The following is a 72089-nucleotide window of genomic DNA, read 5'->3' on the forward strand; positions in this document are numbered from 1 at the left end:
TGAAACATTCAAACGCATATCAAGATGAAGCAACATGGTAACGCAGTTAAAACGTTATCGGAGTCATTTTAAATCGGTTACCATGTTGAATAATAAATAATCACACCATTAGGGTTGATTTTGATTTATGTGGTACTGAAATAAAAACACACCGGCAAATTCGCCGATGGCCATACGGCATTTTGTTAAAGTTTTCATTTAGTATCTTTCGGAATGAATACAATTCGAGCAATCACATTCAGGCGCTACAAAATGAAGCGTCTCAAATTTATAGTTTATGTAAATATTTCATATTTTTACGTTTTCTTGAAATAACGGCTTTGTACTTTTCACTAATGCAAAGTTTATCCTCAACTGTCACTGCGATATCACACTATCGTGTATTTACACTTGGTGTTACTTCGCATGAACTGGTCGTGGAGAGTAAAATTATCTCTAATTGTGGTGTTCTTGTCTCAATCATATTTCTAAGTTTTTTTCCAAGTTGTTCCATTATATCTAGCACGCAACTGAAATTAACGTGGCCTCTTGGGAAAAATCGTATTATGGTTTTGCGACCATTTACACACTAGTAACATAGAGAAGGGAAAAAATAACAATTTGATTTTAGTAGAGTGAAAACAAAGGCATCAAAAATAAAAAATATGTAAAAAATTGCAAATGAAATACAAGCGTAAAAAGATCGATAAATAAAAATTAAATAAAACTCGTATTTACATTTAAATTTAACCGCATTTTATCCCTATTTTTACAATAAATTTATCCATTGAAAAATAAGTATTCATTAAAATAAACATCCTAACTAATATGAAGTCAAGATTGGGGTGGACGAGTTTAATAGACTTCTTCGACTCTCGGCCGCCCTAACGCGCCCTTTGACCTTCTCTCTCCCTGCAGCACGGAGTTCCTGCTGGGTGGCATGATCGGGGGCATCTGCTCGTACCCCGGCTCGGCCCGTACCAGCGGTGAGGTGTCCCTGGCCTCGTCGAGAGGATCGAGTGCCAGCGGCGTGTGCGGAGGGGCCGTCGGCGGTGGGAGCAACGCGTCCTTTTGCTGCGCTGGCGTTTCGCCCCCGGGCGCCCCTCCAGGTGCGGAGCCCGGCACGGCCGCCCTCCCCTACCGGGTCGTCATGCTCGGCTCCTCCGGCGTCGGCAAGTCTTCGCTCGTCTCGCAGTTCATGACCTCCGAGTACATGCACGCCTATGACACTTCGCTTGGTGAGTGATCCCTCAACCCTCCCGAAGGAAATGACTCTCCCTCCCTCTTCAGGTGTGAACCCTCAACTGTACCTCAATGAGGACATGAAGGTTCATAAATTCATGCCAGAATACAAATTCTAAGTTCAATCAATTTAATCGATAATGAGCATCCCAACGTGCAATTCGAGAGTTTAAATCAGAAAAATAATGCCAAATTAAAAATATAATATTAAAAAATCTTGCGTGGTTTTAGTAAGAAATTTTCTTGCCAATTCTAAGTGCATTCTTCATATTTTTTTGAGGAGCTATTTTGTGCGACTACTCCCTCACGGAATTTGCTCTACATGGGAGTAAAGGAATGGTGAGAAAAAAACGATTAAAAGATTCCAAACGAGAGAAAAAATGGAAATGGAAAGATTGAGACGACGCTGGTGAGAGAGAGAGGGATGGGTGCAATCATAATGTCCCCGCGGGGGACGGGGATGTGAGGGAAAAACAAAAGAGGGCTTTCCGGCGCGGCTGTTTGCTGGTGCAGGGAAGGAAGATTACATCGGGGACTAGATACAGGAAATCAGAGGAAAAAGGAAATATAGAAAGGATTAAGCGTACGTGGATGGAGATAAACTCATAATACGTATGAAGGCCCTTCCGGTAACTGTATCTGCTGCCACAATGTCTCTGAGGCGCATCGCTTCCCGAACGAACGCGATGCCAGTGTGACGCGGTGAGCTGTTTGTGGAGTCGTTTGACATAGTATCGCCGAGAGGGGGATAATAGGGGCGGGGGGTGAACGGGTGGGACATTGTATCGCCGAGACGGGTTGAAGAGGGAGGGGTTGAATGGGTGTGCAACCCATCTGACGGGGGATGAAAGGGGGGGATGGGGAAGGGAAGGGCAAAGGGCCGCCACACCGCATCGATTGCACAATACTGCACGTCAAGCCTCGAACTCTCGGAGGCCGCGTGCACCGATGAATTCTCAAGCGATGTTCACGGTGCTTAGTTCCCCTTGCTGCCCCCCGCACCGGCCGCATGGTCAGCGGGCGCGGAGGACTTCCACTACACTCCCTTGTTTACTCCGGGAACATCCGGAATGGAGGGAGGGGGGTGACCCTCGGCGATACCACCGACCGAGTGGTCGCTCGATAGCGCCCGCTCTCACCGACCATCTCTAATGGTCGCGTGGGCACGGGGAGTCCCCCTCGCCCAAATGTGCCCACCCCCTCTCCCTCATTGTTGTTGCTAAAGCCCTTACCCTGTTGTTGGTTCCATTCGCAGATGAGGAGTTTGGCGAGAAGTCCGTGTCGGTGCTCCTCGACGGAGAGGAGTCGGAGCTGACGTTCATCGACCACCCCAGCTCCGAGATGTCGGTGAGTACTCCCGAGCTTGCGGAACGACAGTGCTTTACTTAAAATGCGAGCGTGGGTGTGGTTATTTCACTGGAAGTTATTTCCCACGCTCCATTAACATTATGTACACGTCAAGTTCGAAATACACACTAAAGAGCGAGAATTAGGAATACTTTCACATAGAGGCATTCAGAGTCATTCACTCCAGCCACATATCGCACACCTTCGCTGAAATTGGTATGAACATGCTCATGTCATGACTAGCCGCGTGTGTACCTTCTGAAATTCGTCATATTTGTTCAAATACTCGTTTGCAAAAATTTATTTATTGGAGGCATAACCCATAATACCCATATGAATGTTGATGTAATTTTCATTAACTGCTTCAATTCAATAAAATTATACATTAAAACTTAATTAGACAGTGGATTACGACAGGATCGCCGACGAGCGGCGGACATTCCTTTACTCTAGTCCTCGTTGGCACGAGCGCGGTGTTTACATATAAAACATTAATCATTTTAGCCCACATAAACCTAAAACCTGCATTTAAAGCAATCACTTTGAAGCAATTTAAATGGGATACGCGTAAAAGTAAAGTACCACCGAACCCTGTCGTCTGGCTCGCCTCCGACCTCGCCCCATTTCCTGCCTGATTACCCCTCTCCCCTGCTTTCCGAGCTAATACCGCGCACGTTCCGCTTGCTACCCATCAAACCCCGCGGAATGTTGGCAATCTAACCACGGTGTTCGGACTGTGGTATTTCACTCATTCTCGCTGAGAGACTAAAACACGAAAAGGTTGTAATCACGATGAGATGGCACCATTTCCCCGAGTTAATTGGCAGAAAGAAAAACTCCAATGGCCGAACTAGTGCACATTATTAAATTTTTTGTTTCTGTTTATTTAGTTGAGGCCGTGGAGCTCAAATATCATAATTTCACCCGGGGTGAAACGTTTGCAAAAGAATCCCCTTGTTTTTTTAAATAGATTTCAGAGTTATATTAAGAAGCACAATAAAAAGCTATTAGTTTCTATTCTTTGGGTCGCACGGGCGAGAGATTACAGAATCCCCCGTTAGTAGCACGTGCGAACGAGACAAAAGTACTGACCTCCGACCTCTCTCCACAGCCCGAGAACTGCATCAGCACGTACGAGGCGCACGCCTACGTGGTAGTGTACTCGACGTCGGACCGGACGTCCGTGGCGGTGGCAGAGGAGACGCTCCAGGGCCTCTGGAAGTCCGCCTCCGTGTCCACCCGCGCCGTCATCCTCGTCGCCAACAAAACGGACCTCGTCCGCTCAAGAGTGGTCACCACAGAAGGTGAGTTCTTTGAATGGGCCGTAGTTGCCTCGCGACAGGGAGGGCGTTGTCTTGCCGCTGTCAAGGTCCGGCCTACACCGCCGAGGCCGTCGACGGCGAGAAGGGATTGGAGTGGTGGGGGGCTTTTGCCTTGCATTTTACGCGTTCGAGATGTTTGAGATCTTCGCATTATTTTCACGTATTATTTAATAGCACTTACGATTTAGCTTGAAGCAAATGTTGCGACATGTATAAGGGTGGAATAATGAGCGATCTATATTGTTTCATTTGTCATTTTTTTTAATATTTACAAAAATTTCCAATAGAAGGCACTTTCATACTTTATCGTGAAATTGCAATTTGCAGAAATATTCAATAGCGCCGTGTGTTTATATACACGTTGGTATTTAATATTGTGTATGTGTGTGTGTGTGTGTGTGTGTGTATACACACACACACATACACACTCAGGCGAAACCGGTCGTGCTACCACAGCTAAATTCTGTGTAAAAATGCATAAAAATTATCTTGCTCTCCTACTTTTTTCGTGAACAGATTTCAAGGGAGACAAAATTCATATTTTCTCAAATAATATTTAATGATATCCGTAATCGCTGATTTTAATTGATCACCCAAGATTATTGGGGAACGTAGCCACATGGTATTCGTTAAAAAAAAGTCTCGTTTTATTTGAATAAAAGCTAAATAATAGAGCGTTTATACCCGAATTTGAAGAGAAATATTTTTTCTGAAATTCTTTACGACTCGGTTTTGTATTTCGATACTTACAGCAAGAAAAACAATCTTGTTAATTTTTCTTTTGGGCTTATAACGTTGGAATAGTTGACGTCCAGAGTGCCTAACGCCCTGTTATACGGGCCTCCCATCCTATCTCACATTCGGGTGTATAGTATGCGCCGGTGCAATTGCGAACGAGCGTGATGTGAAGTAATCGATAATTGGGGTGGATGTTGCAGAGGGCAAGTCCATGGCCACGTCATACGACTGCAAGTTCATCGAGACGTCTGTGGGCATCCAGCACAACGTAGACGAGCTGCTGGTTGGCATCCTCACGCAAATCCGCCTCAAGCTGGAGGACCCTGAGCGGAGCCGTGCCCTCTTCCGCAAGAGGAGCTCCCGCAGGAGGAACCGCTCCTCGGCAGCGACGACGGCAGCCTCGGCGACGGGAGACGGCGCCGGGGGTGGGCCGGGGGCGGCGGGGAGCGGGTCCGCGGGCAGCGGGAACAAGTACAGGGGCTCTAAGAGCGCGGGCGTCACCAGCAGCAGCCTCAAGATGGCGAGGGGCCTCCTGGAGAAGGTGTGGCCGTCGAGGTGCGACTCAAAGTCCAAGTCATGCGAAAACCTGCATGTCCTCTAAGAGGGGAGGGTGGTGCGCGGGTGGGGGAGGGGAGGTGAGTGAGTGCGGCGGCATGTGGCGAATTCTCTGTTTCAAGGTGGAAACCTCATTCCACACCCTTGGGATGCAGAAATGTGAACCTTCTTCCTCACTCTGCTGCTGCTGCCGCTCTGCTGCTCTTCCTCTTCGAGGGAAGTGGAGGAGAAACCATTATGATCTCGTTCTTCAAGACTATACTCTTAATTGCTCTAAGAAATAGTCACTTTTCCTCCACTGAGACAGGCACCTTCACTCAATTTTCTCCTTCCGCTCCATATATGTGTAAACAAACATTCTTTTCTCTCCATCTCTCCTTCTCTTTGATGGCATTAGATGAAACAGAAAAGATAAATCTTGACTGCTACTTTGGACTCGCTGGTCAGTCTTAACAGCTTGAACTGGCAACAACCAGACGATTGTCCTCGTGTGAAAGTCGCTCCTCCGTCCCCGGCTGGAGGGGGAGCGAATGCCCTTGCCAGTGGAGCACTGGAGGGCAGGGAGAAACCTCAACTGCGTTGAGTTCCTGGTTCCTCAATTTGGAAAGTGAAAAAACCCTTTGAAACGCAGAGGACACTGCCATGCTCAAGAACAATGCCAACATTCAACTTTCTCCGTATATCTCGTCCATCTTCAGCCCAAAAACATCCTTTGCTTTCAAGAAAGAGCTTGGAGAAAAAAGTTAAATGATCTCATAACCACGCAAGGGTAGACATTTTATTTCCTTGCGTGGTGCTCTTGCTTCAATGCCCTTTTAAATGTGTGTACATGTGTGTGCTTGTGTGGTTATGTTTGTGTGTGCGTGTGTGTTCCCCTTTAAAAAATGGCTTAATTTGAGTCTGCCTTTCATTCAGCACAGGACTCCTTTAAAATTTTTGCTTGATTCTTAGAAGATGCAAATTTTCCAGTCCTATTTTTAATGAGCTCTCCATTCTGTCACACTAAAATTCTTTGGCTCTCTGAATAAACACAACTGAGACTGATGATTGTACGCAAGACAAACATTTAGAGTAAATTCAACAATACAAAATGCCTTATGCAAATGAGAAAACACTCATCAATACCATGAGAGAAGGGGTCTCAAAAACAATGCTCCAAAAGAATGGTTCAGAACAAATGTCGAGGGAAAATCCAGATGAAAATATGAGGTTTAATTTTTGTACTGTAAATGATATATTTCAATGTTACTTTTAAAAATTTACTCACTCAAAATATGAACCAGAATACTAAAATGAATGATGATGATGGAAATGTTGGATGCTCATATTAGGTGCTGTCCCATCGGCTTTGTTACTCAGCATTCTAAGCTCAATTGCTATGCAGTATGCTCAGGTTTGAAGTAGTAGCGTTTGAATGTTGCTGGGGTGAGGGAACCATTGCCGCTCACACCCACTGTAGCACGTAATAAAGACATGCGTGATGGATCAGAACTAACCTATGGCAATGGAAGAACCAAATCATGACACCAATTATTACAGTTTAGAAATTTTTAAATAATATATTAATGTAAAACTTTTAAAATGGATAATTTCAATGCCTCAGTGTTAGATGTATTGATGACATCTGAGCAAAAGGGTACTTTTTATAGCCAGAAATATTACTGAAATAATGCTTAATGGATGAAAAAACAGTGAAGCAGTCAACATGCTGTTGCTCCAGGCTAGTTTCTATTTGTATTGAGGAATCAAGAGAATCAAGACAGATTTATAGCACACCTAAGCATCATCCATTCTTCAAATCACCAAAGGGATGTGTTATAATAGCCTTCTTCAAATTGATCGCAGCTTAACTCATCTCTTTGAAGTACACTGTACCTATTGGTGCCCCAGAGATGCATGCCTAGATACATGACAGCTACAATTGATCATTGTGGACCACTAGGAATAGTTGAATTAAGCCATTATAAATCCTTCAGCCATGTCAACACATTTCCAACATTCCATCCTATTGTGATGGATATGTGTAATTGAACATGTATGTTTTATATCAATGATTCCGGAGATGTGATTTTTGTCAAAAGGTCAAACCTCCCCCTCTGTTCCATGTGTGAGATGTAGCCCTCTTGATTTTTTTATAGAACCCAAGAAAAAGGAAAGGATTTTAGAGTACAGATTTTGATGAATGCCAATGAATGAGTAGTTTGTATTTGCAATATATTTATATGTCAATCTGTGAGAAGAGTTTTAAAATATTCCATGTTGTTATATAAATATATACATGAAATGTTCTATATAATTATATATACATATATATTATATATATTTAGACCCAAATTATATTATTTGTAAGTAATGGGCTTTTTATATACATATAATAATAATAATAATAATTAAAACAAGGTAAATAAGAGTATGTGATTGTATCATTGTACTGTGTTGCTGAGTGTTAGTTGTGCTTCAAAGAGCAATTCCCCATGCATACTTCCCAAGAGAATATTCAGAGATGAGCTTTAGAGAGAAATAGGAATGAAGCAAGGAAAACACCTCAATGGCTTATAATACATTGTGTCCTGTTGACACCATCATAATATATAGCATTTGCCATTACTCATTATTTTTTTGGCTTTGGTCAAAATGAAGTAAGGACTACCCTCTCAAAAAATGCATATGCTCCAAGGATATCCAAAGTAAGGACACAGCATGCTCTCAAAGAGTAACAATAAGATAGCATGACTTCAATTGAAGAAATTACTTCAGTTTCGAGACATCAATTCAATCCTAAATATTTCAGACTGTATTTGTATAAATTAGGTGAAAATTTCACTTCCAATGCTTTGTTATCCTATGCCACATTTTTAAAAACCTGCAATAATAATTCTCTTACACTGTCCATCAAGAAAATATTTTTTCAACAAATAAAACAATTGATGGGGAGTATTTCATGATTCACAGCAATATGAACCTCAAGCACTGGGCAATAAAGTAATATGGGGTCAATATCTATCATATCAACTGAAATAGAGGCTCTGTCTAAGGTGAACCAAGAGAATGAGGTATATCAAATGAATCAAATAATATTGCTTTTCAGTTAAAAGACTTCATTGCTGCAATGATTGCAGTATATGGATTATGTACCCTCCCCCCACATCAATCAGCCACCCACAAGTTTCATACGCAATGCTCGCCTTGTGCCTTCTCCACACAGACATGTAACTCACGTGCACAATCACATTTTGTACACATGCAAAGAGGCCTCCCCCCCCTCCAATTGAGGACCATGCAAAAAAATTTGAAATGCTATATCATTTAAGGAAGTCTGCACAGATCACTAGGAAGTCCTTAACTCATTAATATTTAATGGGCAAAAATGATTATTTCAACTTATGAGATGGCACAAAGTAAAATGGATGAGGCATTTATAATAAATCAGAAACTCATGAGAAATTCAGAGATATAGGATCTAACAGAATTATTCATCAACAGCAGCGTGATAGAAGAAATGTACTTATTTTTTACAATAAGTTTATACTCTGGAATAAATTATTGGAATAAACTTGCAGCACCCATCATAAATGCATTTTATACACAAGTCGGCTGAAGCTATAGAGTTTGTAAAAAGGAAATACATAGATATGAAATCAGATTATAAGACTAAACTGTTGATCTCATTCAGGAGAAAAAGCAAACATTTAGGGTTATATATTTAGTAATCCAGGCATTCCTAATTTGGTCTAAATGGTGGATATCCATTAAAGCAAACACCTCCTGACTTTTCCACAATTTCTATGACATATGTGGCAGCCAGTTTCACTGTAGTGAGGCATCAGTTGCCAGCAGTTTGAAGCAACATGTAACCTATGTACTATGTTAGGGAGATGAGGATTGTAATGGAAGGATTTTTTTCAAAGATATACTTTATTTCATGCAAAAAATCATTATAAATCAGATATGTTGCTCAGACAGTTGAATTTAAATTATAATGCAAAAGGATCACTTTTACAATTGAGAAAGATATTTTGAAGTCATCAGTATTCCAGATCACATTATTCCAATTTAAATTAGAATGCGATTTCTGGTTCTATAGAAAGCTCCCTTCCACAGACCATGCTCTAAGATCCCCGATGACTCTCCCTACCATTTTAGCACTCAAGCTCACCTTTTCTTACATGATGGTCTCTCTCTATCTCCCCAAAAGGCTTCATTCCAAAAATGGACTGAACTTATTCAAAAAATCTTCAAATTGAAAATTGAAGTTGATTCCATTGTTTTAGATGACATGGTTTCCTCTCCCCTTATTTCCAACTTACTTTAAATTTATCCCCATTCCTTCATTGATAATCTATCATAAATTTTCATGTACATTGCCCACATCCCTTTGGATACCCTTTTACTCACCCATTGCCTTCAATAACATCATGCCAAAGAAAAACTTGATCATTGTAAGAAATCTGTCACCTCAAGATAGTGTACAATCACACAATATTATGCGTTGTATATGCAAGTGAAGTGGTTGAAGCATCCCGACACACACCAAGGATATTAATTTTTTGATGTTAAAAAATGTCAACCCCATTCTCATTTTTTCATAAACACTTGCTATGCTGTTCCCTAAAAAGGGTATTCATGCAAACCATTCTAAACACCTTTTCAAATAAAAATGGCTTCAATATGAACATCTTGGAATATACTGAGATTGACCAATGATCACAATCCGTAATGAGGAATTGCTCTAGCCTCCTTCCTCCTCATATTCACATTTCAATTTCCCTCCTGAGGACAGTCACTGCAAACCCCACTTTGGCTTCTGATCTGGCACTATCACAGCCCATCCCTTTCTCACTTATTGCACCCTCATATCCCTCCCTGAAAAAGTCCCACAAGCAAAATACACCTATCTCCACCTTCCATGGAGACACTCCCTGCACCCCTATTCTATTCTCACCCCCCCCCCCCCAAATCTCTTTAAAGTGGGAGCTTCAAAAAGATGTCAGATGATGTCTCATCAAGATGAAACAGGACACAGATTATGCCACGTAAAATTGTGGAAAAGTACAAAGGCATCTACTTGTATGGCTTTAGAGTTGCTTATACAGTATGCTGATAAAACCAGGATGAATTAAAGTAATGATATAATTGAAAATGAGACTCTCTAGTTGACATAAATACCCAATGTTGCCAATTTTGATTAGTGATAATTCTCATTTATGAAGAAGTTAGGAGTGATTTGAAATGATTAACAATATAAGGTCCATTATGAACCATAATAATTTGATGATTGTAATAATTAAAAGTAAATATTGCCAGAAATTATTGAATGTGAGCACATAAATAGCTTTAATACAAATTCTAAAATTTTCAAAATTTTTCAAATTTCTTTTCACAGAAAAAAAAAATCTTGAAGGGTCTTGTTTGTTATTTCCAAATATCAAAATACAGATCAGATAGTCTTCCTTATTATTTTTTACTACCACATGAATTCCCAGTCTTTCTCATCCATAGACATTTCCCATCACAAAAAGATAACAGCCAAGTCCTAAGGGGTAGGAATGCATTCATGAGTTTAAGATGTATGGTCATGCAGTTAGATAAAAGTGATACATACATGAAAATAAATCATTAATTACTTATCCTAATACAATAACTACTCTACAATAAGGATATTTTCTTCATAAATATCACAAAACAAGACAATGACATTAATTTGAGCAAGTTTTGGTTGATAACTTTGCCAGCCAGTTGAAATTTGTTAGGGTTGAAATGCTCATCAGTTGATTAAGCTTTAATGTTTGGTGAATGCACAAAAAATAATTACTGAACTAACTCTAGTTCCCTAAACAATTTCTCTAACAATATCACATTAGAATCCCACCTCATTACACACGGGGATTGCATCACCAATGGACACTGGCCCAGAAAAATCAAATACCCAAAATTTGCTTTTGACATTAACAGCCCACATAAAATTTACTATTTCTAAGAACACTACAGATCCCCTTATTTTGTGAGGTTTCAGGAAATCACATGTATCACTGCACATACTATGTAATAAAGAGGCTGCAATAAAAAGTGACTCATCGATCACCCACAAAGAAAATCAAAATAAGCTGTTATCGTAACTTGAAAAATATTTTCTGTAAAACTGAAACATGTACAAAGAAGAATATTTCTATGGCAGTTTCAAATAGCATAATTTGACATTTTCAAAACAAAGACTTTGATAGAAGAGATTAAAAGCCACAGTTATGAGGTGTTGGTAGTCAGTAGGTGATCCACATTGCCCATATGTACATCTGAACAGAAAGAAAGTTAGGATATGTGTGGAAAAGATAGAATACTGTAAATCCTCTCAACCAATGTTATTTGCAATAGAAGCTGTTGTTGTTTTAAATGTTCAAGTATTGCTTTCACTTATCTTCATAAAAATAGTAATAGATCATCTATGTATTTTTGGTTGATAACTGATATTGTCTCATATCAATATTAATATATTTCAAATTTTTGAATATGTGACAAAATGTTCGGAAATTTCGGGTACAAGAAAGTCACTGTTTATGTCTGGCTAATATAATAGCCTATTTCTAATTTGTTGAAAGTGTTAGTATATGATGTTGTCCATTACTTATCATTAGATTTAACAATTTTACAAAAGCATGTTGAGAGATCCAGAGTAAGGTATATAAACATTCATGAAAAATGTTTACCTGTTGTGAAACACCAAATGAAACATTATAGCTGTTATATAATTTGCTCCAATCAACTAGGTGGATTTTATAAAATTTTTACTGTGAGACTATTTCATGTGTAGTCAACATAAAGAACCATTGTCATTATTGCTTGAAAGAAAGATGATACTAAATTAACTGGCATTCATTCAGGTATGAATAATTAATAAAAACAATGTAACATTCACCGAAAGAAAAAATATTCCAGAAAATGGCCATGATACTTTCATATACTTCAGCTTCTCTTGTTTATATTTCCTAGGCTTAACATGGTCACACGACAACCACACATACATACATAGAGAAATACATACATATATACACACATTAACATATACATGTGTGTGATATATATATATATATATATATATATATATATATATATATATATATGTATATGTATGTAAGTATGTATCCCTTTCATAAGGTTTTTAATTAATATTGACACCTAGCACAAAAATGAAGCAATGCAATTTTAAATATTAAAAAGACATTCTCTTTAAAACTACTTAATAAACATAACCATAATTTTCTCATAACAAGAGCATTTTTTATTGAAAAGACTCATATCTTATCTTAACAAATATGTCCAAATCTTGTTAGCAAGAAGGGTAATTGTGACATCAATAAATATGATGAATACAATTTCTATAGCACATAATAACTATTGAAGTTGGTAAAAATTGAACAAAAAGTTTTCCATTCATCATTCTACAAGCAAGACCATATGAGAGAATTAGTGAGTGCCATACTACTTTGATAGCATTGAATGTTTTAGGTTGTAAGATGTTTCCTACAAATACTGTTTTCCTTGAAAAGTATTTCAAAAGCATATAATTGAATTATTCTGCGAAAGTATTCAATATATGTACATGATGAGTGTTTATTTCCCTTTTTTGCAAGCATTTGTATAGTCTAGTTTTATTTTTTACATAATTTACATCAATAAAATATGTATTTCTTTTTCTACCATGATTATTTTCTATTTTTTGCCAATTTCCTTTGTATTGTATTCTTCCATATCAAGTTTAAGAATAATTTTATAAATAAAGCTGTGAACTTTTATACATCTGATCTTATTTCTTGACAAAATACATCCACCTTCCCAGCTTTTGCAAACGTTCATAGTCATGAAACTATTAAGGTAGGAGGCAGATTTGTCTTTGAATTAAATATTACAGCACATGAATGTTCACTGCTTTACACTGAAATAGGGCTTGCTGAGATTACAGGAATGCAGCTGATAACTGCAAAGGCCTTTATCTACTTGGAATAAAGAGACACTCACAATTTTGGTTTTTGAATATTTCGGAGGCCCAACCACCTTTCTTTATGGAATGAAGAAAACTGAAGATGCAGGTGATGGACAGGAAGAGCATAGGGAGGAAGGTTAAGGAGATTGAGAAGGCATATGGGGGATGAGGATAAGGGATTGGCTGGAATGGGTAGTCTATCACCTTCTACCAATTGATCTTTAGTGACTTCACCCAATACTAAGCCTGACGACATATGAAATTCACACACCATATAACTGATCAACTCTGATGAACTCCATTTAAATGAGCTAGATATGTTAAGGAGCTGGCAATAGTAAGGTGAATTAAGTGAAATTAGGGGAGAGGAGATCAAATAGAATAGAAGGAACCTTCCCAGAAATGGCAATCTGGTTAGAGAGAATAAGATATCTTGGACTCCTCATTCCTTAGTGCTATTTATTACGACCTCAAAAATCCTTAAATTTTTCAAAAATCGATAAGCTCTGTGAGACTTTGGGAAAAAAAGGAAATATGAAATGGGCACGAGAATGGTCGGAATTTCAGGATGCATATATACCTTGCATATTCAGAAAAGATTTCCTAGGAATGGGTATCTTTTATCGATGAGACTGAGCTATGAGATTTGAATGAGATGAGAAATTTTAAAAAAATACAATAAGATATATTAGATATCAGTATTTGCTGCCGGCAAAAGATAGTTTCAAAATAGGCTTGGACAATTCCTCTAAAATGAAAGACAGCAGTGAAGGTTATTGTCACTTCTCCCAAAGATCTGAAGGTAAGAGAACCCCTGAAAGTTCAAGGGATAAAGGGATTGAATTTGCAAATTGTAAATTTACAAAATTCCTCATTCATAATCGGATCCGATTTATACACCACTAGCAATCTGGACATAAATATGCTGTGGGGGAAGAGTTTGGCAGAATTTTGTTAAGAAATACAAATACTTTACTCTAGAAATATTCTATGAAGAACAACACCTTCAATTGCATTGGTGTATGAGTACTTGAAAAAACTTTTGAAAGTTCATAACAATGGAGTACACTCGACCACTGGAATACGAGGCAACTATTCAGTCAGCAATTGTTTGTACAAAGAGAGGATACCTTTTACCTAGGGTTACTATCCAGATTATTCAACCAAGGTTTTCAAGGTGAAAACTATTATCAACAGTAGTTCAGATCCCTCATTTGACTCAGAAGAACCTTTGATGGTGAACCATCAAAGGTTCTTTTTACGGGAAGGAACCTTCTAGGAACCAAACATATCAGAGTACAGAATTTGAAATAGGAGGCATGTCATCTTCTCAGTCAGAGGCAGGCTGAAATACCTTTCAACTGCCCCGGTATCCATGCTCCACAGCATAGATTCATGACTTAAGTAAATGCAAGTTTAAGTTTAACTGCAATACTGTACAACAATATTTCCTTTAGATCCCATTAGGTTATACTAATTTTAATTTTCCATGCAACACTTGGTTATGTTAATTATTTTGATGCTATCAAAATTTGTATTAAAGATAACTATTTTCTATACCTTCATGACACATTCTACTTAAGGTTGAGTGCCTGTGGACTCTTTGAGTTTATCATGAGAGATGGCATGTATTAGCAGAGGGGTGACATCCCCATTAACATAATACATTTAAGTTTCTGAGCAACACCACAAGGGAGACGTAACTAAATGTACTACATTGTATAAATATACTATTTATTTGTGAATTTTTTAGGAAATACTCTCAAGGAAATATTAAAACTCTATTGCTTACTACTGACTCGATACGGAGCTATTATTGAGATTTGTAATAAAAGCAGCCATTATTTATGCCCTATGGGCAGAAAAAATACCCAATAATATACTTTTCTGACGAAACGACTTGCATCTTGGAAGTCGGAAGTTTCATGATTTTTTTAATATCCAGGTTTCCCTATCAAATACCAGGTTTTTTCCATGCTAAAAACAAAATTCCATTATAATGCCTGGTTTTCAAGATTATCCAGGTTAGTAGACATCCTACCACTAAAAATATTACGACTTTAACTTGTTGCAAAAAATATTTTTTGTTAATTTTTGCAGTTCACATTTACCCATAAACCTGTGTCATTTTAATTGTGATCTTATTTGAGGTTATGATTCAAAATAACCCACCAAAGTGGAAACTCTGGAAATCTGTTAAAATAATTCTGCCTCTGCTAAGGCCTGAACACAAAATTACCAGCATGATAAGTCATCAAATTAACCTGAATGCCAAGGCACATAAACATATCTAGGGTTTAGAAGGCATTGAAATGATGACGGAAGAACAGGACAGCGATGGAATTTGTTCAGAAGAATAAACCCAATAAAATTTCTGGCAACAGTTCAAATATTTATAAACACAAAAGTATACAATGTACATGAACACTGATAAAATTCACAATGAAATTATCAAACTTTATACATGATATTTATACAATATATAATATGTAAACATTTTACAAATCTATTTTTACACTGGAAGTTTATAAGAATGTTGGTTATGAGTAAACCAAATAAAGAATGCTTTCATCTCACCATATTCATTTATCAAAAAATACCATAAAAATAATATTCTGATTTCTAGTTTAAATTTAACAAGTTTACACCATGATGAACACCTCACACTCCAGGCCGTACCACAAATCAGCAGCCACATTTCTATGGCAGCAAACATGTATGGCAGTATCTAAGACAACTCATCAATAAATGCTACAATATAAAATAATGTATCAGTAAATGATAACAATAAAAAAACAAGGGTCGTTATCCCCATCCTACTTCACAAAATTCTTCTTATGTCAATGATTATTTTGGATGTTAGGAAACAACAAATGATGCATTAAGGTGAATTTAAAAATGTTAACTTTTACTTCTTAAAATTTCCCTGAAATTAAATGTTTTTACACACAAACTGAAATATTTTTACACCAGCCGACTCAATAATTTCACTAAAATAATTTATGATGACAATAATAAGTCCAGTGGCTAGGAACAACAGCAAGAGGAGGATTTCATTTCCTTTTTCCTGCATTATATCCCCATCATCCAAAGCATGCATCCTTACATTGACAATCATGCTCAGGGGTTCTCCTCACGCATTTCAAATGAAGGCAGTTGAACTGACACCCATACAAATGGTAGCCCAGCAACACAACCATGTACACTTCATATGCATTAAGGGAGTATGTACATACTGTATTCCAAGTGACATGATTCAATACGCCATCTAAAACACACCTTCAGCTTATCCTACTAGACTACTAATCCCTCACAATACCAGACCTTCATAAGAGATGCCCTCTTCGTCAGCCTCGGGATATTCCATTCGTGATCGCAAGTGATCCAAAGTGTTACTAAAATGCTTATTTATCTGCTCAGTTTCATCACCAGCTTCTAGATTTGGAAGCTGCTCCCTTATTCGTGCAATCAGCTGGTTCAGCATTCCAACAGTAACCTAAAATGAAAGAATATTGCAAGATGGTTCATTTGTATTTGACAATACTTCCCTACTATTGCTAGTATTCTCTACAGTAATCTACTATTCCTGGTAGATTTTTGATTTAATCACAGACTAAACACGGCCACATCCTGCCAAACAAGTTTGTCGAGTTAAAGATCAATTTTTAACTCCATAAACTCTCTGCCTCCATTCATTCAAAAATCTGAAACTTTTACCACCTCCACCTCCCTCACTCTTCAAACATTCTCCCCTCCACACGCAATCTGCCCTGCATCCACTTCCCCCACCTTGACAGAATTTGTCCCCATTTAAACATTCCGTCACTTTAGGCAGAGATGCAACGGTTAATTTTTTGATGGCAGAGGGTTAAAAGGGGCATCAGCTCCCCATATGGTACCTGCACACAGCCAAGCTGTTTGAGTCCACAGACACAAAAATGATCACACAAAAAGAAAATTTTTTGAAGTAACTACAATGCTATTTTGCAAATCAACATTATTTCACTAAAAATTCATTTTCAAAAGAAAGAATTTTATTTTTTCAATTTAGTGGGTTTTGGAGTTTTCTATAATCATTTTGTTGCATCCTAACACCTAATTCACTCTATCAATGTCATTCATTGCTCACCATTATTATGCATTTTAAAATAAATTTAGTTATACCTTATACAAGCTTGCTAGATATCACATTTTCATTGACCATATTATTCACTAAACAACTAATAAAATGAAAACAAAGACTTTTTATTAAAATAGAATTAATACAAAGAATGATTTGGTGGAACTTTATGGTAGCAATCAAAATGACCACTCAGTTGTTTTTCAGTATGTCAGCAAATATTTTAGAAACTAATAAACCACAGAAAAAGTGTAAAAAAATTGAATGAATTCAAAATTAAAATACATTAAAATTTGTGAAATACCAAAAACCTCTATTGAGATAGTCTGGAGATTAAATGACAAACTCCATTAAGTCAAAATGACCACTCCCCACTTCTAATATTTAACAATTCCAATATATGGAGATGAATTATTGATATTGAAGAATGAGAATTTGTGTAATCTAGCAAATGATCATGATCATTATTCTAATTATACCAAATGTTAAAATTTCACAATTAACAGGATTCTTCTTTTTTACCAAAACACCTACACAGAGAATAAAACCAGAATATTTTTACCACATGCTTTTGATAATTATTAATTTAAAAGATCAATGCAGTGATAAGTAATAATACCACAAATAAGAGCTAACAGTTATCATATGCTACAGTGCAGCTCAGTGAATTCTAATTCTATAAGATAAGTCAAGAAGAATTATTTATCAATTATTATTTTTCATATTGGTATTTTATTAATTTTGATACATTTTACACAGTCATTAAGTAATTAGTCTTGTTATTAATTATAAGAAAAAGTATACTCCACCTTATAATGTTTCACAGTGGTATTTCATTCCTTGTGACATTATATACAGGGTGCAGCAGGATAAAATTCAATTTGAAATTCCCACCATTTTATACCACATGTTGAGGTCACCATTGGCTTCCAAATACACTTGACGTATGCCCTTAACAGTCATAACCTCAAAGCAGTCGCAACACTAAGAACAAGTGCGGCATATAATCAAAGAGCTGCGATTATTGAAAGTACAAGCACTTGTCTCTCGGCAATGGAAATTATTTGGTTCTTTGGGTACCCAAGATTGATGATATATGATGTCATCTCAAAATATAGTGTGTCAGAAAAGCCTGACGATAATTTTGCAACATCGTCAAGAAAAACTCACTAGAAGGAGCACATTGAAATTTGCCATATAGTAGGTTTGTCCTCGCGTATAGCATGCATCCTACTTCAGTAAAAAATTTCAGTGATAAAAATGTGAATTACAGATGCAAAATTATGGTCAGATGCACATAAATTGCAGGTTAGTTTACAATCAAAGGATTTCTCTTCCTGGAGTCATAAAAATATGTGGTTACAGTTATTGTGGCATAACAATACATACAATAAACCATAACTTGCATAAAGAAAGAAAAATTGGATTGCACTGCATTACATGCAACACGACCTTTTTTCATCTTTACAAATTGTTCACATACCTGATCGTTTCCTTTCTCATAGAAATAGATATAGTGGTTGAGAAGCTCCACAAATAGTTGCACCTGGACGGATGGGTCCATACACTGACTGGCTATCCTCCCCCCCTTTTTCAAACACTCCAACACCCGCTTCCCATCACGCATCTGATTTCATTGGAAGAGCAGGATGGGGAAAACAGGAAAAATGAAAAGAATGATAAGCTAAAATGCGACAGAAAAAGATTTACATTATGCATGCATAGTATATTCACTGAGAAGCTGCAATTAAAATTTTCAAATTTACAAAGAGTATATCTTTCCCATCAAAAAATTGGATTAGAAGACTAACTATTTCGAGGGATGTTGCACCATAAGACCACGCTCAAATTTATGCAGTGAAATACTCCACTGCTGCACTCATTCTTTCAAATAAGGTGCACATTGATGCACCCCAGCTGAAAAGATGATGTTGCCCTGGAATGTAAATCACTTCCAATCTGAGGAGTTTTATTATAATTCCCTTCGACTCGGTGTGTGCAATAGTTGAGAGAAGACCCCCATCTATTAAGTCCTTCCACGTCTGAAATCCTCACTTTCAGGAACTGAATGGGGGGGGGCAGCTCCCTCCCCTTTGCTGTCTGTGGTTTTCCATTAATTTCTGGAGTCAAGACAATCACCAAGCTTGGGGTTAAGAGAGCCATTCCCAAAGACAGGACCCCAAGGTACCTACCTAAGCACTCAAATTACTAATTTTAACATTAAAATGGACTTGGCACCAGAGAATAAAATATATATTAAACATTCTTTATGATGAGAAGAAAATATTTTGAACTAGAGTCAAGGTAGGGCATGGGAAAGACAAATGAGGAGTAGCACTGGAGGGCTAGGCCCACTATCCCAGCCCATTTGACCTCATGTTCCATTACTAAATACCAGAGTCCCTCTCTCTCTTCTTTCAGGGCTGAACTTCACTTTGATTTTCTTTATCTTTGTAATTTTTTTGGTAAAATATGGCTGTGCAAGAATATTTTATTGAAATGAAGGTTCCACCTAAACGTCTTTGGAATGAAACAATTTTGCTCAAGGTAACACTTTTCTCCTACAATTTATTACAGTTAATTATGTTCTGATTTTCTGTTATTAGTGCTGATCACACAGGCTGGAAACAGATAATTTGAGGAATCAATTAATTAATTCATAACATAAAATCAGAAGAGGAATAAGTATTTGGGGGAGAATAGCCTAATAAGATCCATTTTGGCCAATTTGGTTTTGAACAAGTACGATCCAAATACCGCCCATATGTTTGTGTGCCTTAAAGAAAGTCTGAACTTTTGACATTGGAAAATTTAGTCCGACTTTTTGGAAAGAACAAGCAAAGCACATATCACAACCAAACATCCCAATGTTACTACCACCAAATAAGTCCTAAATTAACAAATGCAAGCAAGCAACTCACTCTTATAAATCACCCTATAGTAGGTTTTCCATCTAGCATTAATAGATATAATTGAAATATTGTGGTTTGTAATTGAAATTATTTCTTTTTGAAATTTCTGAAGGTCCTCCCAAGAGAGATTCAATATAGTAAAAGACCAAATGGCATGTGTAAACTGTTTAAATTCTTATTATAATGCTCATATTATTAGAGTTCATAATTTTCCACAGACTTTATTTCACAGTAGTCATGAGTGTGTAAAAGGCTGCTTTGAGTGTAGTTGGATGGCGACTTGAGATTTTATAGGAGATATCTCCTAGGAAAGGGATCGAACACCAATTGAAGTCTTTAGAAGTTGAGGGCTGAGCAGGGGAAATATTTCTAATCTCAAATTGCCTTCCAACTACACTTAAAGCAGTATTTTACACACCCCTGACTCTTTCCAAACTCTTGGCTAATGGCAAAGACAAATAGGATACATTTAATAAATCAGGTATCTACTAACTTAAATGCGATGATTGCAACACATATCTTGTCCGTCAAACTGGGAGGAATTTCAAAACACAAGTCCAAGAACACACCAGGTATCACAAAACGCAAAACCCCAATTCCCTCTTTGCAAAACACCTCTTAGATAGTAAACATAATAACAACTTTGTCCCAGAAATACTGCATGTCCTCCCTACAGAATTGAAAATGAAGGCTCTACAGTTAACTGAGATTTGAAGGCACTTGGCGGATCCCAATACAATACTTTGTAATAAGAAATTACATGCCCATTCCTCCTTTCCAAAAAATTGAAGTCTGTGGAAAATTACAAACTCTTTTAATATGGACATCAAAAGATTCCACGACGTGAAGCCTGAAAGTGTGAAGTATACCTTATCACAATATTACAAACTCCAAGTTAATGGGAGTCAAAACTGAATGGCAATAGATCTACTGTCTGAAAAATTTCCAATCTCAACAGGAAGATGGCAGCAATCTTCGACAAAAATTAATGAGTGTGTTTGTGAATTTGAAGAAGACGAAAGTGCTTTTCCATCAGGACAATGCACTTGCTCACGTTTTGGCAGTCTCCAAGGCTAAAATTCATGAATTGCACTTCCGATTGGTTGACCACTCACCATACATATTCACCAGATTTGGCCCCCAGTGACCCCTCTAGTTTCCTAACCTTAAACTTTAGCTTGGAGGATAGAGATTTTCATTGGACGAGGAGGTTATTGCATATGTTAATGCCAGTTTTGTTTTCATCAACTGCTATTTGGAAGAGTTGAAAAAGTTAAGAGCATTGCTGGAAAAAGAGTATCAACTTAAAAGGAGACTTATGTTGAAAAAGTAAATATAAATTTGAAAATAAAATCTAGTTTAATTGTTGGGTTGGAAACTTTCCACACTATCCTTGTATGCTCCGCTTCCTACTCTCCCCAACACCTCAGATGTCACCATTCATACCCTTTTCCACAAAAAAACTGGAATAATTATTATGGAATATGTATAGCAATAAAATATACTTCACAATGAACCCCAGAATGGTAATATAAAATTTTATTCACATTAACACCATGGTTACTGATATGTATGTCATTTTCTGGGGTTGTACGTTTTGCAAATATTCACCTTTGCTCAATTTACTTGTTTTCCCTTTTTTCTAGCAAAGTCGTGGAAAAGTCAAGCCTTTTTCTCTTTCACCACTGAACTTTGATCCCTATATATCTAAATGGGGGAGAGCATGAAGAGAGGCACACATTCAATGAGCAAGTATAATCATTAAAAACATGGTAAACTTAAATAATGTTTTGTACAAGAAGTACTATCATAAAAAAGTGAGAGACTGCATTAAAAAGATTATAGAGGCAAATAATGCATGATCTACTATTTTTTGTGTTCTATGAGACGAATTATTCTTAAACCTTTGACCAAAGTCAACAGTTCATTCAGCCGCTGAAGAGAGCTGGTAGTGACAAGAGCAACACCTACCTCCCCCCCACTTGTTGCCAAACTCTTGCCTGACCAGAAGAGATGGGCACATGCGGCCACCCCTCGGCATTGGTCGGGTTTCTTCAGCAGTTTAGAAGCCGCGAGGGCACACTGTGTGCGCAAAGGCTCATGGTTCTCTTCAGAGAAGCAGGCTGTCGCTTCAAATGCACCTGTAACCAATGTGATAGCCGCTAGCTGTGCACGGCTGTCCGAAATTTCATCCTCATAGAGTGAGAAGGCCTGGGGATGACAAAAGGAATGAAAACTGATTCATGGTATACTATGAAGTACATACCTGCTTGAATGAGAATTGACGATTTATCCACATTTCATGAGCACATCATGTGAATAAGACATACATAATAATACACAATAAGACATTCATATAATCACAAAACTAAAAGCAAACCTCAAAGAGGCTTGCACATAATTCTCACACTTCATCATGAACCTGTACTTGATCAGCAGGGACATACACAACAATGGCCGTGAAATGTGCAATCTGACAAGATGAAAATTTAAGAACAATAAACAAAAGAGGCCATTTAGGTAATATTTAATGGAGGGGATCAACCCAAACATGTAAAGTTATCTAAAATTCATCATTCCGCAGGCATTTTACTGCCATTTTTCGATTTGCACAGGTAGGAATCCATATTTCTTGCTCGTAAACAAGTATGCTTTTTGTCTAAGTATTGATTATCAAAAACATTTCACTCACCAAATTATTCAGCAAGTGATTTAAAAAATTCAAACCTTTACAATAACATTTTGTCCACCAATTGATATTAAGGTCATTCTGCCATTTAAAAGCTCAACTTCTTTTTACAAAAGACTGTCTTTTTTTATTCAATGGCTTTGATAATTATTTGATGCTTCACAATTTGTTTCAAGCCATCAACCATCTTATACATTTTGCTCCATACCTGCCAGAGTTTTTAAATATTAGTGCATACATTCACAGCATCACACAGACATCTACAGCATCCGGTGAAGACAACATCGCGGCATCATACCAACACCTCCACTTTTTCCACTTTCACTTCTTTATGCTGCACTCAGAATAATGATTTCTAAAATGTTACATCAGCCTTCCCCATAAACATAAGACCATAAACTTCAGAATTCAAGAGCTATTTATGTTGATACCAAACAATTAGGGTCACTTCTAAAAAATTATGCTCTATATTACATAGATTATTACCGAATATTACGTAGCCATTACCAAATAAAGCTGATTTTCTCAAGCACACGAAAATTTTTCATGATTTTCCATAGCTAACTGGAATTTGGTACCCCAAAACTGCAGCTAATATAGATGTCATTTTCACTTATACTGTGCTTGCATTTTGTTCATGCAGTTAATTAACTATTTTCGATGAACTACTAATGTTTTGTGCAAATTTAGAACTTTTTAGCAAAAAATTATTGAAAAAAGCATTGCTCACACATCTGTATAACATCTACATACACAACTCGCTCAGCTTAATATGGTGCTTTCAAGGTAAATAATCAGGGTCAGCCAAGTTTCTCGGGTTCTCCTCTGGGCCAGATATTCAGGGGCTGATGTTTCAATGGACAAGTCTATCGAAAGCATGACCCAGTGGAGAACCAGAGAAAACTTCACCCACAGCAGTCAGAAGTTTGGAATCCAATGAATATTTAGCATTTCATGGACATAAACCAATAGACTTGGAAGAATTTGACAACATCTAAAAGCAAGCACTAATATTCTTCACTTAGCATTTTTATTGCAAGGAAAGAAGTTCCCAGAATTTGTTTAGAGCAGCAAAGGAAAGTACTGGTGGTGCCTTCTTCAGTGGGAGTGGTGGAGGGGCACACCTGTTCCTAATACACCAAGGGTGTATGGAGTAGGGTATCACACCCACTGCCAATGACCCTGCCCATTGTAGGACATGAGTAGGGGGAAATGAAAATACTATATTACCCCCACAAGTGTGTTATGGAAAATTTCAAAATGAGTTTTGAAGCACGTTTGAAAGAACTAGCCATCAACAAACAAGTTGGGCAATTGATAAAAATTGTATACATGACAGTCATTGTCTTATGTTAACCATTCCTTGTAACAGAAATATCATTTGAAAACTATGGCAACAAATGGTGAATGAGCTACCTACAATTTGGCCTCTTAAACATTTTCCTATATCATGGATGGCCCTACAAGAAGCCATTACCATTACCCATGCCACTGCAGCTCTATGGGTCATTAGAATGTGTAATTTTCGACACAACATCAAGGTCAAAGTCCATGGAGGGGAATACCTCTATTTATTCAAATTTTAGCATAAGAGTATGAAACCTATAACATGTTAAAACTACAAAGTGGCTAATGTTATACTTTTCTACTTAAATGTGGGTTAGTAAATTTTAAATTAATTAAAAGAGATGTTGTACGTTTGCATACAATACTACGGACAGATGAGTTAATAGGCAATTCAAATTCGCTATGAATGTATGCCAAAAGGGGAAAAAATGGAACCTTGCTTAGCGAAAGCCTTGCATAACAAGTAATTTGCATAATCAAGAAAAATATTCACCCAAAAATGACTCGCTTAATGAGCAAAGTTTCACATAGTGAGTGATTGGGAGAGGGGAATTCCTGGAATGATTATGTGCCCACTGCTTTACTTTGTATTCGGTACTCATTCTGCAAGCATCTAGGTGTCTCTAGGGATCACACATTGTTCACACCACACATGTTCAGACATATCATTCGTGATTTTTTGAGCAAAAAATAATACTACTTTGTGCATGGTTTTAAAAATGCCCGTGAAGAAACAGTAGGAAGAAGACAGTCGTAAGAGAAATAAAAAATTACAGTAGAAATGAAAATTAAAATCAGTGAAAAACTAGGACAAGATGGTTGATCTCTCTCTGGCTCCACCTTCCCAGAGTCCTCTAATTATGTAATTTATAAGTTTTCAGGCTTATCTCTAAAAGTTAGGAATTTAATTCATTTTTAACTTCATTTTACTTTCATTTTACTACATTTTTAACTTCATTTTAATTTCACTCTAAATATTTTAAAATGTTCCATGAGTCAAGAGTTATCTCTTCTATCACACTTAGTATAGATATAATCTAGTATACTCACTTCAGACATGAAATCATATGCAACTGTTTCATGGTTTTCAAAACCTATCTGCCCAGCAGCCAGTGCTCCCTGAAGGAAGAGTCGTAAAGGAAGTTCAGCCAAATCTGCCTTAACCAATGCCATAATTGTCTGCCGCACAAAATGGAATATTTTATCACATTTCTTCTCCCAGAGTTCATCCTGAAATGGGAGAAACAAAATTACAGGATGCACAAAGCCATTCATGAAGATGCAATACAATGAATTACCAAAATGTTCATTGACTAACGCACCAGCACACTCTGAGCATAGAGCGGTACGAAAAGGAAATGGAGGCATGGAATGCCCATTTACCTTTGCAGGAAATTACACTAGTGCACGGGGAAGAGGGTGGTAGCAAAACCATGAAGCGGATAAAACGATACAAAAACAACATGAAGGACGATGTAAGAAACTCCTTGGGCCTTGAAGCGGCTTAATGCTCTGAATAAAATTAAAATTAAAAGACATAGCAAAGACTTGTAGGCAAGTAATATCTTTAGGCAGCGCATAAGTGTGTTTCTCTCCAAAATTGTAGGTCCAGATGGTTTGTAACAGCAGATTTCAAGACGGGACGAGGCAGGATTGAAATGATGTGACTTGCAAGCGAATAAACTCGGTGACGGACGGAAGTTAATGCGCTGCTCGTACGTCAGCCATTCGAATAAATTGACTCACTTGGAGTGGCGCCTGAATAGCCTTATTTTGGATGGTCTCAAGGAGATGCCAGAGCATTTTCCCTGATGGCAAACACAGGGCAAGCATAGTACAGAAACTGTGGGCAAATGATCATCCTGTAAAGTCGCATCCTGTCGGCGTGACCCAGAGGGGAAATCACGGATGAAAGGCGGCCGAGGTGGCTCCTTGCGACTATTGCCTTCTGACCGCAAAAGTCGAGGTGCAGCTGGAAAGTGAGCCATTTGTCAAGAATGAAACCAAGAAATCGGAGCAAAGAAGCTCTCCGTATAATGTGTTGCTGGAAGAAAAGAGGAATGTGGGGTGTGCATTTTCGTCTGCAGGAAAAATGAATGTGTGTGCTTCCATCAGGATTGCTAGTCAACACAGAAGAAATTCTTCTAAGCCTTGTGGAAATCTTTTAAGGCATTGGAAGCTGTCACTTGCTCTTCATCCACACTATCAAATACACAACATTTCTGAATGCGCCCAGTTAAAAGAAAATTTTATTTTGTTAGTATACACTATTTTTGTTTGTTTACTTTATCCAAAAAGTACATATAATAGCTTTCAAATTAATACTTTCCTTACATTTGGAAAATTTACTAATTCAAACTTTCCTGGGAAACAATAGGTGGCACAGGGAAAGGATCTGGCCCCGCTACCGTGCTATGTTTGAATTTCACATGCCATTGGGCTTAGTATTTGGTGAACATCTATCAAAACAACCTTCAGTTGATAACTCAGTTTATAGTTTGCTTTATGCTAGTCATATCATTGCTATCCAAATTTCAAATTCAATAGTTTCACAAATGGTTTTATCTTACTTCGTTTCAAAAATTAGGAAACAAACAAAAATTGTATCTGGTCATACTTAAAGAGATTCCCCATCATGGCCCTATGGTTTTAAATTTTGAAATCTGGGATATTTTCAGGATTGATGAAAGTTCCAACCCAAGCACAAAGGTTGCTCGGAAAAGAGGAATTCTCAAAATCCATTTGGAATAATTTTTAAGCATTTTTGAATCAGTTCATTAATACTGACCTTTTCTGGCTCGTCTCATAACTACTAACTGATGTTAGCGAGTCTATTCTACACTAAAATAATATGATTTAAATTATTAATGAATTTTGGAGAATTCAGCAGGGGTGAATTATTGAAAAAAATTTAGTAGCATATTAGGAGACAAGATGAACACTTCAAAACAGAGGTGATAAGAAGAGGAATATACAAATAAGGGCGTGGAACAAAAAGATCACCACCCTACTCCTGTCCAATCACAAAATGCCTCCTTTTGCCCCATATACAAAAATTAACCAATATATTTCAAGGTAAAGCTTGAAAATGTACCTGAAAATGATGCTATGCATTGAAACCTGGGTTGTAAGATTAAAACATTAGTGGGATTAACAAAGGCAATTTTCCTTTCTCCAATGAATAAGTTACACAAAGACAAGCCTTAAATTACTAATTTTAAAAAAATCACCAACAAAAAAATTTCCTGGTAAGGCTTTAACCTTTACAAGAAATTAGGTCTGAATGCCTTCGTTAGTTTTGGGTTGCAATTTCCCTCTCCAGATGCCATAATCTTAGTTCCAGACAAAGCACTTGGTCAACCACACATGATAATCAAGATGCTCACTCTCCTCAGTAGAATGATGCATGGAATTTGTCTCCAGGAGATGCATTGTGAAAACAATTTATCAACACTTACTAAGTTCTAGGTTTGTGGAAAATAATTCTGAAAATAATACCACAAATAATAAATAAAAATTACCTCATCTTTCAGGAATTTATACTTGAATGCAAGTTGATATGCTTGGAAAACAATTGGGGCCAAGGTATGCTTCAAACGACGATTTCCTCCAGCACCAAAATGTTTTCGAGCAATGTTGAGTATTTGATACTGCTGATCTGGGATGTCAGAATGAAGTAGGTGAATAAATCTGTAATAAGCAATCAAGAGATAGGCATTCATGTACAAAATCAGTCAACTCTTTACATGGATTTCTAAGAAAAATTTCAAATGTAACACCAAAAGAGAAAAAATAAATTAAACAACACACTTGGCAACCTACCCACCACTGATCAAAAATAAGTTTCATCGCATGTTTACCAGCAATGTACTTAGACAATGTATAAAAAAAATCACTATCTATATCTACGTTTCCATTATAACACCCAGCATGCATAATGTAGTCCCTACAGTCAATGAAAACGATACACAATATATCAAATTATTCAAATATTTAGCTTCTGCTGGGAATGTTTTCTCAACAAATAAATATACAATAACAAAAATAATATTTATTAATCTCAGGAAAGCTATATCCAGGTATATGACATGGTCAATTAACTATATCAATACGACCAATATCACAAAATATCATAATGGTATCATACAATAATAAGGAATAAAGTTATATAATATCAAGTACATAGAACAATATACAATCACACCCACAGAAAATGTACATCATCCCCATTTTTATCAGCATAACACAACACAGTAATCAACTTGAGGGTTAATGTGCTGGGTGAAGTTAGAGTACACCTAGTAATAAGCCAAATGGCAGTAACATTCCAACCAGGGCTCTTCTCCCTGTGTCACCTATGGTTTCCCAGGAAGATATGGTACCAAAAAAATCAAAACAGCTAGGGTAAACATGAGGAAGCCTAGAAGTGTGCTCGGGAATTGAACACGGGCCTTATGGTTAGTATCCTAACGCTCTATCCCACCGGACTAATTTATACATAAATTATTAATGAATTTGGAGACTAAATGAAATGAATTATGCAGGACCATATTTTCCAGCTTATAGGATGCACCAGTGTATGAGACAAACCCCCTTCGTTACATACGTTTTTAAGAAAAAATGTCCACATTTTTCATGGATCTCTCCATAATGATTTATTGTACTAATTTAATAGTGATTTATGTCTATACAAATGTAACTAGGAAACATTATTGCTTGGTGCCTTTTCATCCCCAATCTCAAAACCCATAAATTCATCTCTAGATCTAAAAGAAGAATCAATTTAAGCCAATCCATCAGATATCATACCTTCATACAACAAATCGTCTTCTATGCCACCAAGTATGTTAATAACTACACAGTTCTTAAATGATTTTTGAACTGTCTCACATTTCACAGATCAAGTTTTGACCCATTCACAAGTCTTTGATATGCCCAGCCTCTTTCTCCTTCCTCAAGGGGCCACTTTTAAATCTGCAGCCTGGATCCAACTGCTCTAGTTCTCCATGAATCCTTTAAATGGTTTGTTGATTCAAGCACCTAACAGTCGAAGCCAGTTCACAAGGCCACCTGGGATTACAGCTATTTGATTTTTCAATTGGTTGATTTTATTTTTCACAGCTTCTGTTCGGTGACTGCTAAACTGATCCCATCCCACTAGCAAGGCAGGTTTCAGGATGCCTAGACCACGGATTGTCTCTCCATAACTTCAACCCCCTTTCATCCACCTGGCCCTTGGGATGAACATACACGAACACACCTGTAGAAGTATTTCCTTGGCCAAGGTTTACCACTTGAAAATCAAAAGACAATTTTGTTCCATTAGCACAGCAAGGCAACATGAATGTGCAATGTGTTTTCTCATGCCCACAAGTTTTAACAATCCAACTTGAGTGGGACCTCATTCATGTTTCCTTTTTGCGAAAGTTGAAAATGTTACCTTTTTCTTGCATTAATGGCAAATTTACGAAACTCAATGATCTTGTCTTCATATTCTGTTGGCATCTTTTGTGCTGTTTTAGTTTTAGTCCTCATACACAAATCATTTCCCTTCATGAATCTGGAACACTATGATGTTGTTCCTGTCCAATCAGTGATGTCTCTGTCAGTAGTAATCATTCTTGCTTGCGGGATAGCCATTTTGTGGAAACTGAAAATCTTGATCTTCTGTAGTCTAATAACCAAGTTTTTAGTTCTTTTAGTTCCAGCCATTTTACAATTCCATGCCACAGGTTGTGTTTATGTACTATGCACAGCTTTTTGTTTTTCCTTTGGCTACCTTTGCAGAATCCTTATCATCTTTTCGGCTGGCTAAGATCCAAAATTTCTCTCTGCTGCCATTTCTGTGTTTTTTGGCATGCATAATCACTCATAGCTTGACAAATGAATTTTGAAAATGTAAACAAGGAACCATTACCTTCCGCGAATCCAATAGAAAAAAAAAGTGAAGGCATTTAAAACTACAAAAAGTCACAGGTTCTCTTCATTATCTATTTGAATTCATATGCTACAATTACAGATTAAAACAGGGTATCACAGCCATGCAAAACAACCACTTACAATCCAATGAAAAAAATACTTCAATTGGTGATACAAATTCCTTGTGGCAGCATGTTAACAGTAATAAAAACAGACAAAAACATGAAACTAAATGTAAATTCATATCTGCTGTATAAACTGTTTTCTAAGCAAAATCAAAAGGCATACAATTTTTGCCAAGTAGGAGGCTGATCAGTGAGTGGATGTGGAAAGCACCTACTCCTAGCAACGGTCAACCATTGCAAGCATATAAAAAGGGAAGAAACCTGATAAATATATACCTTCCAAGTAGAGCTTGTTCTTCAGCAAAGTCTTCAGGGTCTTCTTCATCTGATTCAGGTTGATCTTTCTGGTCTTCGATTAATGGGGATATCATCGTCAGTACAGCATCAACCTTTGGGAGAGAGAAAAGACAAATTGCCGAATAACATGATTGCCCATAATACCATATATTATGTCATACTTTATTTGTTCATTTGGGTTCATCTGGCGCATCTTATATGCCAGCGTGTCTTATATGCCATCAAATATGGTATTTTCTTTGAAGCATACACCATGAAGGCCCTCCTCACTTGGGCTCTTTCTCCCTTTCCTTCCTTTAATACATTTCTTTTTCTGCACATACATCAGACCTTTTTTTACATGAAATGTTTTTAGTCACACATTGCCTTTTCTCACTAATTCATCTGATTTTTCAGCTTTGGTTTTTTTTCTCAAGGAGCCTTAATTTCAAGGTCTATAACAGTACTAATGGTAAGATGCAAATGAGAAATAGGTTTATTCCAAGGAAGGTTTTCTATTTAATTGTATAACTATTGAGAATAATCTGTGAAAATATGTCGAAGCCCATTTTTTCCAGTATTTCACAATCTGTCTTTCATCAATATATGTGTAAAGCATCAAATCAGATGTGCCATTCCCTCCCAAAAAATTATTACAAGATTGTATAATGAATGATTTCACTATCTCTTTATTCTGACCTCTACGGTTGAGGGTATGTTCACTATTTTCTGCTTTGGATTTGGTAGAGAATAAGGTGACTGGTACATGTTGTGACTTCTCCCTATTAGCAACAGTAAGAATAGGGCCTGGGCAGGACTATTCATTCTCTCCCATGGCAAATCTCTTTATCAAATCAAAGTTCTTTAGGTAGGAATTCCTTTCTTCTATAAACAGTACCAGAAATGTGTCTAGCTCATTAGAGCATCCAAGAAAATATGATAACCTTTTCCATAATAATTTCCCATAATCTCATCACCAGTGTATTTCCCAAGCCATTCTATTCAGTATTATCTACATCACTTGTTGTTCCTCCTAAAGCAAAGAATGCCAAACAACAAAACATCCAAAATTTTACACCCCACTGAAGGTGACTGTACTTCTTGGGTAGGCACTGAAAGAGTTATGTATGGTTCTGGGCTCCAGCCAACTCCAAATCAATTCTCAATTGCATATGTGGTTATTGTGACACCTGTAAAATTATTGGCATGACCAGGGATAATATGGCTTAGCCTCAATTGGGTCTTATCCAGGTTTCCCTGGTCGAGCAATATTTTTTTTATCAGCTAGAAGGTAAAATTTTAGGACCAACTGGACATGGAATTATATATAAGGCAATGCAGTGTTATGAACATACCTGATCATGGGCTGTAACTAGGGTTTCATTTTCCAAGGCATTAGCCACAAGATAAGCTGAGAGTGTTTTACGACCACGATAATCAAAGTGAGACAAAAGGGCAGCGTAATTCTCCAGCCTGAGTACAGTCAGTAGGTCATTGTAACTATCAATGGGAATTTTCATCAACTTGGTCAGCTCTCTAGAAACAGCACTGTTGTACTCGACCCTGAAAAACATGTCACATCACATTATTGGCAGAGTTAAATATACAAAAGAATATAAAATTTTTCCTCAATCCAAACCCTTTAAAACAACTCTACACACTGAAATAATATGGCTTTATTTTTGCTAAAATTAACAATGATATTCTGACTACTGAAAGATAAATGTGATTGATTGATTTGGAACAGAGGTGAGTGCTTCCTGAGCCAACTCTTTGAGTCGCCCACCTCGTCAAAGACTGGCACAACTGCATTGAACAACACAGCAATGAATTTTATACATGCAGCAATAGTAATTTTCATTTTTCACTACACGAAACAACATCTTATTTCACTCTCACAAATGTGGACTGGTTTCCAAATGATGGAATGAGTCACAGAACAAAAACATTCATTTGATTGAAAAATGAAAAAGGCTTCAGAATGAAATACTGAGTAATTACTTTATATTGGATTTAACTAGGCCATTTTTTCATCAGCTTCCAGTGGCCATGTTGACGACACATCAGAGGCAGACTTTCTGCAGCTAAGCACTTCATTTGTAAACCAATTCTCAGGAAAAGAATTCCCTTATGCAATTCAAATGCTTTTGTTTTCTGAATTTTCAAGAGAAACCAGAGACAATTTTCTGAAGATAAATTGAACAAAATAGAGGAGGTTTTTGTAATGCAACTTATGAAATTTTCAGACACATAATTAAGCTGAAATGAGAATTGTACACCTCTCATCACATGGAGCTATTCCTGGATTTATCCAAAGCTTTTAATCGTTTTGATAACATAATCTTACTCAAAATCTTTACAGAATCAGCATAAGAGGGCCAGAACTAGGCTGGATTCATTTTAGACATACTAATACCAAAGAATGTGAACAGTGGTCATTCTACATGATGGTCTGCAGTATTTAGCTAATAGTAACAATGTGACTATTGGAATAACACCAGGGTACACTTTAGGATCAGTAGTAGTAATAATTGAGGCTTTGGTTTGTGTGTTGACAGCAATGGTCATTTTGCACCATGCACAACCACAAATTTTTTCACATGCCTGAATATAGAAACATTTGGGTACATAGAATTTAAATCAACTCACAATACTCATGCATAATTAAGTGTATATATAGTATGAAACTAATATGTACATACATGTGGATGCCAATTTATGTGCTTAAATACAATACATGCACAAATAAGCTGCATAAGTGAGGTGAAGGGCTGATTAAAAATTAACAACACTAAGTGTAAACATCTATACTAATAAGGGATGGCTTATAAAATTTCAAGAAGCCCTATCATTCTTACAAACAGTGTCACCAACCAATTGCATCAGGGTCATCCTCTGGCATGTCTTTTGGTCCCCTTTTAATAATAAGTTGGTCTTGTAAAAAACGGTATTAGTCGCAATCTGTCAGTTAGTGTCGAACAGTCAAGAGTTGAGTCACAGACATCACAATGTGGTGGGATTCTATCTTCACCAAAGAGGAATGCGTCGTTCAAGGCACACACTGGCCCATCCTCAGTTGATTTATAGCTACTCTTCCTCGGCAAACATTTCTCATGGTGACACCTCAAATTTTATTTCTCACGAATTATTCCCAGCAATGCTTCTCCACCAATTCCTCCACTTGTGCTTTAACATTAGCCCAGAGTCAACCTTCTCATTACCTACTATTCCTACATGTCCAAAAACCAACAGAAAGGAGACACTCATGCTCCTTTCATGGAGCCAAAAAATAAAGAGCTTGCATGTCCTGGAGAAGGATTAAAGGAAGAAATTCAAGAGATGGCAATAATGGCACTTGGTGAATCTGTGGCAATACTAGAAACAATGTGCCACTCGATTTTATTCCCTCCATAGCAATCCAGAGAACTAATAGTTCCAATGTGAAACACTACAAAACGCAGAAGAGTTTTGCCTTGATAGTACCATAAAGTGCCCCTACAAGCACAGGTTTAATTTGATTTAGTGCCATGAGTAAGACACTCATGTAACATCATATTATTCCAACACCTCTCTAAACCACATCTTATACACCACTGGGTTAGTTGTCTTTTGAAGCCATGAAGGCCCAGTTGACTCTTAGGTTGAGCCCAAGCAGGCCCGCTCTTCTGGACTTTACACTTCTTAAAGGCCTGTGGAGTACTGAATGGTAAACAAGCTGGGGTTTACTTTTCTAATCACCACTTGCATTGACATAAAAGAGCAGCATGAGATGGTATTTGGCTTGTGGCTGGGCAATGCATTCTCCTCTGCTCTTACATAGGTTCTCTTCAGCATCTTTATCCAGAAGATATCTCATCACAATTACAAAACTTGTTGTGGCAGATAATCCTCAGAATCTAAGAACTTCTTGAAGTCACAAATGAAATTCTCTGCTGCCTTTGGGCCAGAGCTTGCTGCTTCACCACGATTCACAATTCTGTGGATGCCAGTTTTCTCTTAAACTTCTCCAATCACCCACAGCTTCCCTCAAACACTTCTTTGGGTGTTGATGATCCAGGCTCTTCTTAACAAGGTTGGCAAAAATGTTCTGCCTTCTCACAAATGATATTTCATTAATATTGTCACATTGCAATTGCTTTTTGTTTATCCATACAAGAAGCAATATTCCAACATTGCCGAGAACATGTAACTGCTGTGTAGGCATTCTTGCCACTACCTCATTAATCTTGTCCTTGTGAATAGTTCAAATTGCCGATGTAGGCAGATTGTATGAGTATCCTAGATCAGCCACGCTCATACCTTGTTCTTGCTTTTCAAAGATTTTACTTTTCAGTTCTATGGTTATTTTAATTCTCTTATGACTGTCTTCTCGTCAATTTTTCCTCAGGAACATTTTTAAACTATGCACAAAATATTAATGAACTTTGCACACAATCACAAATCTGCACACAAGTTTGGTAAAATGTGCAATCACTAGCAATAATAAAATGCTAGTGGAACAAACACTTAACACAAACTGAAGCAGCAGGAATGAAATCATTGCATGTATGCTTTCAACAACGTTGTTAACTGCACTTTCAAACAGCACCATACTCAGTACCGACCCCTTTGGAAGATATTGGTCTTGAATATATTACTTGGAGAAATCCTGGCCAATCCTTACTCAAAACTGGCAATCTGATAGAATTTTTAAAAACAAAGATGGACATGTTTGCTCTAAAATTCCAAATGCATTTAACATTCAGTGAATTAATACCTGTAAAACAACATTGTTCACAGTTTTCCCAATTTAATGCATCAAGACGCCTGCAGTGTAACATGGGATTTACTTCCGTATCGAGTGAACAGCAGTCTGAAGCATGCAAAACGATATATTGCCAAAGTTGCCCATGCAACTCTCTCAATGTCTCACAGCAACAATTTCACAGATGTCCAGGCCATGCGAAGAGGCCATAATCAAATAAATATGCATGAAGAAGAGTAAAATTACTATAAGTACAAAAATTACACACCTTTGATAATTTAGTCGCTCAAATATTGTGAGCATTGAATGAAGAACCTTGTCCACATATTCCACCTTTTCTGAATAACACTTGAGAGCCAGGTTAACTAAGGAAACTTGTAGCGAGACCACATCCTCAATGGCCATGTCCAGTCGAGTCTGCATCTCACAACATGGTGACAATTCATTTGACAAATTCAAAGTCCAGGTAAACAAAAAGTGGACATGAAAAGAGAATAGAAACAAGCACATGCAACAGAATGGAGGCACAAGAAGGGAGCAGTTTTGGGTAATTATGTAATTGCGTGATTTTTATACCACGAGAGCACCTCCCAAGATCCTCCTGCATGACAACAAATTATTTTTTTATTTTGTAATAAATAGGACAGCACCAAAATTGCAAGGAGAGATAACATCGCTGCAATGAATAAGTAACAAGTTATCTCAAATAAAACTTGCAATTTGAGCCTAGCATTTGAATAAAAACTCAAATGTTTGGATACTATTTGAACATAAATAATAGCCAATAGTGACAGTCAGTAAATAGCTACTGTTGGCTAATAGTCTTTCTAACTACATAATGGTGCCTCTTATTTAGGTTACTAATGCACCAGGTTTCAATTGATAATAGATTCTTAGATCAATCAATATAAAATGTACATACAAACATTTATAATGAGGCCATGAAACCATATTAAAATTTATAATGATCAAATTGTGAAGAATAATGTGAGGGCATCAATGCTTAAGAATACAACCGGCACTTTAAAGAAATCCTAACACATTAAATATTAGGCACTTATGTTTGCAGAAAAATGATTTATCCAAAATGCACACACTAAACCAAGAGTTAAATAAATAAAATGAGAGCGATGATTGATTTGTGATTGAGGAACTGTCATTATCTCATTCTGCACCAAAAATAAGAAGCCGCCAATGTCAGTGAGTTTAAATTGATTCAACATAGAGTAAGATCTGGTACTTTCCCAGCGTATTTTACGCAGCAGCCCTCAATCAGCAATGTAATTCGACGAGTGAGAGTCTCTGTTTTGGCCAGTGTTTCAATGCTCAACTCACGTAGCATCTTCTGGCAAGACTTGGCCAGGATGATACAACATAACTTAATTACATGAAGCCATACACACACAATAGTGACATGAATGGTCTCACCTGGATAATTTGGGCTACTTGCTCTGAAAACACATCAAAAAGTTGCACATCTTGAGGGATGGGTGTCTCTCCCCGCTGAGAGAAGGTAGCCAGGCGATCTATCAGTCCAATAACTATATTCTTAACATTAACTCCAGGCTGCAACTCAGCACATGCTTTTAGGAATGCATGTAATGTCTGCAAATGGAATTCATCTGGAAAAACCTGTTTCAATGAAATTTTAAATATATGTTCAGAGGTAGAACTTTTATTCATAATTACACATATTAAAAATACACAAAATTGAAGTTACAACTAGTGCCTGAAATTAAGATACTCTGGTAAGTCCAAACTAGATTGCTTCATTATTTGAATCATGTAAGCTGTCAATCATAAACTTCACCCCATTTGCATCAAGCGCACAGACCACAAATGAATTTCACTTGATGGAGATACTACAGACTAGTAACTTATGGATCAATGCAACATATAGATGGCCTCATAGTGACAATGGCTATGCTTATGGTATACCAAATTCTAAATAATAGTCTATTAATATCAAAATACACAAATTTTCAGTCTTTTGTGTGATTTACTGGTACTTAAACCAATAGCTTTAATATCTTTAACGCATCATTACTGAGATAACAAGTAAACGTTGGCACTAAATTTGTATGATCAGAATACATTTATTCTAAACACAAGTCTGATAGTAAGGAAATGATTTATTTTTCATTTAGTATCAAAGAAAAGGTCTCAGTTAAGCCCCTTGAAGTGTATTACTATATGTGATGAGTCAATTCCATTTACCGTTCCATAGGTTTTTGTGTTGACAGATTGACCTGTTTATTTTTATAATAACGAATGTGTCCATGCAAAATAAAGTTGATTTGAGCGGGCCACTAAATGCAATTTTATCCAATAAAAATGGCTACAACAGCATCAGCATGTATACACCAGCCCATTCAAGGGAGCATTCACAAAGGATTAGCAATGAATACAAACTGCTGACACCCCCAGAACGATATTAACACAAATTCTCCTCTTTGTGGCCTCCCCTTCTTCCTATTCTGATATCCTTAAATGCCACATGAGATTAAATAACTCACCTGAATTATGCACTCCATCAAGTACTCCTGGGCAATGGCATCCCGACAGCTGACAACTTGTTCCAAAATCCCAGGCAACACAGGCTGAAGGAGATTCAAATACAGAAATAGTGACTGAGTAGCAGTAGCAGAGAAGCAAAATTGTGACACATGAGGGGATATTGGTAGCCTTTGAATCAGAATTCAATTTTGTCAATCAGGATGCATGGCAAATGTTATGACAGTCTGTCGGTGATTTATGTCCACGTAGTTTCCAATCAAAATACTCTGCAACCATCTTTCCTGCCTCCTTTGGATTTCTTCCAAGATTCCACTCTCCTCCTAGCACTTCCTAGTTTGTTTTCCCTTTCGGTCCACTTCACCTTATCCATCCTTCTCCACACTCCCTTTTCAAAATCCTCCAATCTACAACTACCATCCTGCTTCAAATACCATGTTTCCTTGCCGTACAAAACCACACTCCATATAATGTTTAATGAGCCTTTTTTATCATCCTTACTGGACACCTTGTCATCAATGCCCCCCTCCTTGGCAAAGCTTCTTTGCCTGATGCCTTTCTCCTTATGCCCCTACTACTTCGACCATTTTGGTCCAAAACACTTCTGATATAAGTAAACTTCCACTTCCTCAGGTTTATTAACTCCACATTAAATAATTAACTAAGTAAACCTCTTTTGCAAAAAATTCATACCTTTGGTTTTATTATATTTATTCTCATCCTGCACCGATCACAAAGGCTTGCCTAAGCACTCAGCAATGCTCAGCAGCTATCCCTTGACTGACTGGCTTACTAAAGCTTGATCATCTTTAAATCTAATTGAATTTATACATTCTTCACAGACTTCCATTCCTATTTCTAGTCTTCCTATGCATCTTTGATCATTTCCACTACATGTATGTTGAAAAGCATGGGTGATAACAGACACCCCTGTCTTACCACTCTTCCTAAGACTGTCCATCTGGACTCTCCATCCCCCACTCGCAACTGAGCACTCTGAGAATTATACAGTTCGCAGAGAAGTCAGCTATCCCTCCAATCTACTTATATTTTCTGCAGTAGATTCATCATTTCAACCCAATTCAATCCATACAACTCTCTATCTCTTAATATATGAAATGGACAAAGGTATCCTGATAGTATTCTCCATTCCTCTCTATTGGTGACCTCATTACAGGTTGTGGTTAACCAACCTATCCTGCCAATCTACACCTATTTTATGCAATACATTCATCAATTCCATCCAATCCACCCGAGCAAATGCCTTCTTGAAATCTACGACACAGCCAAATACATCCAGATTGTATTCTATATTCTTCCCAATTATTGACCTCACTGCTGCAATGGCATCATGTGTGCCTCTCCTTTTCCTGCACCCACACTGATCATCCCCTAATTAACCCTTTGTCCCACACCCTCTTGTTGATGATCCTGAGAACCACTTTAGCTACATATGAAATCAAACTTATGTCCACCCCACAGCCTTATTTGATTTTGATTCCCTTAATACCCTTCAATTTGCCTATGATCAGATAGTAATAATCATAATTTGAATACACATCCACTCTCAATAAACTGTTTGAATTAATCACACAGTTCCTAAATCTGTACCAAACCATATTATAGTCTTACTGATCTTTCTGAATCCCTGGGAATTTTTCATGCATGCACATGTCTATTTTGGTGTTTAAACCATGAGCTCATTATGATTTAGTCCTGTCTCCTACAGAAGTGTAATATTTTCTCTCCACAGTCATTCCTCATTCCTAAACTGTAGTCCCATACATCAATCACTATCACCGCTTACTTTGCCTACCATTTTGTTCCAATCCCCTAACACTATCATATTTTTCCTTCCTGGAACACCCGCAATTATGTTCTCTTAACTGACTGAATACTCTGTTAACTTCTACCCTATGATTGCTGGGTGGCATGTAGACTTATTTTTATTCTATTCATTATATTTAATAATATGTGCCCAAAATCTAATAGATGGGGAACCTAATTCAAATATTACAAGAGAATGTTTTTCAAATTAAAAGTTAATACTTAAAATAATAATAACCAGGGGACCTAATTTAGGGGAAAACATTTTAACTTAATGCAAGGCTTTTAGTGTTTCCTCAGAAAATGAATACATTATGGCAAGTATCTAGCAACAAATGCCATGAGAACCACTAATCCTATGTCTTTAAACATAAGAAACTTTATTCACTTGAAACATTGACTATTTCCCTAAAAAGACTAAGCATAATTCACCACTCATAACGTTGTTTTATTGGGCTTTTTATTTTAATAAAACTACTTAAACTTAACTTTCTCTGATAACTATATTCAAATAATATATTGGCCTTTGCCATAGAATTTAAAAGAATACCATTGTCTGCATAATCTTGCTTACCTTACGATATTTCTCCAGATTCACACATTCCAGCTGCGAAAGCCGAACAAGATTGGTCCCAACTAAGATCCTTAACTCTTCCCTCTCCCGCTCACGGCGCTCCCTGTCCCTTGAATGCCCTTGGTGCTGCATCCTTACCCACAGTTTATTCATTTCAGCAAAGTTCATCAAAACAAAATCCACGGAATCACGAACCTGTCAAATAACATTTTTTTTAAAATCACATCAAACACCACAAGCAAGTTTTATACTTGCAGAACAAGCATTAATTTTGTGAAGCAAATAACTGTACGAGGGTTGCATCAATTTTAACACTACACACAATTATCTGTGTTTTCATCTCAGATGCTCTCATGAACAATAAATGAGAAGAGAATACATAACAGTACTAAACTTTCAAGCCTTCTAACATTCTAAAAAACATGTTAGTGGTTTCCATTAGATCCAAAAACAAAAAGGCTGTAAGCATCAGTAATCAGTTGACCACTTACAACAATCTAACAGTTACAATAAGACTTACCACTTTCAAGGAACACCAATTCAGTTTAAGGGTTTGCTTCAATTTGACATTTAAAGAGTTCACACAGAAATTCTGTAATTTTGACCAGCAAAATATAGGCATTTGGGATAAAAATTGTGAACCCAGGCCCCACACCATGATGGCATGCTCATCATTCAGGTGAAATGGGTGTGACGTGCTTCCACTCTGGATAAATATTTCAACACCGGTGATGATTTCGTAAAATCCACCTCTCCTTCCACAAATTACAGTAAACATAAGTCTGGAAACTTTTATGACAGCAGCAGCATCCTCTGATAGTCCTTCTATATTCTTATCCTATTGAAGGATAGTCCACGCCACTCTCTGAACTGGTTTAGTGGGTACTAGAACAGCAATTACCCTCCTTCTCATTTAATTCCAATGCCCTGCTCCTCATGAATTCCATTCAATGCACTGATATCCTGGTGGGGCTATGAGTGCCTAGATCCTCTCTCTTCAATTAGCTGCTGAGTGTAACAAGGATTGTTTAACCGGGCCTCTAGGTCCTATGCCACAAAAGCATATAATTTTGCAGAATGCATTTTATCATTTTTATAATCATGCAAAGAAAAGTCATGACAACTGATATTTAGCACAGTTTTGTCCAGTTTGGATGTAGTTGCCAGTTAACTTGGAGTTCAGACAAGAGGATAAGCATAGATTTACTACACCACAATGGAAAATAACTACAGAGAGTTACAGGAATTAGGTGACAAGTATGGCCAAGTACCAAAGAATGTTGGGCATAAACTCAGGGCATCTACATGACCTTAGATCACACAAGTTGGGCTAATAATTGTGCCACACTCGGTTTGTACATATGTCTAAGCAAAACTGAAGGACACTGAGTGATTAAGTCCTGTGGTTTACCAATAACACTTTGAAATTGTCACATTCACATTATAATGCCCATTAACTGATGACCCCATTCAAGTTACTATTGTGGTATCTCCTGCAGTCTGAGTTTGCCAATTAGTCAGAAAGGGCAAATCATCTCAGTGATTGAAAAGAGGTACATTCAATTTTGTTTGGGAAGTTGATTAGATTCTAATCAGTACAATGGACAATGATCATGCACAACATTATTACAGTCCTAATGGAAAAATATTTTTAAGTCTGAAATTCTCACACATCACAGCAGAGGAGAGCAGAGTTCCTTTCCTTGTGCCACCCGTGGTTTCCCAGGAATATTAGGCATGCATAAACATCACAACACTGGGGTGCAGCTGCTGTGTCCAAAGGCATTCAACGGAATTGAACCTGGGGCTTCTGGTCAGTAGCCAACCCATGAGGTCACCATTCCCTAATAGCAATCCATTTTCAACAATTATAGAGTGTCTTGCACTTTGCTACAAATACTTCCAATTTGTTCCTCCATTTGCCTCACACCCATTTCATTCATTTTCTTCTACTCCTTTCCAGTCACACCTCTCCCAAGAGTCCAGGTAATATTGACACACCTGTCACATGTTGAACCAGTCTGATACAGCCATGCAGCCAATCTTTGATCATCTGAGGCTTTTGCAAAAGAATGAGGAGGTAGGAGCTTGAAATGTCAATTTGTCTTACTGCCAATATTCCATCCACCCCAATGGATGACCCTTCCATAAGTAATCATCAATGCTCCTGCCAGACTTAACTCTTTAGAGTTAAACAGAACACGCAAGCACTTCCACCACCTTCAAGGCTGTCAACCAAGACCCAATCAAAACAGAGAGGGATAGCCGCATCTAGTATTGTGGGGCCTGAATGCAGCTCCAAACCATGCTAACAAGGCTGAACGTAAATTGTTAGCTATATCATTGCAACAGTGAGTTCTTCACAGTATAAGGTTATATAAACGTTATGGTTACTGTTGATACATGTTAAGTGTAGAATTATTTAAGGCAGTATTTACCGTCCCGTCTGGATGATCTGGGGTGTCAGGCAGATCAGGAAGAACATCTCTAGTGCACTGCAGAAGGTAATTGCGTAAAAACAGACCTCGGAGGGGATGCTGCACACCCCGACACATTTCAACAAGATCTCTCAATAAATCCCTTTTCTGGCTCATGTTAGTCTTGATGTAAACAAGTCCAACAGTTATGAGAAGATACCTGAAATATGCAATGCAGAGATTATTTTTTAAAACTATTTTGAGAGCATAAAAAAAACCAGAGCATTCTTCCAGCAAGTAAAATGTAGTTTGGATCCTGCACGTGCCGTATTTTTACATTAAAATTAACTCTCCATTAAGTTATTCTATATGCATTACCAAACAAATTTCCTTTAGTTTATATAAATGGAGACACTAAAGGAATTAGCAAAGTTGCTGTGAAACTCACAGATAGTGAACATAACAGGGCCAGAAGGGGGCCCCTAAAAGTGTCCTGCTCTATTGTATGGGATGCATTAAGGGGGGAAAAGAAGCTTAGGAAAGGGGAATGGTGCCAGGGAGGAAGAAAGAGGTAGGCTAAAATGAAGTGGGCATGAGAATAATTTAAAATGGTTATTATCTTTGGATGCATTCACAGTATTAACAGTATCCACAATTTAAATACACTACCTAAGCTGGAAAAGTCATCTCCAATCATCTTTCTCTACCCTCACAATGAGAAAAAAATAAAATCTGCCCAATAAAAATGGGGAAATAGCTCCTCATCAGGATTAGATGAAGTCTCGGGTTATATTTTATACAACTGCAAAGACCATTTTATTGAATCAAGACAATTCAAGTGATTCCAATAAACTTCAACATGAAAAAATGATACTAAAAATTAATTAAAGGCAACCAGTACACAGGCCAATATCCTTACTCTAAAAATTTTCAAAATTATTCAAACAAAAATATACTTGAACTGGCTAATGTCTTAATTAGAAAACAATACACTGATCTCCAACTAATGGTATTAAAGGAAAAACAAATCAAGTGTTTCAGACCTAATTCATGCCACAAACTTTATTTGAAACCCCATATATGAGAAAAGATCGATGTCATGTTTCTTTCCAAAGCATTTGGTATGGTTGACCATCAACTGCTGCTCACAAAATGTCATGCAATAGGCATCAGGCCTTAAACTGGATTAAATCTCAACTTCACGCACAACATCATAAGGTTTGCATTACTCAGAATAGACAAAATATTTTATCCAACCATTTGCCAGTTATTTCTAAAGTACTTTAAGGATCTTCAATTGGCCTAATTCATTAATTAATAAAAATGTAACGTATGCAGATGATATCAACTGTTTTCTCTTATCGTATAACTAAAAGTCAAGTGTTACTTACAAAAAATTTTGAATACATCAATGCAAATTGATTGAAATGAATTAAAATGGAAAGTTTGATATTCATATATCTTAGTCCATTTCATAAATGCATTTCTCTATGCTTTGTATTAGTTTTAAGATCATCAGAATCTATTTACATTTTGCATTCCCTATACCAGTCTCATCAATAGTAGAGCAACTTCTATGGGGCAGTGTATTCATTAGGGGAGCAATTGCAGAGGAAAAAAAATAATGAACCATGAGAAAATGATGAGAATGGGATGTAATAAGAAAGTTTAGAGTTGTTATAAACCAATCCTCAGATCGATAGCCTGGTGATGATGATTATAAGAACCCTTAGCATTGAAGGCAAAATCAACAATATAAATATTGCCAATTCAGAATGAAATGGCTATCTAAAACACAGGGAAGGTTCAGCACAAAACTTCAAGTTAAAATTGACGTACAAACGTGGTACAATATTTCCCGCATATTGCACTAGTTCATACAGATCAGCAACTTTTCGTCCTTTTTGGAACTCATCCAGCAAATAGAGCTCTAGATGTCTGAGTTCATCAGTTATGGCCATATCTAACTATGGTTAAGGAGAATTCTCCCAGGAATTGGCAAAGATAGATTTCTAACGACAGAAGCTCACCAATACGTTAATAATGAACTGTCTTAAGTTTATTAAAAATGTCGCGATTATGATTAAAATTCCGCAAAGCTCTACCCTGGGTAAATATTATGCATATATCTACACCTTGTAAATACAACAGAAATGCCAGAGGTTTCATTTTCACCTTCTACCATACAGGGTTACAAATGAAACAAAAATGATACAATAAATAGAAAAATATTAGACTCCCGGGGCGATACTAATTTGTTGACATTATTATTTGCATACATATCCTCAAGGTATGAAATCTGGGAAAATATTTACTGAACATTCTAACATTAAATATCAACGAATTTAATTAGTTATATACAAACATTAACTATGGCTGCCATGGTGTTTTCCATGGCATACCCTTAAAGCACCCAATGGCAATCATTATTGTTTAAATAAAAAAACTAAATTAATGGGTACAATATATGACGAGAAGAACATTAATAAACTCTTGCACATGCATTTAAAATTGGTTAGTATATATGTCAGCATTATTCATAATTTAAGAAGAAAATGCAGCGTAAACCATAATGCTAATTTTGGATACCATACACATAAATAGTTCACGAAGGATACAAAGTTCATAATAACTTTTCGGTGAAAGCAGTGATGTCCGTAATTCTCCCAGCATCGTCGATGCATGCTTAAGACCATCCATCAGTTTGCCTTTGTCTAACTGACGTTTCATTTGAAACGCTTGAGTCTTGACAAGGCTAAGAGCTTCATCTAGAAGCTTGTCTTGATCGTCAACTGGCGAAAGTTGGGGCGTCATCGGCTACGAAATAATAATCAAGTGAGTTCTCGTAAAATAAATCTACCTCGCTCGTTGCTAAAGATTGACAACAAGTACTTCAAACTGGGTAGTTGATTAAGCCAGGGGTAGACCTCAATTAAATGTTAAGAAAGCCAACAATAAAACACAAAATCTGAGCTCATTATAAAATGGCATTTAAAGCACCTGACTATGCGCTTTCAAAATTAGCTACGTCAAAACTTAGTGCTATTGAGTAGTCATCTAATGAATGAGTAAAGTGGAACTGCAAAGGTAATTACTTACCATCTCTTACCTACATCAACAATCGGCTTCATAAAACAACCGCGAATCGCATTGCACGTTTCTTTATTATATCGAAATTAATCGAATGATACCTTTAGATATCTTCATCACAAAAGTTCCAACTAACAAAATTGAATATTTTGCTATTTATTCAATGGTTTAATAAAAAATTACTTGAGAACCTAATATTACTTCACCTCTCCCACGGATGTTGAAATTATATTTGGAAGTGAGAAGGAATTGACAGTAATTCAATTACAATCTTTCTATTTATAAGCCTTTTATTAACATTTTGTACATTTTCACCTTAAACATGCAACTATATTTGATACATGCTAACTTGATTGATTTACATCATTATTACCAAACTGATTTAACTAAACGAATATCTATATGGGTTTCTTGGGTTCCAATTTGAACCAATATCCGCAGCCACATCTTTTCGGCTCCCCTTGCTTTAGCCACATCCAAGCAACACTAGCAGAGTCCTCTTCGCAAATACATCCAACAATCCTTGCCTCAAACGCCGACGGTACCACGGTCGGACAGTCCTTAGTTCCTGGTCCCCTCTTGAAAACTTTCATATCGTAAGGATCCTGGAAATAAAAAGCTTAGCATCCAAACCGCACTGCTATTCCATAAGTACAAATTATCAGCTGATTAAATGCTACTTACATCATTTCCAGCCATATTGGCTAACATTTCTCTTTTTTCTAACCCAGTGGCATGCTCCAAAGGGTCGGCCATCACTGTACAATTGTAATGGGAGATAATGTATTACAGAAACATAAGCATGGGATTGTTAATTAATTTTATATTAAATGGGAGAACTTTTAATGCCTTTACAGCGCAGAGGTTGCCACCATCAAATACAGCAAAATTTAGGTAACCATACAACGAAAAACGACGACGTTCTCGAAGGTAACATATTACACCTTCACTTACTTTTACTTGAACATCTAATTGATGTAAAAAGGCCACTGCGACGAGCAGTAACGCTCAAAATCCTGCTAGAAAGAGCAGCCATATCCAGTCGTTCAGTACCAGATAAATCGCAACCCAACAATTGAGACCAAACTACTCGCAATAGATGTCACTAGAGATAGAACAATACACTTTCGATATTACGGACCGCCAAATTCAAAGGCAATAAAGGACAGTGCTTTGTTCCATTGTGGGGCCAACATCATATGTCGTCAGTTTTATTTAGGCAAGATAAAAATATCACCCTTCTTTTCTCCTACTAAATCTTATATTTCTTATTTTTAGGTACTTTGTCTGATATACATTTGTATTTTCTAAAAGTTAGTCTCCTCAAGCAATTGATTGTAGTAGAAGGAATGGCATCCAATATTAAAAGGAAGAGCCAATTCAGTGGCCTGTCTTTCTGCGGGATCAAGAAATAAATGGACCTGCATTATGTAATGGGCATGAAATTAGTCAAAATATTGTCTGTTGATAGGCAAGATGAACCTACTGTAAGGTTGATAAGTGAATTCAGTACCTATATGGCGTATTAGTAACATGTTCCGTGCATTGAAAGAGGCTCTGGAATTCAATCAGCTGACATAAGGAAGGATTAAAATTTTTATGATTTTGCAAAACTTCGTCTTGTTTATCTTGATTATGGCCATTGTTATGCTTCTGTGACCACAAAACCCATATAATGCATGAATAATTCAGAAATGCTCCTTTTTACTTTTCAGATTCAAACACTATGAGTGTTAAATCGCTGTCATAGAAAATATTCAGAGAACATTCAGTGAGCACACAAATTTATTGCAATGTTTTCTATAAAAATTTAACTGTACACTATGGTGATTTCACTTAGGTTTCACAAATCATTTGCTGGGTAATTAGGATAATGATTGCTCCTTTACATGGTCCAAAAAAGAATACAAATACTGAAACATTTTTCACTTTCCATGAATGTTGGGACTAGTGAATTGTCCTTCATTGGTAGACTACAATTTAACCTTCCTGTTGGTTCCCAGGCAGCATGGAAAGATGCATAAATCTTTTGCTGAAATTGGGTTGATGGCAGAATGATGTCTATGGTTTAGGAATACTAAGTAGTGATATGGAAAAAGTGCTAAGAAAGATGAAGTTGAACAAGGCAGTAGAAATAGATAATGTCCCTAGAGAATTACTAAAGTGTACAGGAAAAAAATGGAAGGAAGGGATTCTTTGAACTAATTTATTAGTAAGGAATTTAAGAAGGCATCTGACAAAGTAGGGGACAAAACTGATGAAAGAATGGCCGAATATCAGAGTAGGCTAGGTAGATAGGCAAAAAATGTTACCTATACGAGAACAAGATACGACAAGAAAGGGTGGCAGATGTTGAATAAAGATAACCATTAACAGGCAGGGTAGTGAAACAGGGCAGTCTTTTATTGACAATAATTTTAATATATGCATCAAGAAAATGTTAAGAGTGATTTGGAAAGGGTTAACTTGGTAATAAAAATAGGCAGCAAAATGATTGAGTCAGGTTTACATATGATTAAGCCAGACAGTCATGGGATTGTAGTTGTTGCTTGCAGATTAACTCCAAAAAATAAAAGCACTAAGATTCTTGAAAAGGAGGAAAACCAAGTTAATAATTACTTCAGAAGCAAATAAAATAGAGCTAGTGGAGCTGTTCAAGCATTTGAGTAGTTGTTCAGAGGGAAATAGTACATATATAAGGAGAAGAATAGCATTGTTAAAAGAATCAGTTATTCAACTGGTGATAGAAACAATAAGTTAAGATCCACAGAAATATTTGTAAAGACTTCAACATATGTGCAGAGTTGTATAGATATGAAACCTGGTCTTTGAGGAAAGAGGATGAGCTTAGATAAGAAGTTTGTGATCTAAAGTAGATTGATTAAAGCAAGTTAGATGAAAAGGAAGACTAATGACGAAGCTTTATGTGCATCCAGTGGGATGTAAAAGGTTATGAAACAAGGAAGAATGTTAGGTCAGGATAGAAGAAGAAAATAAATTGTTGTTTACGTGGAATCAAGTCAGGCAAAAAGTAGCTATATATAACTGAAGAGGGAAATGATGTAGAGCAAAAAATGGGAATCTTGTACATAACCCAGTACGTAATAGTTGTTACAGAGACCAAAACGTACCTTTAAAAGATTAATTTCCTTTGACGACATGTTAACATCTGCTATTCACCATTCAGAGCTACAAATTAAGTCCTTCACAGTTCTCATTATATGTAATTTTTTTAAGGTAATCTACCGGTTAAGGTAGGTTTTTCGATGGACACAACTACCAAACAAATATTTTGTGACTACTAACAAAACACAACCCTAAATTCTACTCTACACCAGGTCCCTCTTCATCTCTGAGTACTTTCTTCCGCCCTTCATCCCGTCCAACATCCCTATCCTGTTCCTTCCCTTTCCTCTTTTGCCCAACATTCTACCCTCTATCACAGTCTTCAACATCCCACTGCCGGTCAACACCCCCTTCATCCACTTTTCCTGCCTCCATAGGATTGCTCCCAACAAACCCCTCTCTTCGCCCACCATACCAAGTACTTCCTCATTTGTTTTCTTCTCTGTCCATTTCACCTTCTCCATTCTTCTCCACACCCACATTTCAAAAGCCTCCAGTCTACGTCTATCCTCCTGCTTCAATGACCACGTTTCCGCGCCGTACATAGCTACGCTCCATATCAAAGTTTTTACGAGTCTTTTCTTAACATCCTTACTCAAAGTCCCCGTCATCAACTCCCTCCTCCTCGTGAAAGCCTCTTTGCCTAGCGCAATTCTTCTCCTTACGTCCCTACTACTTTGACCGTGTTGGTCCAAAACACTACCGAGATACATAAACTGTTCTACCTGCTCTAGTTTTTGCCCTCCTATTTTAATGTTTAGCTTAGCCTTTTTCTCTCTAGAAAATCGCATAACCTTTGTTTTATTAATGTTGATTCTCATCCCATACCTGTCGCACTGAATTTCCAATTCACTCAGCAATGCTTGCAGCCCCTTGGCTGACTGACAAACTAAAGCTTGGTCATCAGCAAACCTAACTGATTTTACGAATTCCCCGCCCACTTTCATTCCTACCTCTAGTTCTTCCCATGCCTCTTTGATCATTTCCTCTGCATACAGGTTGAACAGCAACGGTGATAATGGGCAACCCTGCCTTACACCCCTTCCTAACACTGCCCATCCTGACTCCCCGTTTCCCACCCGCACCTGAGCAGTCTGAGACATGTACAGGTTGCGGATTAGCCTCCTTTCCCTCCAATCTATTCCTATTTTCTGCAGAATACTCATTAGTTTTTCCCAATTCACTCTATCAAACGCTTTTTCGAAATCTACGAAACAGGCAAATACCTCCTGGTTGTGTTCTATATTCCTCTCGATTAATAATCTCATTACTGCAATGGCATCACGCGTACCTCTCCCCTTCCTAAACCCAAACTGATCATCCCCTAAGTAATCATTTGCCCTACTCTCTATCCTTTTGTTTATGATCCTGAGAACAACTTTAGCTGCGTGGGATATCAAACTAATTGTCCTATAGTCCTCACATGACGTGGCCTTTACCTTTTTCGGAATCGGAACTAAAACTGCTCTCACAAAGTCTTCCGGCCAGATTCCCTCCTCATAAATGCTACGGATCAGCCCATATAGCCTCTTCCTCCCACATTTTCCTAAGCATTTTAAAAGTTCCACGGGAATGTTATCTACCCCCACGGCCTTATTTAGTTTCATCTCCCTTAATGCCCTTTCTATCTCATTGTCTAGTATGCCTGGACCTAAGCTGTCTTCCTCTACGTCATTTTCTTTTTCAATGTCTAACTGTGTTCGTCTGAGTTCTTTACTATACAGTTCTTCTATATACTCCTTCCATCTCTCTTGGATCTTTCCTGCGTCAACTATTACCTTACCCGCCTTATCTCTAACTGTTAGCATAGCTCTTCCTTTCTTACTTCCCGATCACGATTTAACTTTGCTATACAGCGCACCGATTTCACCCTTCCTCTGCACACTTTCCATATCCTCGCACTGCGCCTTCCACCATGCTTCCTTTGCTTTATTTGTTGCCCGCCTCAATTTATTGTTCAATTCTTTGTACTTCATTTTGCCTAATTCTGTATTTATATTCTTCCATTTTCGCCGCTCATCCATCTTTGTAATCATCTCATCCGTGATCCATGGTTTCCTAGTCCTTTTAGCGTTAACGGTTCCAATAGTGTCTTTTGCGGCTTTAGACAACCCTTTTTTGATCATTTCCCATTTTTCTTCGATAGTAATAAGCCCTTTACCATCCTCCATGATTTTCTCTACCGCCTGTTTGTATTCCTTCCTTTTCAACCCATTTAATGCTTCTACATTCCATTTTCTAACTCGCCGCCCCTGCCTTATCTTTTTGAAACGTACGCTACATTTCATAACAACTAAATTGTGGTCTGAGTCCGCATCCGCTCCCGGAAAGCTGTGGGAATTTATCACACTATTCCTAAACCTGTGTCTAACCAGGATATAATCTAGCTGATATCTTCCTGAGTCACCTGGCATTTTCCATTTATACCTGCGTCTTTTGTGGTGTCTAAACCAAGTGTTGGTGATGACTAACCCCTGTCTCCTGCAGAACTCAACTGCTTTCTCCCCGCGGTCATTCCTCGTGCCCAAACCATAGTCGCCCACCTCATCACCATCTCTTCCTTCGCCTACCGTCGCATTCCAATCCCCCATCACTATCAAATGTTTCCCTGCAGGAACACACGCGATCATGTCCTCTAACTGATCGTATATCTTATCGACCTCTTCTTCCTTATGGTTGCTCGGTGGCATGTATACCTGAATAATAACTAAGTTCGTCGGTTCTGCTTTTATCTCCACTAGTAGTATTCTATCCGTTACCTGCTCTATGTTGACTACGCTTCTTCCTACCTCTTCATTTAATACTATGGCAACCCCTCGTTGGCTCTCGTCCCCACCGCTGTATATTATTCTATACTTATCACTCCAGTAATCCCCGCTATCTTTCCATCTCACCTCGCATAGACCTAAAATATCTATATTTCCCCTTTCCATCTCTCGCTTAACATTCTCCAATTTCCCTGTCCTCATCATTGTCCTAACATTCCACGTTCCTATTCTAACTAATTTTGTCTTCTTCTCCTGCGTCTTCTGTCCTGCTGCTGCTGGTTTTCCCTTGCAAGGGTTTCGTGGGATGACGACCGCTGAAGCCTTGCCTCCCCCGCTGCCGGGCACGACACACGGCCGATTGGGCCGAGCCCCGTAGTTGCCAGGACTCAAAATCTGTGTATAGTCCATCATGTGAATCTTGGGAATGATAATTGAGGTGGTTTCCCATTGCCTTCCTCAATAGTGTTTTTAACGTGACACCATCACTTACTGGCCGCCCCACTGGGGTCAGATGCCATTGCAGCCGCCTCACTGAGGAACAGACGCTGCGTGGACTACCTTTCGTCTGGCTCCTAACCTTCGACCTATCTGGCATGGGTGACCCTACCAGGAGCAATAATTATTACTCCCGCCAGCACAGCTCTAGGGGTCATCGGAACGCACAAGCCCTTCCACCACGTCAAGGTTGTAGTCCGGGGAGGGATTATATGTAATATTAATAGTAAACTGTAGAGTGCATAGTATTCGTGCTTTAATTTTTGCTTGCTCGAATGATTTTAGGCTAATAAGAGAAAATATTGAATATCACCGGTAAAAAAATGAAGGTTGGGTCATGCATTTCTGTACACAACATAAGGAAATTCAACATTATTAAACCTTATATTATACTATATAATAAAGAAATCTATGATTCTGGATAAAATTAAACATCACAATTTTTAGCTAACCCTCTTAGTACTGCATCCAGTCAACAGTCCTAGGGAAAAGTGCAGAGGGTAATTTAATCAAATGTACCATCTGAGGGAAAAAAAATATTTTGAATTCATTTCTCAAGATATTAATGTGATCTTTTTTTATGCATTAACTGAATTAGTGTAACATTTAGGAACGATTTTACATCGTCCTACAAAATAATTGTAATATTTTTAGTGTACTAAAATTGAACAATTTTTTTTAACAATAAAGGTTTGATTTTGAGAGACAATAGAAATACATTTTTTATGCCATTTTCTTAAGAAAACATTATTTTTACCTTAAAAAATTAACCAAAAAGACATGTTGAAAAAGTTATAAAAAATAAATAGTTACTTTTGAGTTGCATAAATTTCCGTCTGCCTCTGTAAAGTCACACTGAGCAGAAAAGTCTGTTTTAGCTGGTGTTGTCGGACCATTCATCTAGCCTCTATGGCAAACCAAACAAATGCTATGCAATGGGACCTTTTCCTCTTCTGGCTATGTTCCACTACATCCTATACAATTCTTAGCCTATTCTATCAAATAGGTAGGATTAAATCCTACCTATTTGATAGAATACCACACATGGTTGTTTCTAAAAAATGGTAAATTTTTTGTTTCCCCAAGTAAGGTCCTTAATCGAGGAGTCCCTCAGGGCTCTGTTCTCTGAACTGTCTTGTTTCTTTCTTATGTAAATGACCTTATTGATAGATTTGAATGCATAAACAGTGCTACCCCTTTGTTATATGCTGTTGACACCAACAATATCCTTATATTGCCTACTTTTGATGAATTGGCAGTTAAGTGTAAACAGGTTAGTCACACCTTACTTTCCTGATGTCATAATGATTTCTTAGATTTGAATGAGGAAAATTCATACCTAATATACTTTGCAAATAAAAATAAAGTAAGCAAAGTACTTTCTATGGCAGTTGATGGGAAGGTTATCCCACAGGTACAAAATACCAAATCTTTGGGTTTCCACATCAATTTTCAAACCTCTTGGGATGAACACATAAATACTTGAATGAGTAAGTTAAGCTCAGCCTGCTTCTTAATAAGGCCCATTAGATCCACTGCTTCAATAGTTGTTCTCTGTGCACAATACTATGGAGAATTTTATTCTAACATAACCTATGGTATCCTTTACTAGGGTTCATCATCTAAGGCCTTGGCCATCTTCAGGGTCCAAAAAAGAGCCATTTGGCTCATGACTTCTGCTAAACACAGCGCCCCTTGCCATCCCCTCTTTAAAAAGTTGGATGTATTGCCAGTGCCATGCATTCTTCGGTAGTAGTACATAAAAAAAGAAATCTATCTGATTGTGTGAAAAATTGCAATATCCATAAATATTCTAAAAGGCAGAATGAGCAGCTGTACGTTTTACATGCATGCACAAAAAATGCAGGTGCTGGCCCAAATGTTATGGGCCTTCAACTTTATAATTAACTCCCAGCTGAAATTAAGACCCAAAAAAGTGACTGCATTTAAAGTCAATCTACTAAGGTTCTTAACATTAAAAATGCTTTATTCAATTGCTGAATTTCTTAATAATGCCTGATGTGTATCTTGTTTCTATTGTAGGTATTTTGTTACTTTACCCTGACATGTCCTATATCAAGTGTAACAGTTTTAACTACTTGATCGCTTGACAAATAGAATGTATTATTATAACTTCTGATTATCAAGGTGCTCCACGATCGAACTAGCAACTGTATGTTCCATAACCTGGCAAGAAATGGATGTGAGGGTAATAGGTCCGTAATTGCTCGATTTCTCCTTTTCTCAGCTTTTAAATATTGGTGCTACGTTTGCTGTTTTCCAATTTCTGGGAACCTTGTTCTAACAGTGACTTCTTAAATATTATTTCTAGATACGGTGCAATTTCTGAAGTTAGATCCTCAAAAAAATGACTTGGTATATTATCGGCCCCAGAGGATTTATTAGGCCTTACATTTTTCAGCAAACGTTCTATTCCATTACATGAGATTTCAATTTTGCTCATCGGTGACCGGTAGATTTGATAAGCTATTGGAGGTGTTCTGGGAGATATTAGCGAATGCACTTTGAAAGAAGGAATTTAATAAGTTAGGCTTTTCCAAACTGCTGGTTACTGTTTCGTCTCTCTCATTTTTGAGTGAATTGACAGTTGATTTATATCCCTGAACTTCTCTGACGCATGACCAAAATGCTTTTGGATTCTCTTTAAAATTTTCCAAAAACCTTTTCCTTTTGAAGTCGCTGAACGCTTTCCGAAATTCATTCTTGGCATTCCCCCTGGATATCTTATAAGTCATCACATTCTTTTTGTCGCCACAGATATCATCCTTAATATTTTTCAACTTGGCATAATGTAGCCTTTGATGTCATAATGCCTTCCTAACATCTGTGTTATACCATCTAGGTTTTGTGTAACCTTTCATCAATGCTATGTGATTCTTGTTAAATGAACTATTGCTAGCGCTGAACTTCACTTCTTTTAAAGCTATATAATTTGGCAAAGAAGACTATAATGACCCACTAATTGACCTACACTTTAATCTAAAAAAAAAGCCCTTAGTACTTCTTCGGTTTATCTCACACGTCATAATCCTATCACTTCAATGAAACGTTTACATTGCATTACAAACGGCATTTTTATCAACCACCTAATTTGAAATAATCCTCACTCTAAATGCTAAAAGTGAAAGAAAACATTGTTAAGTATATGTTTTTGAAATGACATTTTTATATATCTATATAAACTGAAATGCTATGGTATAAGAGGCACGCCCTACAAATGGATTGAATCTTATCTAAGTGAACGGCATCAGTATGTTGAGCTCTCAAGTAATGGCTCCAAATTTGTTTCCCCTGGTAGAGAAGTAACACTGGGTGTTCCCCAGGGTTCTGTACTTGGTCCTATTTTATTTTTAATCTATATCAATGATCTCCCAGACAATCTTAAGCTCATTAAGGGGATAGACCCAATACTGTATGCTGATGATACAAATATCATTGTATCAGCCTCCTCAGTAAACAGCTTGACAGAAAGAGCAGCCGAAGTAGCTCAGTTTTTCAATGCATGGTGTCTTCATAACTTTCTAAAGCCCAATTTAAATAAGTCCAGCCTGATTTATTTTTCGAATAAAAAGAAAGTTTCATCTGCAATCTCAGTAGATGTAGAAGGTGTGAGCATTCCCCAAAATTCCAGTACCCAATTCCTGGGAGTAATCCTACAGAAAAACATGTCTTGGGAGGAACATATTTTCAAATTACGCAGCAAGTTAAGCTCCCTATGCTTCCTTATTAGAAATATTAGGTATTCTGTAAATTTAGAGGTCCTTCTATCCATTTACTATGGTGAATTTTACTCTCGTGTTACTTTCAGTATCCTCTTCTGGGGTTCCTCTCCCCATGCGGGCATAATCTTCAAAATCCAAAAGAGGATTATACGCATTATGAGCAATGCTCCTTGCGATGCACCATGTAAACCTCTCTTCAAAAGACTTTGTTTATTACCAGTACCTTGCATATATATATTTAATGTCATCTTACATGCAAAGGGTAATATTTCCCATTATAAGTCCAACCACAATTACCATAGTCACTACACAAGGACCTGCAATGACCTGCACCAACCATTTGTCAGGACACACAATACTGCCCATGGGCCCAAAGCAATGGGCTTAAGGTTATTCAATAAACTTCCCCATGAAATCAAATATGAAACAAAAGTACCTGTTTTCAAGAAAAAGCTGTTTAACCTTTTAAAAAATAATATGTTCTATTCTGTAAATGAATACCTTGAATTGTCGCAATGCATCAATTCCGGCTTAAACAATTGATATGTAATTATACTAGTGTATTGGTATGTATATATATATATATATATATATATATATATATATATATATATATATATATATATTTATATATTGTATCTCTTCTATTGTGAAATTGTGAAAATTATATTTGACGTGTCCTATATTTGTGTATGTATGAATATGCAACAAATCTCCGGACAAATAAATGTATTATTATTATTATTATTATTATTATCTTGTACTTTATATTCATCTATTGCCTGTTCCGAATGGAAATGATCATTTCAGATTTGAAAGCTCATCATTGATGTTGTTAACTCACAATATCCTAGAAGCAGGTAGGTTGTAAGACAATATCTATTGAGAAAAAACCTAGAGAAAATTAAATTTTCAAGAAAAAATTTATTGTGAAGAGTAATTCTTTGCCAATACATAAATTCTTATGATGAAATTGAAATGGTTTGAAAAAGGTCCTATACAGGAAATATACAAAGTATGTGAATTATTACTGATGTATATCACAAGAAATTCTTGATAAACTATCAATTTAATTCAGTGTTATTATAAATGGAAGTCATATTTCCTTCAAAAAGAAACATTTTAAACAATGTGCACTAGTTCAACAAGACATTTTTGCATAATCTTTTGTCAAACCAATATCACACTTACATTCATACAAATTATCAAATCCGAAAACATTTTTCAATAGTTTGCATAAAATCAATATTGCTATTAATAATGATAAACAATTATAAATTTTAACCCAGAATGAAAACTTTTCTTCTTACTTGAAATTTATGATTCATAATGTTACTAATTTATCCATTCCTTTAATGAGTTGACTAATTCTTCCAAGTCAATTTTTGAGTGTTTAAAACCTTTTAAAATCATTGGCATACTGTAAATAAACTTAAAATGGTATTCATGTTAAAGTTACTAATTAAACTATAACCACAACCTTGCAAAATCTCTGAAATATCCTCACTTGAACAATAAAAAACCTTAAATGCATGACAGAAAGGAATGAGAATTTTACTCTTTAATTTAGAGACTCATTAGGCCTCATCTGCTTCTCCTTCCTCCTCTTCATCGAATTCACCTTCTTCTTCTGCTGTTGCCTCTTGATATTGCTGATACTCGGAAACAAGATCATTCATGTTTGACTCAGCCTCGGTAAATTCCATCTCATCCATTCCCTCACCTGTATACCAGTGAAGAAAGGCCTTACGCCTAAACATGGCTGTAAATTGCTCAGAAATTCTTTTAAATAATTCTTGAATAGCTGTAGAATTACCAATAAATGTGGCAGACATTTTAAGACCCCGAGGAGGTATATCACACACAGCTGTTTTCACATTATTGGGAATCCATTCAACAAAGTAACTACTATTTTTATTTTGAACATTTAGCATTTGTTCATCAACCTCTTTCATTGACATACGCCCCCTGAAGACAGCAGCAACAGTCAAGTAGCGACCATGACGAGGGTCACATGCTGCCATCATATTCTTTGTATCAAACATTTGCTGAGTCAACTCCGGGACAGTAAGAGCGCGATATTGCTGTGAACCACGGGATGTCAGAGGAGCAAATCCTGGCATGAAAAAGTGAAGGCGTGGAAATGGGACCATATTCACAGCAAGCTTCCTCAGATCAGCGTTGAGTTGACCAGGAAATCTTAAACATGTAGTCACTCCAGACATTGTGGCTGACACAAGATGATTTAGGTCCCCATATGTGGGAGTAGTCAATTTTAATGTTCGAAAGCATATATCATAGAGCGCCTCGTTATCAATGCAATATGTTTCATCAGTGTTTTCTACGAGCTGATGTACGGATAATGTAGCATTATATGGTTCCACCACTGTATCTGAAACCTGAAGACAAAGATAAACTATACATTATCAAAATAAGAATACTCTATAGTTCATAGAGGTAAGCCAAATGATAATACAGAATAAAATAAATATGGAATGCCTAATGCATGAATAATTATAAAATTTTCAAATAGTAGGAAGTTCGTTAATATATAAATAATGAAATTTCAAATAAAGTAATAGTTGTTTCATTTTTACCTTTGGAGAGGGGACCACACTGAATGTATTCATTATTCGATCAGGATATTCCTCTCTTATCTTTGAGATTAGTAGAGTACCCATGCCGGACCCAGTTCCACCCCCTAAGGAATGGGTTAGCTGGAATCCTTGAAGACAGTCACAACTTTCAGCCTCCTTCCTCACAACATCAAGTACAGAGTCTACTAACTCAGCACCTTCTGTGTAATGGCCTTTGGCCCAATTGTTCCCAGCACCACTTTGGCCAAAAACGAAATTATCTGGCCTAAAAATTTGCCCAAACGGTCCTGAACGTACTGAATCCATCGTGCCTGGTTCTAGGTCAACAAGAATTGCCCTTGGAACATATTTACCACCTGTAAATAATATACATTTTTTTAGAGAAGTTTGATTAACAAAATGTGTTTGAGGCAAACAAAATGTGTCATTGTTGAAGAATGTTTTTAAGAAATGCCCAAAAAGAATCAATGGAGATTCAATTAGTATTTATTAAGTTACCAACTTCATTTTTATTCTTTACTCAATTCAAAGTTCTTTCATTATTTATTCTTTCTAAGTAAGTCAAGGCAGTGGAGTGAGCAAAGAGAAGTCAGGAGGTATAGTTTTTTTGTATTTTATAGTAACCAGCAAGCCACTGCTAGGGTGTGTAGCAGGGGTGAATATACACCAGAATAATTTTAACCCAAATATTTTCACCCCTATCACAGTCGGATGTTATTCTGATCCCTAACCGATTATGGAAAAAATGACATCTTAAATCTATCTCATCTACACTTAATCCTTCTAATTGTATAGTTTATCCATAATAGCATTGAACAGTCATTGTGAGATATTGCACATTGTTTCAGACCTTGCTGTATTTCAATATAGCCACTCTGGGTCTCATTCATTTTTATTCTTCCCATATTACTTTCTTATGTCCCTTTTGTTAATAGTGCTCATTCACCCAATCTTGTCTCATAACCTTCAACAAATTCCCTCTATGACATGTGTTTTCTAATTAAAAAATTCCACGATAAAGTTTCTTTGGCACTCCATGCATGGCAGGTATACTTCACTAAAGAACAAATTTCTGACCTGTGCGTCATAAAATAAAACCACACTTCAGATTTTGCCCAATGTTTTTCTGCTACAATTTCATGCTCAATCTCATTCTCTTTATAAATATAAAGGTACAATTATTTATTTCCTTGTGAGATTATCCCATTTTCATTATTAATCAATTATGATTGGCATAAAAAATACACAAATAGCGTACAATATACAAGAAAAATAAAATAATGAATATTGCCTTCTTCTAATGATCAAATTAAACTTAAGTCTGAAACCATATATTAAAGAATTTTTGCATACATTAGCACGAAGTAATTTGCCTTTAGACTTCAACATTTAGATAATTTTGTATACCAGCAACCCCCACAGGCTTTCCATTTGTCTAGATTTCATGGCTGTTACAAACCCCTTTTATTTCTATCAACGTCCCTGAATTCATTTTCACTGTCTAATACAGTTGGTTTCCTTACATACATAACCCTTTGCTATTTTCAACCATTTCCAAAACAGCACTGATTCCTTCAACTTCATGAGGATCCCATATACTTGGAGCGTATTCTAAATGAGGCCTAACCAATGAGAGATAACATTTCTCTTTGACCTTTTCATCATATTTACCAAGTACTTTTTAATACATCCCAATCTTTTTCATCTGTCCACATATTCCCCGTATGGTTTTCACCAAGAAGAGATCGTGAGTGAGGGTAACGCCTGGGTATTTAATTGAGTCTACATATTCCATTTCAGTGTTCCCAATGCAATAGGAGTTCGGGCTCGCAGGTAAATAAAATATATAAAATAGTACCTGGCAGTTTTGAACTTTTATTTTAGGGGTGTGACGGTTCAAAATTTTCACCAGTAATTTATGTTTTACATCATCCTTCAAGGAATGTAACATTAAATTTGGAAAAGGCTAGAATCACAAATTTAAAGGGCCAGTCATTCACATGCCACATACTCCTATTGAATGCTATCGACGAAGCATGAGAACTACAAAAAATAACCTTATTACATGCAATTGAAGCACTTTATTACCTGTAGCTTCATTGTAGTAAACGTTGATTCTTTCTAATTGTAGGTCTGAATCGCCGTGATATGTCCCAGTTGGATCAATTCCATGTTCATCTGATATCACCTCCCAGAACTGGAAAAAACGATAAATCGCAGAAGAGAAACATTTTTATACCTCACATAGAAAATCGGGATTTGGATAGAATTAAAACATGTGCTCCATTTACCTTGGCTCCAATCTGATTTCCGCACTGTCCGGCTTGAACATGAACTATTTCACGCATTTTCGTGGAGTACAGGAATCGAAAACAAGTTTCTCAGGCGAATCTTTCTAAGCTTTCAACGATTCTAACAGTTTTTAAACAGTTCAAACCAAAAGGCGCTATGCCGACAATGCACTTTCGTATTATTACGCGGTGAGACAATTTAATATAATGCAGTTTTCCCTTCGCAATATTACCAATAGAAGTATTGCAAACTTCACTAGAAGTGCTGATAGATTATTTAAAATAACGCTTCTTATATTTTGAAATAATTAGGAAAACATACGGCACTATTTTGTGACGCTGCGTACACATTTGCTAAGCGGCTTCTTACATTACATTGTTAGGGTTGTTAGTTCATGATCGTTGTTGACAAGTACGCCAGACAACGGGGATAGTGATAGCAGGCGTAAGATTACAATGAATATCGGTAAATGTGTTTACAATGAAGCAAAAATGAGGAAAAAGACGAGTTTCGTTAAAACGGACGGCACTTTTACCACCGCGGTCTGAATTTCAATTGGCCTTATGGCAGCTTCGCAGCCCAAATAGTATCTTGCAGGGCAGTACGATAATTGAAGATGCAATGTATATTATGCAATGGAGCCTAATGAGATTGAGCCTCCTTATTAGTTTCCTATAGTATAACGTTTTTAAGGCCATTATTGAGCATTCAAATTCATATTTTGCTCCGCGGAAGAATTAATTCTTACATAATTCATTGATGCCCAACTTTTCAAGCCAACTGCATTAAGAAACTAGTCCAGAATTTAGTAGTGGTCAGGATAACGGTAGTCTTTCTCATTTGCATTGCTTTAAGATATTGACGCCCGAAGATAAGGTCAAATATGTTTTTAAATTTATTTATGTACCCTGCAGCCGCCGCTAGGGAATGTGGCAGGGGGTGAATAAAAACCAGACTAATTTTTACCCGAACATGACCCTACCCCGGTCAATTTTATTATGATCCCTTATCGCTCGTGGAAAAATAACATTAAATCCATCTGTTCAACACTTTTCTAATTTTAATGACATCATCTCTCCTACCGTAGTATGATGGGGGAAATAATACATTGTCAACATCACTGCTAAAGAGACCTTCCAATACATGCAAGAGCTTCTATCTGTAATTCAACCTTATCTCCGTGAGTGATTCCCGACCTAGCTGCTCTAATATTTTGGATACGCTACTAAGTTTATCATCCCAACGTTAATAAATCTTGCTTCTTTACGCTGCATGTTATCCAACTCAGCAATTAATTCAACTTCATAAGGATGACATGTACCTTCAGCGTATTCTAAATTAGGCCTAATCAACAACAGATAACATTTCTTTTTGACCTTTTCATCATATTTACCAAGTACATATTCTTCTAATACACCCCAATCTTTTGTCATCTTGTCCACACATTCCACATATGCGTTTCACCCAAGAGAGATCATAAGTGAGGGTAACGCCTGGGTATTTAATTGAGTCTACACACTAAATGCCGGTGTTCCCAATGCAGTAGGCATTTTGGAGGGAATTGCTCTTTTTCCAAAACTTAATGACTATGCACTATTTTAAGTTTAATTCTAATTGCCAAGTGTCACACCAGCACTGTATAGCATTAAGGTCATCTGACAAAGCTGCTGTCCTCAGGATCACTGAAAACCACTGCGTTGTTGGTAAATAAGCATATATACCAACAATGTAGCCATGTATACCAACTATATATATTTCTAGTGACTAAGGAGTCAATGTTGTTAACGTAAAGTAGGAATAAAAGAGGTCCATTGACGCTCCCCTGGGGAACACCTGCAGTAACTTCTACTGCATTTCAGCCAAATCCATGAATCACTACTCTTTGAACCTGACCATTCAAAAAGTCTTTAATCCAACCCCTGATATTTTTATCTATGCCATATGCTTCTAGCTTTGCAAGTAGTTGACTCTGAGGTACTTTGTCGAAGGCTTTCTTAAAATTTAGTAAAATCACATCCACTGGAACATTGCACTCTCCTGGAATAAGGATATCATGAAGTGCAAGTTGTGTCTCGCAGGATCTATCTTTTTGGAAACTGTACTGATTTTTCATTGATAAAATCTGATTATCGAGGTGTCCAACGATTGAACTAGCAACTGTATGTTCCATGACCTTGCATGATGTGGATGTGAAGGAAATACAGGTTATAGGTTTGTAATTGTTTATAAAACATAGTATTTACAGCCCTATTTTCCAAGAATTACTTTAACTAAAAGATACAAGATGTCCCTTACCAAAGCAGTCAAGATACTGTTTTAATAGATATTTAAGTGCCTTGCAAGCCACTGCTTGGGTGTGAGGTATGGGGTGAATGCCACCAGACTAATTTTGACCCAGAATACTTTTCCCTCCTAGGGCAGTTGGACAATGATTTTCTGATCCTTTATCACTCTTGGAAAAAATGATATTAAAGTTATCTGCTATATACTTAATCTCTCTTTACTGACATGATCTCTCCTACCATAGTATGATGGGGTTAATAATAACTTTTCAACATCACTGCTAATGAGATATCCAATTTCGCAATAGATTTAATCTCCAATTTAATCTTTGTTCCGTGTGTGATTCTAAGCCATCATATTAAATAATATGATAGAATTTATGGGGATTCCAAAGTCACTCTTGATTCAATTTTAATGACTTCACGTCTCATGAGAAGGGAGTGATTCACTTTGATACATTTATAAAGATTTAGAAGGATGGTCCCGCAATTGTAAAATACAACACATTTCTCTTTACTGGTTAACTCTGCCATGAAATTTTGCAAGCTTAGAGCACAGGGCCACTGACTTGAGGGATAAGGTATGATTCTGGTGTCAACTCTGGGAACCCTCAGCTTTATTCAAGTTGTGGGATTTTCCACGCACCGGATATTCGTGGCAAGCCACAGGGACAGAAACTGGCCCACATACCCGATGCAGTTGGGATTAGTTTTGGGTGACATATATCCTCACCTGTCAATCAGACCTTCAGGTTGATTAAATGGTATTGCTATGGCCTCTTTCCCTGCTTCAGATAGCAGCATGCATTCTGCCACTGTACCACTCAAAGAAAGTTTTCTCTTTTTACTTTCCCATGATACGGCACCCCTGCTTACTTGAAAATCAGGCCAGTGTAAGACCTTCTGACCCTCTCATCACCTGCCGTATATGTATTCACAAACCCTCAGTAGTTGAGTTCACTCCTCATCTGCTTAAATTCAAGTCAATTTAATTTGGAAAATTGAAATCCCTTTCAGATAATTTGGAACATACTTTTTTGCATGGATCCAGTGCTCATCCCTGAAATGATAGCTAAATAATTTTTTTATATTCTGGAAACATGGGTTACATCACGACATGTATGAACTTAATGATAAATCAAATCTCTTCTCCATCTTTGATAAGAAAAATTTGGCTTCCTAACTAATTTGGGCTGAATTACCATCTATTCTTTTCTAAACAGTTTTATGTCAGGTTCAAGAGGAGTTGCTCTGGGCTTGCCTCCAGACAGCTTGAATCTGAAAAGAACTTCCTCAATATACTCTCTCTGATCAGCCCAAATCACAATTTATTTTTACCTTACTGGATTTTCATGCCATTGCAACATTTTGCCTTGCCTAAATCTTGTATTTCAAACATTTGCCTTGCCTAAATCTTGTGTTTCAAACACTGACATCAATTCCCTTTGGAGTTAAAGTTTGTCAATGTTACTGAATACAATTACATAATCAAGATACTAAAGTGCAATCGCCACAAATTAATTTTATTTTTAAATATATGCACAAGCTTCAGAATCCAAATTTGTCACAAATTGCATGCAGTACATTATGAGCCTTGATTAAAAGCCCTAGAGGGTCATAAACATCTTTTCTCAACAGTAAAACTTTACTTTCCCGACCTTTCATCACAAAATTTTCAGGCTGGCTCATATACATCATTCATCTAAATAACCATTAATAAGTGAAGTAGTCAAAGCTAAGTAATCTCCCAAAATTCAATTCAGAGGTTAAATTAAATAATACCCATAATGTATAATTCCTAGCCACATGAGAGAAATTTTCTGTACAACTAACACCTTACGTTTTGTTAAACCTTTTGCTACAAACCATGCTTTGTACCTATTAGTACATCCCTGTAGATAAATTTTGAATACGTACTCATTGCTCATAGCAGTCTTATCATAAGGTAAGCCCACAAGAATCCAAGCATTATTTTTTACCACAGACTGACATTCTTTGTTCATGGCATGCATCCATCAGTCTAAATCATTCCGTCCTGAAAAAGCTTCACATAAATGTTGCAGGTTCCCTTGGTTTAACAAGCACTGTGTACTTCGTAGAATACCCTGGAAACTGTTTGACTTCTCTCTCCCTCTGTGAATGCCTGGGCTCCCCTAACTGATCCTTGTCCAATTCATTTGAACCTACTGTATATCTTGCTAAACTCCAGGCATAGGATGGCCGTCAACAAGTTCACTTCTCCTGGTGTGGCAATAGTTGTTAGCATGTCCTACAGTAGAACATTATTACAGTCCTCCCCTGAATTCTCCATACCTCTGAAAGAATATTCATCATATACTACATATATATCCAACTTTCAATATCTTTCTAGGGTTATAACAATACATAGGCTGGAGTGACATGACCACTTATAAAAAAGTTCCCAGTGCCATCTATGACCAGGAGTCCTTGTCCCTTGGAGGTTGGTAGTTTAAAAACTTACAGAAGAAAACTCTTGAATGGGGAATATTCACAGTACATAATTAGATTGTTTTGGAAGTTTGTAAACCATCAGCTTTGAATAAATGGCTAAATTTCATTGATGAAAGAGTGCTTAGCCAATAATTTCAACAGAGTTGCCCTCTTTTGTTGATAAAAAGGCCATTATTCCTGGTATTTTTAAAAGAATTTTGTTTTCTTGAAGTAAAAAAATAAATGAAAATGATGCTTTCTTTTGTTTAGGTTTTTTATGATGCTGTTTTGTTGCCAGGGTTTAATTTCATAATCCTGGACCACAGCTGCAAGAAAATGTACTTATTAGCAAGTATATTAGTACCAGAACTGAATTACAGAAAGAAACCTTTCCCATAAGAAGATAGTTGACGATTAATGGTATATATGGAGTACTGTGAAGAAAATATTAGTTAGATGGATTTGGAGTTAAGAAGAAAAGGTTTCAAAACCTGGTCTTTGTGGAAATTAAATGTATTCAAATTGTAGGCTTTTGAGATTGAGTATTGGAGAGAAGTGGAGAAAATGAACTGGGTAAAGAGGAAGGAATATGAAGGTGTATTTGCTATGGTTTGGGAAGAGAAAAGTGGTCAGGGGAATGTTGAATAAGGCAAAATAAGTAGATATTAGATACTGAGGGGTATTAGGACGATGTGATATTGAAGCGTAGAGGAAATTGGGTACATTGGGAGGAAGATAATCAACATGTTGGATGAAATAAAGAGTGGTAGAAAATATATGAGGAGCTAAAGAAGAAAATACTAGTTTTCAGGGACTGTCAGACTTGCATCTAATCGGACACTACCTGCAATAATAATAATATTAACAATTGAAGTAGTGAATCCATTAAAGATATTAAAAGTACTGGATTAGGCAGAATGAACTCCCTGATTTGACGGGTAAATTCTAAAAAAGTCAACCAAAATAATTTTTAAAAATTTTTATATCTGAAAACTACATCCAATGCTATTTTTTCATTAGGTTTTGAAAATTATTTCATCCAGATGATGACCTTGGTAAGCGATGCACATGTTGAGTCATTCAAAAAAGTTTTCGAAAACTCTTCTCAGCACATCTTGCATTATTCCAGCGATGACATCAGTAATTGCCTCCTTAACAGCTTCCAAGGTCCTAGGTCAAACTTTGCAAACCTCAGCTTTGAGATAGTCCCAACGAAACATCACAAGGGCTCAAATCTGGGGAGCGAGTGGGCTATGGAGCATTCCCTTGTAAGGAGATCAGGGGGCTGGGTAGTTGTTCTTGCAGTATTTTGCGTGAACGACAGGTGGTATAAGCCGTGGCACCACCCAGTTGAAACCAAAAGGCTTCTGTATCATATTCCTCACCTTACTCTTCCATTTTGGGGAGTAAAAAGCTTCTCACAATAGAGCGCAGAGTTCACAGTAACAGTTGAACCTCGAGAATCAAAAAAGTAAGGCCCAATACTGCCTATGAAGGACACAGAGTACCAAACTGTCACTTTGCGGCTATGAAGTGGTCTTGGGTGAAGTTTGCGAGGGTTGCTAGTCGCCCAGTAATGAAAATTTTGCTTATTTACGGAGCCGGAGAGGTGAAATGAACTCCATCGCTTGACCACATATTAACGTTAGCTTGCACAGAGGTAAAGATCCCATTGCAAGCATCTGTACGTTTCACCCAGTCTTCTGAACTCAATTCTTGAACAACCATCATCTTGTAGGGGTGTAAGTGAAGGTCAGAGTGTAAAATTTGCTTCACTGTTATGGGCAATATTCCAAGAGCATCAGCATGTTTCCGCTCAGAGCGCGATGGAGACTGTTCCGTGGTCGCTCTCACGGACACAATGTTTTCAGGAGTCCTCACACTTTAAGGTCACCCAGCTGGTTTTCTAGGAAGTGCAGATGCTGTTGCCCATACAATAGTAATCCATTTCCTAATGGTTTTAGAATCAGGAACCCTGTCATGACATGTCAAACCAAACACCTACGAAAAGCCCTCTGTGTTACCACCACACTATAATTGTTTTTAAAGAACGTTTCTATGACAAAGCCTCGATGCTTATCAGACCACTGCATGGTGACTACTGAAAATGGCACTGTTTATCCCAGCTAACGCCACTACTCCCACTCCGCTAATTTACCTGTGCACTCTTCAGTGATTTTTTGAAACTAGGCAGTCCATTCTGCTCCACCCTGTATTAGGGTTTAACTTTTATATACATGATCTGGAATGTAATAAATTGTGAAAATGATCTAGGTTCCAAAATTATGAACATTTGTTCTCACAAACTTAGATCATTTGTGCCATTAGGGAAATATGGGTGATTTGGTAAAGGTAGGATGTCCAGGGAATGGAGTACAGATGGAGAGAAACAAAGATGCATGGATATCATTTACAATAATGTGCAAATTGGAAGTGATTGACTGAACATTTACACATAGCAACCAACATTGCATAATTTAAAAGCATGATTGCATTAAGGAAATTATGAAATATATATCCAATATAAAAACATTAGGCCAGCAAGCTTAGAAATATTAAGAGAATATGACCTAGAAGAGGATAGCTTAGATCCAGGCTTACTTGATAGCAAAATAGAAAGGACATTAAGGGAATTGATATAAAATAGACCCATGGGGGTAGACAACATCACTACGGAACTACTAAAAGGTTTAGGAAAAGGTGGGAGGAAAAGTCTTTATGGACTAATTTGTAGCAATTCGTAATATATGAGGGAGGAATTTGGCTGGAGGACTTCCCACAAAAAGTTGCCACTTCCATTTCAGTGACAAGGATAAGTGAATGAGTGACACCATGTGCATCCTGGGTGCTTTCTGCTAGGAATGATGTTGAGGGTAGAAGAGCTGTAAGGTACTATCAATTGTAACTCTTTAACCCAGTTAATGAAGACACTGAAGAGATGCCATCAGATGTTGTGGATGTTTTGAGTAAAGATAAAAATACAAAAAGCCATGTTGCCTGTTATAATGACATCAGCAGTGATTGGGAGGATTCTATACATCAAAATGCAATAGGTACAATGTTTATACTGACCATTATAACAACATTACACACATTTTTTCATGTCTCATTTTTCAATGGCATTTTTTATAAGGAACCATAGCCAAAGACAACAATGATTCAGACTCTGTGGAATTAGACCTGGAACCAAGTCTGACTGCTCAAGAAGCTCTTGCATATACAGGTGTCATAATACAGTAACAAGTGCTAATTATTATGGAGAGAAAATGTACTAACTTTTCAAAGAGATTTAGATTTTTCTGAAAAGAAAATAACTACAGAAAGTGCAGACCTTTTTATACATTTTTTTTACTGCAAAGTAAGCCTGACTAAAAATTAAAGGACAAAGAAAGATGCACAATTTTTTTGAGATAATTTTAAATTTTAATTGATGTGTAAAACCAGTGTCCGTTTTTTGAGTAAAAACTGATGAACATCTTAGATTTTGTAAATAGTTAAGACTTTCAACTGCTTTCGGACTTTTTTTCCATTCTTCCCAAAGAGTGACCTTCCACTCAGGTTGTACTAACTTTAACACTGTAAACAAATATCAGTTCAAGAAAATGGTATAACAAAATATCACATTTTTGTGCATATTATATTTTCATGTACATCTTGTACCTAGATATCTGTATCTATATCTTGTACCTAGATATTTGTATAGCATTTTACATTTTGTACCCCATGGGTTATACTAACGTAGTGTGAGCATGCTAAATTTCATAGTAAATAATTCTGCATGGAACATTTTCTAATCATGAATAATAATTATTAACTTGATTCATCACACTTCATGCAAATCATCAGCTCAGTATTTTTCCTCATTTTCAAAGTATTTATGCGCTCATCTAGAAGCAATCTACCCAGGCATTGGTTCCCCTATCAAATAATCCCATCCCTCTTGAAGGCCATTTTTCAGCAGAATTGCAGGTGGCCTCTTAATACAGTTTTTACAGCTCAATTAAAATTAAATGAGTTTACATTCATGCAATGAATGCAGATATACAGATGACACCAGGGTTTTCTTGTTACTCCTGTCATTTTCCACCAGGTTACATGATGGCTTCGCTGCTGTCGAAGTCAGGTCAAAATTCAGGTCCAAACGCGGTTTGGATAATGGTGACAAATAGGCATTTTTATTTGCTATCTTATAAAACGGTGTGCTCATCATGCTGAACTCTTCCTGTTATACCACCCTTACTTATATTTCTTTCCTATTCTCCTTGCTTTTAGTTTTTACTGAAATGAGAGAGTTACTCATTGTGAAAGCCTCTTGGCCTAATGCAATTCTTCTTCTTTGTTAGTCCCTAATACTTTGACCATTTTGGTCCAAAACACTTTTCCACTTTTCATGTTCAGGCTGCATTTCTGGACAGAATCATTGAGGTCAAAAACCACTTTGATATTACCTTAACTATTTAAGTTTCAAAAAAATATCTGCAGTTGTCATCATTTAATAGCTTATCTACTTACAAAAATCAATCTCAAGTTACATAGGCAAGGTAGGGCTGCAGTGATATGTTGACTCAGAGTGTAATAAAAATGTATAAGTTTTCTTCTATAAAAGTAGCAGCCATATTAACCAGCATTAATATTTACAAAAACAATTTTATGTTACAAAAACAGACATTCATAGTTAGTATCATAAGATCTGCTCATTGTGAATAACAATGATAAAAATGTTTTACACTTAGCATATAAGTCACTTTTTTACAGAATCATAGTTTTCTTCATAATGCTTTTCTATGAGAAAGTGGTTTTTCAAAACATAATCTGAATGTTTCGGGAGGTTTCACTATATAAATATTACTCTGAATTATAAAACAACACAAAGGCACAATCCTCTCAGTTCACCCGAACAATAAATATAACTTTTAGCATTTAGTGAAAATCACAATAAAATAGGTAATTGTAACATTAACTATTGGCTCCATACCTCTGTTAATGCTGTGCACCAATACAACCATTATTTTGCCAATATTTTCACAGAAAATAGAGGCTAACAAGAAATGCAGGCCCAGATATATCACTGGAAATACCATTTTTTAGTCCTGACACCACATGCAAGGAAATTTAAGTGGAATGTTCGAAGGCACTTGCAAAGGTTTCTTCGGCCACTGTCAGAGAGATGCTTGAACTTTCCTCCCTCGACGATGTGGAGTTCCATATGTCACCACTTGGATAAGAATGCAAAAGTCAACCCAAACTTGAAGAGCACCACAGACAGCAAACTGTCTCGGAGAATTTCTCTCCAAAAAGTAGAACGTCTTGAAAATATCACCCATTGTCCACATGAGCACCATCTTCACACTGAGAGAGGCAGACAACGTGTTACAACAACAATCATCAAATTACACAAGTGGGAGGAGATGAGCCTTCCTGGCATTGAAAGCAAGGGCCATCTCGCAATAAAGTACACTCAAGGCCAGGGGTATTCAAATTTCAATAAAAACTTTGGCAAATATATTCTTTACCTTAAGCTGTAGGAATATCCACTGGTGAAATAATAACTTAGATTTGTTTCTTTCAATCGCTCCAGAGTGTGTATGAGACATGTTTTGCTCATTCACAAGGGCCTTAGTGATCGCATGGCAGATTACGTAGTATTTAGTATACGTACACAAATATGTACAGTACTCAGGGGTAAATACCTCAATATAAACTATATATTCATCCTAAAGCTAACTTATATAATTAATCTCAAATACCATTATCACAGCATTAGATATCCAAGAATTGGTTCTCAGTAGTTGCCCTTTATCTACAACCTATTCCAATCCGGCATTCTTGTCATTCCCTCACGACTCCTTGTATCAAGATTTTCCATTACCTGCCACTCATAGTCCATCCGTGGCCTTCATCTACAGTTCTCCCCCTTTGTGCTTCCTTCAAATATGATCTTCAGTAAACTATGTGGCCCAGGTTGTATTAAATTAAGTTCCCCCCTTCTTCTTCCATATGTCCTCAATAAGCTCCTCTCTTCACCCAATCCTCGAAGTATGTACTTCTTTGTTTATCCCACTGTGAATGCATTTAATTTCCATCATTGTTGGGCAGCACCACATTCTCATCACTCTCCAACCTTCTCCTCTCTGCTTCTTCTACCATCCATTCCTCACATCTGTAGAAAAGTTGACTCCATATATTAGTTTTCATGAATCACTTCTTTCCATATACTATATGCTATTAATATTGTCATTATTACTTATTTCTTTTAATAAAGGGCCTTTTTACCATCAAAACAGCAAAACTCTTCCAATTGTTCAAATGCAACTTTCCCTGGTTTTACTTGGCAAATATCTTCCCTACTTCAGCGGCTAATCTCCAAAATAAATATATATTGAAATTCAAAATCCCTCCCTCAAAAGTAGAATTATAATTCATACCAAGGACATCACATCACTCTCCAAAATATATATTTCTACAGATATTATTTTTACGTTGCAAGCTGAATAAATCAATTTTCACGCAGCATCACCATTGTCCTTATGCTGAGAGGTTTGGCATACTCTCTCTCTCTCATATGTTGACTAAAAGAATACTTTCTAATATATCCCCATACGTAATTAGTTTTTAAAAACTGA

General features: G+C 36.9%; 5 protein-coding genes across 6 annotated transcripts in view; 1 reads left to right on the forward strand and 4 right to left on the reverse strand.

The window, feature by feature from the left end:
• LOC139693546 (uncharacterized) overlaps positions 1-5253 on the forward strand; it is an 11032-nt gene extending 5779 nt beyond the window's left edge. The window contains exons 2-5 of the mRNA XM_071591746.1: positions 898-1217; positions 2477-2568; positions 3680-3872; positions 4829-5253. Of these exons, the coding sequence (XP_071447847.1) occupies positions 898-1217; positions 2477-2568; positions 3680-3872; positions 4829-5229 (1006 nt within the window). The 3' untranslated portion in view covers positions 5230-5253. The remainder of the gene's footprint in view (positions 1-897; positions 1218-2476; positions 2569-3679; positions 3873-4828) is intronic.
• Positions 5254-15537: 10284 nt separating this feature from the next.
• Positions 15538-45765, reverse strand: Vps35 (Vacuolar protein sorting 35). The gene is made up of 15 exons (XM_071592290.1): positions 45722-45765; positions 45241-45439; positions 44462-44585; positions 42644-42842; positions 40206-40400; positions 37807-37890; positions 36719-36922; positions 35559-35707; positions 31902-32109; positions 30547-30659; positions 27748-27916; positions 25277-25456; positions 22162-22401; positions 18762-18905; positions 15538-16654 (listed from the first exon to the last, which is right to left on the reverse strand). The coding sequence occupies exons 1-15, from the start codon at positions 45722-45724 to the stop codon at positions 16469-16471; spliced, it is 2397 nt and encodes a 798-aa protein (XP_071448391.1). The 5' UTR covers positions 45725-45765; the 3' UTR covers positions 15538-16468.
• A 219-nt stretch (positions 45766-45984) lies between these two features.
• LOC139693733 (cytochrome c oxidase subunit 5B, mitochondrial-like) lies at positions 45985-46807 on the reverse strand. Its single transcript, XM_071591996.1, has 3 exons — positions 46667-46807; positions 46397-46470; positions 45985-46317 (listed from the first exon to the last, which is right to left on the reverse strand). The coding sequence occupies exons 1-3, from the start codon at positions 46746-46748 to the stop codon at positions 46111-46113; spliced, it is 363 nt and encodes a 120-aa protein (XP_071448097.1). The 5' UTR covers positions 46749-46807; the 3' UTR covers positions 45985-46110.
• Positions 46808-57421: 10614 nt separating this feature from the next.
• On the reverse strand, positions 57422-60816 carry LOC139693775 (tubulin beta chain). Its single transcript, XM_071592048.1, has 4 exons — positions 60733-60816; positions 60530-60638; positions 58442-58797; positions 57422-58243 (listed from the first exon to the last, which is right to left on the reverse strand). The coding sequence occupies exons 1-4, from the start codon at positions 60787-60789 to the stop codon at positions 57422-57424; spliced, it is 1344 nt and encodes a 447-aa protein (XP_071448149.1). The 5' UTR covers positions 60790-60816.
• A 9127-nt stretch (positions 60817-69943) lies between these two features.
• The window catches only part of LOC139693877 (solute carrier family 66 member 2), a 10341-nt gene continuing 8195 nt past the window's right edge, over positions 69944-72089 (reverse strand). The window contains exons 4-5 of one of the 2 annotated variants that reach the window (XR_011702076.1): positions 71336-71626; positions 70729-70815 (exon numbers count right to left, since the gene is read on the reverse strand). Coding sequence is in view for 1 of the 2 variants with exons in the window: in XM_071592193.1 (XP_071448294.1) it covers positions 70626-70815 (190 nt within the window). In the remaining variant the exon portion in view is untranslated. Of the gene's footprint in view, positions 70816-71335; positions 71627-72089 lie in introns of both variants that reach the window. The other variant, XM_071592193.1, reaches the window with a different exon arrangement.

The sequence above is a fragment of the Hetaerina americana genome, unplaced genomic scaffold, assembly GCF_022747635.1.
Source record: "Hetaerina americana unplaced genomic scaffold, ioHetAmer1.1.p SCAF_5, whole genome shotgun sequence".
NCBI classification, from domain to species: Eukaryota; Metazoa; Arthropoda; class Insecta; order Odonata; family Calopterygidae; genus Hetaerina; species Hetaerina americana.

What these genes read in the sequence shown, in the direction of transcription:
- Vps35 (XM_071592290.1), bottom strand. An exon ending in ATCTGGAGAAATATCGTAAG is followed by an intron (nt 37,891 to 40,205) that starts GTAAGCAAGATT and finishes AATCTCCTTCAG; the next exon opens with CCTGTGTTGCCTGGGATTTT. An exon ending in AAGTAGCCCAAATTATCCAG is followed by an intron (nt 35,708 to 36,718) that starts GTGAGACCATTC and finishes TGTGAGATGCAG; the next exon opens with ACTCGACTGGACATGGCCAT.
- LOC139693733 (XM_071591996.1), bottom strand. Translation starts at nt 46,748, where the DNA reads ATGGCTGCTCTTTCTAGCAGGATTTTGAGCGTTACTGCTCGTCGCAGT. An exon ending in AATTAGATGTTCAAGTAAAA is followed by an intron (nt 46,471 to 46,666) that starts GTAAGTGAAGGT and finishes ACAATTGTACAG; the next exon opens with TGATGGCCGACCCTTTGGAG. An exon ending in CCAATATGGCTGGAAATGAT is followed by an intron (nt 46,318 to 46,396) that starts GTAAGTAGCATT and finishes TTTTATTTCCAG; the next exon opens with GATCCTTACGATATGAAAGT.
- LOC139693775 (XM_071592048.1), bottom strand. Translation starts at nt 60,789, where the DNA reads ATGCGTGAAATAGTTCATGTTCAAGCCGGACAGTGCGGAAATCAGATT. An exon ending in GAAATCAGATTGGAGCCAAG is followed by an intron (nt 60,639 to 60,732) that starts GTAAATGGAGCA and finishes CGTTTTTTCCAG; the next exon opens with TTCTGGGAGGTGATATCAGA. An exon ending in TTACTACAATGAAGCTACAG is followed by an intron (nt 58,798 to 60,529) that starts GTAATAAAGTGC and finishes TATTATTTACAG; the next exon opens with GTGGTAAATATGTTCCAAGG.